Genomic DNA, 67,455 nt, shown 5'->3' on the forward strand with positions numbered 1-67,455 from the left:
ATTTTGGTGCAATTGTATAAATATAATTTTAATTTTAATTCAATATATAGATGAAATTTTAATTTTAGCTCAATTATACATATACCTACAAAGCATCAACATAATAACATGATCAAAGATTTTGAAGACGAAGAATTTATGCAAATTGCTCTAGACTATTTTCAAAATTTGTTCACCTCACAAGGATAGTCTAATTCTACATAAGGTTTTGGTTAATAGACTAAGGCATGCCATCTGTGATTGTATTATCGAGGCCTAAAGTGCTTTTATATCATGACAACTAATTTGATAAACAAATGAATTTCAAGTTGCAAAGATAATTTTAATTTCTATTTTTTGCTTCGTAAAGATTCTAAATTTGTATTGTTCATTTTTCTTTGATAGTGTGTTATTGCAACTTGAATTCTTTGGCTTGTTTGATTGCTTCCTCCACCCACAGTTGAGCGTCTTGTATTCACTAAATCACTGTAAGTTCTTTGGCAATTAAATTCTTTAATTTTATTTTACTGTTATTGAAATTAGTATTGGAGAAATGTGACCCTTTTACTACGATTTGAAGATATATAACACTTTAATATCTTGCAGTAATGGATCGTCTGCCTTTAATAGGACAAAGTGTGAGGCATAAAAGAATTGATATTGCATTGACAATATGGTTGCAAATCTGTAGAATTGCGAGTTGGTTCTTACTTACATTGGGTGCCATCCATAGCCTACATACTTATAGACCAAGGATTAGGTCCTATATTTTAGATTTTTATGCAAAACGAGATTATGTGAAAAGGCTTATAAATGCTAGTGACGAGACCTGTATTGAACAAGTTAGGATGAATAGAATTACCTTTTTTAAACTATGTGAGATGTTACAAACGTTAGGGGGATTGAAGTCGTCAAGGAACATGCTTGTTGATGAGCAAGTGGCAATGTTTTTACATATCATTTCCCATCACCTTAAAAATCGAGTTATTAAGCATCACTTTAATAGGTCCGGGGAAACTATTAGTAGATCATTTCACAATGTTTTAAATGTTGTCATACGTTTACAAGATGTGTTATTTAAAAATGCAGAGCCAATTACAGCTAATTCTACAGACCCAAGATGGAAATGGTTTAAGGTATTGGAGTGAGTTCTATATATAGCTTCTACATTATTTAGTTGATTTAGATTTAAATATAGTATCCTAACTCAAGGTTTTATACATGTGATATAGAATTGCTTAGGTGCTTTAGATGGAACCCACATCAAGATTAGGGTTCCAACAGTTGATAAACCTAGATATCGAACGCGAAAAGGTGACATAACAACAAATATGTTAGGTGTTTGTACACCTGATATGCAATTTGTATATGTTCTTCCTAGTTGGGAAGGTTCTGTTGCTGATGGATGGGTTCTTCGAGATGCCATTAGTAGGAGACATGGACTAAAAGTTCCTCATGGTAAAGTATAAAATTAGGGGACTTTGAATTATTCTTTAAGATCAAACATTATTGGGCAATTAATATTTTTTAAAAAAAGTTTTTTTATAGGTTGTTATTATCTAATTGATGCTGGATACACAAATTGTGAAGGATTTCTTGCACCTTTTATAGGACAATGATATCATTTGAATGAGTGGCGTCAAGGTTATCAGCCAAGTACCCCGGAAGAATTTTTTAATATGAAACATGCCTCAGCACATAATGTTATTGAAAGATGCTTTGGGTTATTAAAACTTAGATAGGGAATACTTAGGAGTCCATCATTCTATCCTGTAAGGGTGCACAATAGAATCATTATTGCATGTTATTTGCTCCATAATTTTATTCGAACCCATATGAGTATTGATCCTATTGAAGTGGAGTTGGGAGAAGGATTACCTAGAAATGTGGTAGATGACGATGAACTGAATATCGTAAATATTCATCCATCGGATGCATGGGCTACTTGGAGGATGAAACTAGCCAACCAAATGTTCGATGAATGGCAAGCATCTAGAAATTAATTAGGTTTAGGGACAAAATGAGTATGAGTTAATTTGTTTATGTTATTTTATGTATCTAGTTTGTGAAACTTTGGTGGTGTTTGAATTGTTTTTTGTATTGTTCTAAACTTGTTGAATTATAATTTAATTTCTTTTCATTCATCATGTGTTATAAGTTTATAAAGTGTTGAGCTTTTGATTCATGATATTGAACTTAATTTTAATTTTATAAAGTGTTCCCCTTTTGATTCATGATATTAAACTTAATTTTAATTTGTTTTTTTTTTCTTAAGATAATTATGTCAGGTGTTTCAGAATCAAATGTTTCTTCCCAAACTTCTCGAGGAACCAAAAGGAAATGGGTTCCAGAAGAAGATGCAGCGTTGGTTTCCTGTATGGTGGACTTGCATAATGTTGGAACCTTTAATGCTGATACGGGGTTCAAAGCCGGTTATTTAAACGAGTTGGAAAAAATGTTAGAAAAAGCTCTACCCAATGCAATGTTGAAGGCTAGACCTAATATTGAATTGAGGATTAGGCTACTGAAAAGGGATTGGCCAATCGTGTATGACATGCTTAATGGCCAAAACAATAGCGGTTTTGGTTGGGATGAGCATAGGCAGCTCGTTTTTGCTGAAGATGCGGTTTGGAACTCTTATTTAAATGTAAGAGTTATTTCAAGTCTTTATTATCTTATTTTGACCAAACTTATAACTAATATGAATTCCTCATTTTTATAGAGTCATAAAGAAGCCGGTCAATTCAGACATTGTAGTTTCCCTTACTACGACCAACTTACTGCCATATACGCAAAAGATCGAGCGACTGGGAAAGATGCTCAAACAGCAGCTGATGTTATTAAAGAAATAAATGTTGAGGATGTACCCACTACAGATATTAATGAAGAAAGAAACGAATTCTATGACTGCGAAGCTAATGTCTTTTTGGATGACATGGATGTTTCTGCTACAGAACCGTAACCAGATAGAAACCAAAGGGGTTCCACATCTTCAAAGAAGAAAAAAAAGAATTCTGATGCAAGTGATCATATTTCTTCTTCATTTCATGATGCTGCCACTTTATTGGCGGAAAACATGCGGGCCAAAGGCGAACAAATCAGTAGGAGTATTGCCTCCGATGTGGTAGTTCAACAAAAGTCAGAAGAATTCCAGATCATCCAAGAAAAAGCTATAAATTTATATCCAACATTATGTGAAATAGAAGGTTTAACTGTGGATGAGCGCTACCGAGCATTGAGCAAAATTCCAAATCATCCAACGCAAATGCTCATTTTTTTTAGTTTACCTTCTGATGTGCGGTTGGAATAGGTCAGAAGATTTCTTGCTAACCATTAAAAATCATGGTTCTGTTAATGATATTTCGGTAACTTTTTCTGTTTGTAATATTTGGGATGGTATGTCATTACAATGTTCTAACTTTTTTATGTTATAAAACTGTATAACATATGGATTATGATATAGAATTTCATGAATTTCATGTAACCTTTTGTTAATATATGAATATTATGTTTATGCAAAATATAATTCTCAAGTTATTTATTACTTCTAATTTTTTTTATTGTAGAATAATTAAATTATTTGTTTCACTAATGATATTTTAGCACATTAAATATGTATTGCGGTTGAAAAATAATAAAGTAGATTAGAATTTATATTTTATAGTATTATATATTATAATTTTAGTAAATTCATATAAGACTATTTAATATTAAGAATTTTATTAAATTATATATTTTTATTAAATTATATTTAATAATAATTATTTTAGATTATATTTTATAGTATTATATATTATGATTATAGTAAATTCATATAAGAATATTTAATATTAAGAATTTTATTAAATTATATATTTTTATTAAAATATATTTAATAATAATTATGTTAAAATATGATTAAATTATTTATTATTTATATTAATAATCTTATTAAAATTTAATAACAATAACAATAATCATCTACTTAAAAAAAATTCTACTAAGGGTATTCTAGTCATTTTAGTTTTTTTCCTTATGCTATTACAACATCATCTCATTCAACCAAACACAAGAATACTATTACAGTTCTATTCCATTCTATTTAACCAAACAATTGAATTACTATTACGCCTCTATTCCATTACAGCGAACCAAATGTGCCCTTAAGTTGTTGGATGTGGGACCAAGGCTCACATGTTGATATTTTTGTAGGGGATGAGAAGCCCCCCTCCCCATCAACCCCATATTCTGTTCTTTTCCATCTAGCAAATATTTAGTCTTTGAAATTGTAAATTAAATTTAGAGTTAAAAATTAACTTCTAAATATTTAATCGTTCAATCAATAATCATGTAAGAAAAAAATTATGAACATTTAGTTTTTCATAAGAAAAAAAATGTGAAATATTTAATTGAATTTCCTTTTGTTATATTGATAAAGATATATATTTTTTAATTTTATAAGTCAATTAAGAGATTTTAATGTGTTCTATTTATTTTTAATTATTTTTTAATTTTTAAATTCACAATAAGAAATATGTATCACTAATTGATTTAGTATCAAATCATTTACCAAACTTATTAAAAATTAAAATTATGCTAGTCTGAGTGAAAAATTATTTTTTATAAATATTAAATTATTTATATAATTTTATTATATATTATATTTTTAAAATTTGTATTTTCTATTATTTATATAATTTTATTGTATATTATTTGTATAATTTTATTGCATTTTCCGTTATCAATATAATGACGGATGACCAAAACAGAAATAAATTCAAACGTTAGTGTCTAAATTAAAAATTAAAAAAAAAGAAAGAAACAGGAACACAAGCACAATTGGGTGACCGTTTGTATAATTTAATTGATAAAAATATTTTGAGTGACCAAATAAAATTGACCCTATTTTAGAGTGAAATGGAATGTATATATATATGTTTTTATTTTTGGCCAGGCAAAACAATTTCCATGACCAACGTTTTTTTTTTTATAAAAAAAAATTGTACGAAGAATTTGACACATTTGGTAAGATATTTCATAAATATTGAACTTTGTCTCATATTTGAGTCATAAAATAATTGGCATTAGCATGCGTTGATGGTTGAAGACTGAAGGTAAGAGCAGGGCAGGAAGGGACCCACTAGTCTGCACCTACCATATAATTATCAAACATTGAGTTTTTTGCCTGTTTGCTTCAATGGAAATTAATGTGACTTTCTTTTGTCTTAAACCAGGCTCAGAAATGAATTTCATTGGCCGCTATAAAAAGTTGAGAAGGTGCTTTGTGCTAAAAAGGCCATGGTGGTAGGGCAGGCCAGGCCAGCGTAGCAAACAAGCCTATTTCTGAAATCAAATGCTAAACAGAATTTGGTCACTTTTTCTACTTTTTTTTCTAATTGAAAAAGTGATGATGACTACGATGATGATAGCTTCAAACTGGCCTTGTTTAAAGAGCTGTATTGGGGGGTACTTAAATTAGCTTCAAAGCTAAGGCAAATCAATTAAAGGAAGTAGTGAAAAGAAAGGGTAGGCCATTGCCAATGGCCACATTGCTCACTGCCTTGTTTCTCGTTTGTTGCTGCACCGCACCTACTCCATCATCTCAATCTCATATATGTTCGCATAAGGACAACATGCTGAAAATTGTCCATGCTTGTTATTCCTGTTTCAACATGACTGTGGACCTTCAAAATCTGCACTGAAAACCACTAGCCAATTAGCCATTGCCGACCCAAAGTTTCAGCCATGACACCCTTTTCATTGCTCTTATTCCTGCTTTTCTTTGCTGCAAATATTGCCTTCCTTTCTGCTGTTACAGACCCTCACGATGGTGATTACTATATCCTTGCTCTTCATTTCTTGATTTGGTTTTACTTTGTAACTTCAAGCTGTTTGATATATAATATACATACACTGTTTTATAAAATATATAGATTCTGCTTTCCAGTTTCATTGAATGTTCTTTTCTGTGATAGCATCAGAAAATTTTATTGTTAATTTCCAATGGACATCTGAGCGAAATATTTGAAATCATCATTTATTAAGTGTTTCTGTATGGTTGTTGGGAATGTAATCAAAGTGGTGCTTTTGCAGCTGCTGCTCTCCAATCTTTGAAAGATTCATGGAAAAATACACCTCCAAGCTGGGATAAGTCAGATGACCCTTGTGGAGCACCATGGGAAGGAGTCACATGCAACAGCTCAAGGGTGACTGCACTGTGAGTGGATGGTCATATTTTGTTCGCTTCTAGTGCTCATTTCCATATACTTATGTGATCTCATTCTCAGAGGATTATCAACCATGGGTCTTAAAGGGAAACTAAGTGGTGACATTGGGGGCCTAACTGAATTGAGATCCTTGTGAGTTTTCTTTGAACCCACCATTGAATTTACAACTGAACTACATTGTTCCATGAGCAATTCTCAGTCAAATCTACTACCTTCTCACTTTTAACATAATTTTACTGTAGGGACCTGTCATTTAATCGGGATCTCACCGGTTCTCTGTCGCCACGACTGGGGGATTTGGAAAAGCTGAATATCCTGTAAGAATGCTACTTTACTGATTTGATGAATCCAAGTTTCAACTGCAACTATCTTGTTGTTACATTTTCTTTGTATTCTGTTTTTCAGAATTCTAGCTGGATGTGGTTTCACTGGTAATATTCCAGAAGAACTTGGAAATCTTGCAGAGCTATCCTTCTTGTAAGAATTTCCATAGTATTTATATAGTAACATATCAGTGGCATTGGAAATTCCAAACCTTCATGCATTTTCATATGCAGGGCCCTGAATTCAAACAATTTCACTGGTAAAATACCTCCCTCATTGGGAAAGCTCTCTAAACTGTATTGGCTGGATCTTGCTGACAATCAGCTGGTGGGAGCTATCCCAGTTTCAACACCCACCTCCCCTGGATTGGACCTCCTTTTAAAGGCTAAACATTTGTAAGTTACTTTTCCAGCTTACCTTCACTTTAGTATGGTTAATGTTAAGACCATTGAGTATTTTATGAAGTAAGAGCTTCTTTTTTTTTTCTGTAAACTTGCAGCCATTTCAATAAAAATAAGCTTTCGGGTACCATTCCCCCAAAACTTTTCAGCTCTGAGATGGTACTAATACACATGTAAGTTGATATCCATCCATCCATCCATCCATCCATCCATCAATACGGTTTGTTTGGCAGCACAGCACTCCTCCTAATGGTTCCTAGTGTTCCAATGACAGACTATTTGATGGAAACCAATTAACTGGGAACATCCCATCCACATTAGGACATGTTCAGACTCTTGAAGTTCTGTGAGTAAAAGATAACACCTAAACTTGATTTTCTTTCCTTTGCGGCACTACTTGGCTGTATTAGTTTTCCTTTCTTAACACCAACTGTAATGTATCCTATCCACAACAGTCGACTGGATCGAAATGCTTTGTGGGGAGAGGTCCCTTCAAATCTCAACAACCTTACAAACATCAATGAATTGTGAGTATTTAATTTTACCTTTTCAGTTTGATTATACCGTGGTTAATGAACATATTTCCTGATGCAAATTTTGCTTCCTTTCAGGAATTTAGCACACAATAATCTTACAGGCCCTCTACCAGACTTAACCTCAATGAATACCCTCAATTATGTGTAAGTCTAATGATAGGAGTTCCAATCCTTCAGGTTGATGGTCTATGTTGTTTCCATAGTAATGAATCCTCAAACCTGATCCATCTGATTTTACAGGGATCTTAGTAATAATTCATTTGACCCAACAGAAGCTCCAGTTTGGTTCTCAACCTTATCGTCGCTCACCACTCTGTGCGTAATTTAGTCACCAAAAAGTATTCCAAGTCTTCCTTTTCAACTGTTTGTGAAAATTCACAGCAAATTTTTATAATGTGCAGTGTTATTGAACATGGATTGCTACAAGGGCCTGTACCAGAAAAGCTTTTCAGCTTCCCACAGATACAGCAAGTGTGAGTATTGACTCAAACCCAGAGTTCCCATTTCACAAATCTTTAATGTTTAAGAAAAAGAGAAGGTGCATGACTAAGTGCAGGTTATCTTTATCCTTTGACAGGAAACTACGAAACAATGCCTTCAATGGCACATTGAACCTGGGTGATAGTGTTGGCACTCAACTTCAACTTGTTGATTTGCAGAACAACCAGATTTCCTCCATAACTCTAGGATCTGGATATTCAAATACTTTAATGTAAGACATTTCATGGGAGTTAATTTTCATCAGCTAGAATGATAACCATACTTAATTTGTTTAGTATGTTATTTGTTGATTCAGACTTATAGGCAATCCTGTGTGCACAACTGCTATCTCGAATACTAATTTCTGTCAGATCCAGCAACAAAATACAAAACCCTATTCCACCAGCCTAGCTAATTGTGGAAGTAAATCATGTCCCGTTGATCAGAAGCTGAGCCCTCAAAGCTGTGAATGTGCCTATCCATTTGAAGGAACATTGTATTTCAGAGGACCCATGTTCAGGGAACTGTCTAATGTGAATATGTTCCACTCATTAGAAATGAGCCTTTGGGTCAAATTAGGCCTAACACCTGGTTCAGTTTTTCTTCAGAATCCCTTCTTCAATGTCGATGACTATCTTCAGATTCAGCTGGCACTCTTTCCATCCAGCGGAGAATACTTCAATAGATCTGAAGTTCTGAGAATTGGATTTGATTTGAGTAATCAAACCTACAAGCCTCCTCCAGAGTTTGGACCATACTATTTCATTGCTTCTCCTTATCCTTTCCCAGGTAACTTTTAACTTTACTATCAAGACTATATAACTTTGATCTTTACTGTATAAGCAACAGATTGACAAATCAAATATAAAATATGCTTCAGCCTCACATGGAACTTCTGTTAGCAAAGGAGTAATCATTTCTGTAGCAACTGGGTCAGCCATTTTGGTTCTTGGCCTCGTTGGAGTTGGAATATATGCTGTTCGGCAAAAGAAACGTGCAGAAAAAGCTATCGGATTGAGTAACCCATTTGGTAAGTAACACTTGGATCACTGTGTTTCCTATTTTAACAGCTTGGTGTAGGTAGGAACGGGCTTTTTTTACTGTGGAATTGTTACTTGTTTATTGATCTTCTATATCTTCCAGCATCTTGGGCACCAAGCGGCAAAGACAGTGGGGGTGCACCACAGTTGAAAGGAGCAAGGTGGGTTTCTTATGATGAACTTAAGAAGTGCACCAATAATTTTTCTGAAAGCAATGAACTAGGGTATGGAGGGTATGGGAAGGTAAATATCCAAGTTTGCTAGAGGGATTGTGTGATTACTGTTTGCAACTGCTGAGATAGCCTTTATGTCCTATGCAGGTATACAAAGGAACGCTCTCTGATGGACAATCTGTGGCAATTAAAAGAGCTCAGCATGGATCAATGCAGGGTGGGCTTGAATTCAAGACTGAAATTGAATTACTTTCCAGAGTTCATCACAAAAACCTTGTCGGTCTTGTTGGGTTTTGTTTTGATCAAGGAGAGCAAATGCTGGTTTATGAATTTATGGCCAATGGAACACTTCGAGAGAGCCTGTCTGGTAAGTTTAAGTTATGCACAAGGCCTAACATGAGCTCTTCTGATATCTGACATGGAGTCATGTGTTGTAGGGAGATCTGGCATTTATCTTGACTGGAAAAGGAGACTCCGGATAGCTCTTGGCTCAGCTAGAGGTCTAGCTTACCTACATGAGCTTGCAAATCCTCCCATTATCCACAGAGATATTAAGTCCACCAACATTTTGTTGGATGAAAATTTAACCGCAAAGGTTGCGGACTTTGGCTTGTCGAAATTGGTATCAGACAGTTCAAAGGGCCATGTTTCAACCCAAGTTAAAGGCACATTGGTGAGTTCCTTTTAACATGCTTCTATTATATATATAAGTACTTCACCCTCGATAGCATGATATGATATGATAATGAAACATGCAGAGATTCCAAAAATGTTTGAATTTTATTTGTTTCATTGTAGGGTTATTTAGATCCTGAATATTACATGACCCAGCAATTAACCGAGAAGAGTGATGTTTATAGCTTTGGAGTGGTAATGCTTGAACTCATAACAGCTAAGCAACCAATCGAGAAAGGTAAGTACGTAGTGCGGGAGGTGCGAAGCGTGATGGATATGAAGGATGACGAGCATTACGGATTGAGGGAGTTAATGGATCCAAGCATAAGAAGCTCGGGAAATCTACTAGGATTTGGGAAATTCTTGGAGTTGGCAATGCAATGTGTTGAAGATTCAGCTACAGATCGTCCAACAATGAGCGACGTGGTAAAGGCCATTGAAACCATTCTGCAAAACGATGGGATGAATACAAACTCCACTACTTCTGCCTCGTCCTCTGCCACTGATTTCGGAGTTGCAAAAGGTTCTCTTAGGCATCCTTATGCCGATGCTTTACCTAAGAAAGAGGTCAACGTCAGTGATAGTGATGCTTTCGACTACAGTGGAGGATACACACTTTCCGCAAAAGTTGAACCCAAATAGATCACCCAATTTCCTCCACCATCTTCTTCAATTCTTTTTTTTTCTCTAGGAATCTTCGCAAGTTTTTTTTTTCCTTCTAGATCACCGTCTCCTTTATATATATACATATGAAAGGGAGTTACTATTACACAGATATATATATAGGTTATATATATACACAAGCAAGGAAGACTTAATTTAGTGAAAGGTATGACTGCATTTCCATAAGTGATCCTGTTTACTGCTAGATATGTAACAGTACCATCTTTCATTTTTGTATGAAACTTTTTTTTTTGGGGATAAACCAAGTATTTCTAACATTAGTGTTGTATGTTTTTTATCATCACTTAAAATAGTACTACTCTCTAATTTTTTAAAATTAACAAAATTATCTTATTTAATTCTTAAATTTTATTATTTATTTAATCTTGCTGGAACATTTTCAAATATTTATAATACACTAATAATTATAAATGAATTATTGTAATTAATCAAAAGTTATATTATTTAATTTTTTGAAAAAGAATTATAACTATTTAAATAATATTATTTGAATAGTTATAATATTAAATGAATAATTATGTGTTTATTTTAAAGACATTATTATTCAGAAAGACACCTATTGATGAAAAATGTCTCTATGAAGAGATATTAAAATTTCTATAAATAGGAATGAGATTTTATTTAGAAATCACACCAACAAATTTTAATATTCTTTCTTTTCTTCCTTCATTTTCTAATATTATTAGATTATTCTATAAAGTATTACTGCAGAAATCATTTATAGAAATTGAGTTTCTTGTCATACATTACTTAGTAATGGGTTATTCTCGTCAGTGCAAAACGCAAATAGTCATTGGCTTCATTGTATCCTCGAGGTTAATTTGCTTGGAACTCATTTGCAAACCAAAATAGGTGGGGGCGAATATAACTTTAAAGATAGTGACTTGATACACGCCTTGGAGCCTTATCCTATTTCTTCTTTTTCTGTTTGAGTTCCGTTCGTGTGTTCGAAATTTTCTTCACCGGAGAATAAGTTAATAGCAATTTACATTATACTAATCTACATTAAGATTATTAGCAAGGTTGCCTATGCCTTTTGGTCTCCATGTTATCCACCAAGCTCCACAAAGTTTGAATCAATATTTCTTTGTTGATATTATGGAGTCTCAATACCAAGGATGTGCTCTAGCCGTATTTGTTGGAACATTTTCAAATATTTATAATGTTCCAATAACTATAAATGAATGAGTGTAATTAATCAAAAGTTATATTATTTGATTTTTTTTAAAATATAACTATTTAAATAACATTATTTGAACAGTTATAATATTAAATGAATAATTATGTGTTTATTTTAAAGACATTATTATTCAGAAAAACACTTATTGATGAAATATGTCTTTATGAAGAGACATTAAAATTTCTATAAATAGAAATGAAATTTCATTTGGAAAATACACCAACAAATTCTAATATTCTTTCCTTCCTTCATTTTATAATATTATTAGATTATTTTATAAAGTATTATTAAAATTTCTATAAATAGAAATGAAATTTCATTTGGAAAATACACCAACAAATTCTAATATTCTTTCCTTCCTTCATTTTATAATATTATTAGATTATTTTATAAAGTATTATTATAGAAATCCTTTATAGAAATTGAGTTTCTTGTCATACATTGCTCAGTGTGTAGTAGGCTATTCTGTTCAGTGCAAAATGCAAATAGTCATTGACTTCATTGTATCCTCGAGGTTAATTTGCTTGGAACTCATTTGCACACCGAAAATAGGTGGGGGCGAATATAACCTTAAGGATAGTGACTTGATACACGCATTGAAGCCTTGTCCTATTTCTTCTTTTTCTGTTCGATTTCCGTTCGTGTATTCGAGATTTTCTTCACCGGAGATTTGTACTAACAGTGTTTAGGCCTTGTGCCTACTTTTCTATAGCAAAAATAAAATAATCTTAAGATTAATATATTTTTATTCATTTATATACATTTAAAATTGATTAAACATCTCTATTTAGTATGTTACTTCTATTAATTTTTTTAAATTTAAATGAATTAAATATTTAAAAGTAAAGTTCATTAATTTAATTAAAATATAAACAGTTAACTTTCAATTATGTCGTTAAATTCTAAAATTTTTAAATTGATTTTCTTAAAATAAAAATTGTTAAATAAAAACGGTGAGAAAAAAATGATAAAAAAACATAATCATCTTTAGTATAAAATTATCATTAAACATTTAGGGTAAATTACATAGTTGGTCACTTAAGTATTAATATTTTTCTGTTTTTGATTACCCAACTTCAAAATTTTATTTCTTCATTGATGTTGTTAATATTGAATTTTCTTGTAACTCCATTAAATTATTAGTGGTATATTGACTTGACATTTTTTTTCATTAATATAATAACAAATTTAAACCTCAATTTTTACACATTTTTTCAATTTTGATTTTAATTTTAAAAAAATTTAAAGAAAAAACACAATTTTTCAAAATTTTTAAAATGTTTTCAAAAAATATAAAATATATAAAATTTTTTAGATTTTTTTAAAAATACATAAAAATTATAAAATATTAAAAAAATTCATATAAGCTTATAAAACCTTCCCTTTTCCTAAATAAGTCACTAATCATTTGTATGTTGTGATAGTTTTGTCCATTGCTTACCCTATTTATGTAAAAATAGTTGTCTCTTTTATTATAGTAATTTTCGTTCTACTGTTAAATGGATTAATTCAATCAATGTACTATTAAAATTGAGTAAGATGTCAATTGAGTCTTAGTTTGACTGACATGAGTATTATTGCCAATGTAAGATGATGTAGATTTGAGTGCGCTGAAATACATTATCCTCTTATCTATAGGTTGAGGAGGGACTATGAATAGTTCTAGGTATTGTGTCAAAAAAAAGTATATATAAACATAACTTATAATAAGATTATTCGAATAAGATCAAATTTTAACAAAATTAAATTACTATTTAAAAATGACTTGATACGTTGTTCAACTTTAAACAAATAATTAATCCATTATTTACTCCTAAAAATTGGCCCAAATATCACCTTGGTATATAATTTTTTTTAAATCAGTTTATTACTTAAAATTTCAAATCGTTAAACACTTCACCCCAAATGTTAACAAGGTTATGAAAAAAATGGCATGATACAGTCCCAACGTGCAACCTCATATAATGTCTTTTTGTTAAATAAATTTGAAAAAAATAGGAAAAACTTTTTAAAAAGAAAACAAATCTCAAAAACCTAAAAAATAAATAAAATTTTTTTTAAAGATTTTTCTGAATTCCTATTTTTCTATAAGCGCCATACTATCAAACCAAAAAGATATAACCAAGGAACCGAGAAACTTAAATCCCACTCATAATTTCCCAAATTTGACTCAACTCAGTCTAGGAAATTTTTTGAAAAACACTGTGGTTGGCAATTTATAGGCTCGAGATTTAACCAAACCTCTTTAATGGCATACGGACAACATACAATATATCTTCATACACCTCCTTTTTAAAAACACATAAAATACAAAAAGTCATTAAAAAAATCTCAAAAAATTTAAAAACTAGAAAATATAAAAAATTTCCAGAAATTAAGAAAATGCATACATTTTTCTTTTTTTTTTAATACAAAAAAAATACAAGAAGCAAAATTCAAAAATAGAAAAATAATATAAAAAACGCAAAATAATATAAATATAAAGTATCTATAGTAATTTTGAACAACCTTATTTTTTTCCAGAAAGTTTTTAATGAATTTTTTTATATTCAGTTGAATGAACTTAGAGTTGTCATGATCATTATTCACTGCATCTTGGATGCTAAAGCAAGTCTTCTAGATACTATTCTCAACAAATCTGCCTAACTTTTAGGTTTATAAAACAAAACTCCTATGGATGAATTGTGAATTTTAGAAAATACCAACAAACCAAAATAAATAGCCAAACATATGAAATTGTTCATTGAAAAATGTGCAAAATGCAGTTAATTGGAGTCCCAATAGTACATCATGAAATGTTGAGGATTGACCTGATTAAGTAATGAGCAAATAAAAATAATGGAAGAAATTGGAAATTTGAACACATAAATTAACGTGAAAAACCCTCTCCAAAGAGGATAAAAAATTGCAGGTAAAGATAATTTTACTATAGTGACAAAAGAACGAAGAATACAAAAGATGAAGATAAAAATTAAACCCCAAAACTCGAAAAAAAAACCTCAAAATGTAAACACAAAATTCTCTAAAAGTGTTATGAGTTCTAGTCTTTAATGGGTGTATTTTTTAAAGTTGTAAAAGAGTCTATTTATAGGCTAAATTCGTAGGTCAAATAATAATAAAATAATCTAGATTAATCAGAGTTCGACTGAAACAAATAAACAGAGTTTAACTGGGAGATTACCGTTCAAATTTGACTGAAATACGTGGCATACTCAACAAATCTCCACTTTGACTCGTATTTCTATAACGCCATCTTTGCTAAAGCCCTCCATGGGCCTATCTTGAACTATGTAGGGAATTAACTAAGTCAAATCTGTGCTTAAAAACTGGAAGACTTCTAGACTTCGACTTGTGTACTACCAAATCAAAACTAAGCCGGAACTGATTTTCACGAACACAATGCTCTAACTTTTCAAAACCTTCATCCAAAAGAGAATCTTTCTTCAACGAAACAATCATACCTTTTTCCCTTCTATGACCAAGTCGCCTCCGCTCCAAACGAGTTGACTTCAACTCTATAACAGACAAGGGATGTCCGGTTTCACCGGTCACTATAGAACCTTTCAAAATATAAAGACTATCCTTTTACCTTTTAACAAAATGAGAGCCCCACAAGACACCTTAATGCCACTCGAATCGATATTGATTTTGTAACCTTTCGAGTCTAAAATACTTAAGGAGATGAGATTCTTTCATAAATTAGGTACATACCTGACATCTGAGGGTGTCCTAACCGTCCTATTGTGCATCCTAAATTTAACAGTACCAATACCGATTACCCTACTGGATGAATCGTTTCCCATGCGCACAACTCCACCTTCAACCAAATTATATGTGGACAATCATTCTCTGTTGGGACACATATGGAAAGAACATCCCAAATCTAGGATCCACTCGGACATAAGCTCGGAGCTATCACTCATTGACACTAACAAGAAATCATCACCATTTTCATCAGCCAAATCAGCACTAGCTACATCTTCCTTGTTACTCTCAATAGCCCTTTTATTTCACAATTTATAACAATATGCTTTGACGTGACCTAACTTATTACAATACCGGCACCTTTTGTCTTGTTTCTTTGATGCTACCAAAACGGAAGCTTGCCTATCTTCCTTGCTATCCGAACTATACTCATGGTTGAGTTTATTTTTACTCAACAAATGATCCTTTACATCCTTGAACTAGAGTTTGTCTTTGGCATAAATCAGGGTCTCCCTGAAAGACTTCTATGATGAGGGTAAAGAGCACAATAATAGCATAGTCTGATTTTCATCGTCAATCTTAACCTCAACATTCTTTAAATCATTCAAAAGAGTAATAAATTGACTAATATGATCTCTAAGAAACTCACATTCGTTCATGTGAAACGTAAATAAATGTTGTTTCAACACTTAATGGTTAGCTAGAGACTTAGTCGCATAAAGAGTTTCTAACCTTTTTCACAAGGCGGATGAGGTTTTCTCCATCAATACCTCTTACAATACCTTATTCGCGAGACACAACTGGATTGCAGACAAGGCCTTTCCATCAAGCTCTTCCTATTCTATCTGATTTAGATTCTCAGTTTTTTTCTCCGTAACGAGTTTTTTCAGGTCGATCTGAACTATAATTGCCATCATCTAAACTTGCCACAGATTGAAATTTGTGATACCATCGAACTTCTCAATGTCAAACTTTGTTAGTGCCATCTCTGAATGGGTCAATCTACAAAAATTGAACTAGCTTTGATACCACTTGTTGGGGATCGGCTCGATTAAGCAACGGACAAATAAAAATAGTAGAAGAAATTAAGAATTTGAACACACAAATTTAATGTGGAAAAACGCCTCTAAAGAGGATAAAAAACCACGGGTAAAAATAATTTTACTATAATGGCAACAGAATGAAGAGTACAAAAGATGGAGATAAAAACTAAGCCTTGAAACCCAAAAACAAAAAACCTTCAAAACGTAAACACAAAATTCTCCAAAAGTGTTATGAGTTCTAATATTTAATGAGTGTATTTTCTAAGGTTATAAAAGAGCCTATTTATAAGCTAAATTCGTAGGTCAAATAATAATAAAATAATCTAGACTAATCAGAATTCCATTGAAACAAATAAATAAAGTTTAACTAAAAAATTATTTTTCAAATTTGACTGAAATACGTGGCATACTCAAAGTAGACAATAGCAATGGTCCAATTTAATGCATTGTGACCAGAGAATAAACTAAAAAATTTTAAATAAAAAAGAAGAAGATATTTTTACTTTCCTTTTATCAAAAGAAATTTAAACATAGAGAGAAGTGATTTTATTTTCAAAGCATTAAAAAATAAAACGAGAAATGGAAGCTCCCATACTAAAACATGGTAAAATTTCCGGATCTTTGTTGAGAATTTTTCCCTAAATTTTGCTTCTTCTTTTTTTTTTTAACTTCCTTTCCTAATTTTTTTAATTTTAATTTGCAAAAAAATCGGAAAAAATAGAAAAAAGATTCGATATATTATAAATATTTTATTATTATAAAGTGATGTAATTTAAGATAAAAAGTTAAATGTAATTTAGGACTCTAGTACCTATTAAGAATATAATTTTATATTACTTATACTTGTTATAGTTATAAATATAAACTTTAGAGTATTATTTTAAATATCATATTAATAAATAAAATATGTACTTTTCTCTCTCTCTTTTTTTTTAATATATTATTCAGTTTACTTTCTTTATTCTCTATTTTATAACATATTACTAACAAGATTGTGAAAACATTAAATAACAAGAATTGTATGTATCGAATGGTGAAGCATCTCAATATTATGTAGAAATATTACTAATACATGTGTCATACCACTTTTAATTACTAGAAATATGTGTTATTTGAGTTAATTTAATTAAGTTGGTATCACTTTACTTTTGACACAAAATTTAATAAAATATTTAATATTAGTAAAGATATAATTGATGGGTGTAATATTACATGCATAATAAAATTAAAATATAAATACTATGGTAAACTTAATATTTTAATAAAGTAAATATCACGGGTTCAAATCTCACCGGATGTAAATTTTTATTGGCTTTTTCTTTAAAAAATAAAAAAGACTAAAGTATCATTGAATACTATAACTTATTTTGATTATGAAAGGTTATTTTCATAATTTCCTTAACCGAGTTAATACCTGATTGGCTCATGATACCAACTCAGTCAGAAACTTAAATAATAGTATAGATATACAATTAATCAAGGTAATATCATTTGTATAATATAATTAAAATGCAAATATTATATATTAAAATAAATTTTTTAGTTTAGTGGTAAAATTAATATTTTATCGAAGTAAATAGCATGGGTTTAAATGTCACCACATTTAAGTTTTTATTAATTTTAAAAAAAATGACTAAAATATCCTTGAATAATATACCTTATGTTAATTATGGAAGGGTGTTTTTGTAATTCTTTAAACAAGTAGGTGTCCAGTTGACTCGTTACATCAATTATAGATTTAAATAATAGTATAGATACAATTGATGGAGGTATTAATGTATGCATTATACATTTAAAATGTAAATAATATGTTAAATCAAGGATTTAAATAATATGTTTATTGAAAAAATTAATATTTTGTTGAAGTATAGAACATGAATTCAAATATCACTAGATGCAAATTTTAAAATAAAAAGAGACATTTTGTAACATCCAATAATATAATTTATTTTAATTATAGAAAGACATTTTGTAATTTTTCTAACTGGCCCAGTTAATTAATTGATGGAGGTATTAACATATGCACAATACAATTAAAATGTCAATAATATATTAAAATAAAGTTTTAGTTTAGTGCTAAAATTAATATTTTATTGAATCAAATAGTATGGGTTCAAATCCTATGATATGTAATTTTTTTTTGGCTTTAAAAAAAGAGGCTAAAACACACTTGAATAATATAAATTATTGTTAGACAAAACACATTAGTGAACAAAATAAATTAATTATAAATAAACACATATGAAATAAAATATAAATAGAATGATTTATAATTAATTTATCAAATACGAAAATCAAATAAAACCATAATAAACAGTTGAAATAAAGAAGATTTGAGATTTTACGAAACGCTGAGGCCTATGAAACATAGTTTTCTTAGGACAGATTCGGCCGCTCCTGCGGTACTTGGAGTAACGTTGATCGAATGTCTCCCAGGATACAACAACAACAGTGATCAAAGTAGCAGCACCTCTACAACGATCAACAAACGAACAATGCCTTTTTCTATCACCGGAATGTTTGAAAATACAAACGAGGAAAAGGAAGAGTTTTGAGAGTAACAGGGTCTCGGCAAGAGAAATTATCAGAGAATATGGGTGTGTAAAAACCCTTCAGAAATCATGGCCTTTTATAGGCATGGAGAGTATTGGAATTTTGGACCTACACCCCCTGCGCGCGAGGTAAGATTACAAGCTTAGTCATTCAATTAACTTTTAAGAGAGTTCTCATATATAAACATATCTCACACTTGGTATCTAACCAAGTTGAGATATAAGCCTTTACTTTTCCTCAACAATATTTACAAGTAACTTACTTTCAGCATCAATTTCTCATTCACCACTCAACCATTTTGAGCACATGATATATCATTGTAAATGTCTCATTGAGTAGAATATGAAACCATAATTTTATGATTCAACTCTCCACCTTTACCTATTGAGAATATGTCTCAAAGTTCCCATAAAACAATTTTTCCAACACTTATTTTAATTATGGAAAAATATTTTTGTAATTTTCTAAATCGAGTTGGTGCTTAGCTGACTCATGACACCAACTCGGTTAGGGGATTAAATAATTGTATATATAAAACATTTTAAGATAAAACTTTGGTTGTGTGGTAAAATTAGAATTTTATCAACACAAATAGTATGAGTTTAAATCCCACAACATGCAAATATTTTATTGATTTTTTAAAAAAATATAAAAAGAATAAAGTGTCCTAGAATAATATAACTTATTTTTAATAAGAAATAACATTTTTGTAATTTTCCTAACTGAGTTGATGCTCAGTTAACTCGTGACACAAACTTAGTTAGAGGTTTAAATAATCTATTCTATTATTTAAGCCCCTGACTAGGTTTCACAAGTCAACCGAACACCTACTCAGTTAGAGAAATTATAAAAATATCATTTCATATTTAAATAAGTTATATTATTTGAGGGTAATTTAGTCTTTTTATTTATAAAAGAACAATAAAAAATATGTATATTTTAGGATTTAAACCCACACCAATTGCATTGGTAAAATTTTAAACTTACCGCTCAACCAAAGCTCTATTTTAAACTTTTTATACATTTTAATTTTATTATGCACACTTAATTAACCTTACCAATTGTATATCTATACTATTATTTAAGTCCTTAATTGAGTTGCTGTTACAAGTCAACAAGTCATCAATTATGTTAGAAAAATTACAAAAATATTCTTTCGCATTTTAAAAAAGTTATATTATTTGAAGTTAATTTAGCTTTTTTATTTATAGAAGAACAAAAAATTTGTATTGTGAGATTTAAATTCACACCAATTACCTTGATACTATAACACCCCAAATTACATAGGGTTAGAATTAATAAAATTACTAAGAAATGAGCTTTGCTTTTGATGGTTAAGAGCTTAGTATATTGCCTAAAGAATCAAGGGCCAAGCTCCAATCTTCTTATTTTCTTCTATTTTTTTTTCAACAACAAGGACCAAGGCCAACTAAGTTATATAATAAATGTGGTAGAAATAAGTTAAGATTGGGTAGTGACCCAAATGGTAAGGCCTTGCATTCCCCCTCACTTATTAGGTTTAAGCCATACTAAACTCATTTTCTTTCTTTTTTTTCATTTTCAGTAAAAAGGAGTACTTTACCATTCAAACCCTCAAATTTCTAAAACCCTATGTATTCAATAACTTTTCCTAATTATACATTGCTTTTAATTCCTTTTCAAACCCTAAATAGAAATTTTTCTCTTCTCTTTAAATTCCACTTTTTCTTTTATTTTCCCCTTTTCTTTCCATAAAATTTTACATTCTTTGCTGGAAATTAATCTCTTGGAAACCTAAATCTAAATCGATTCACAATTTCACCCATTCTTCCTTCAAGCATTGAATTTAACATCGATCATCCTTGAAATCTCATCAAAAGATTGGTAAGTACTCTAGTTTCAGTAGTATGACATCATTCAAATAATGACAATACAAATCTGAAAACTTTGTTGATACATAAGCGTGAATATATATGTAGGTATGTGCATGGATATGATTATTGTGGGCAAATTTGAGAATTTGGTTAATTCTAAAAACTGCTATTATGAGTTTTGACATATTAATGATGGTTGCATTTGAAAATCTAATACTCTGAACTGAACTGCTATTTATGATTATTTTTTGCAATGTTAATTAATGTGTCTTAATAATTGTTGCATTGATTTTATTGTAAATGAACTTACACTGAGCATCAAAGCTCACCCCCTTAAATTTTCATCATTACAGATAACCCATCAGGTTATGACGCAGGCACGACATTTGGAGGGTCTTGGCATAATCTATTTTTTTTACCAATTTGCTAAGGCTTTATCTTTTGATTTATTTTATTATTCGCAGACTGTAATATTTTATCTCAAACTATGTCATGAGACTTAGGACTTAGGTTTTTTTTTATTCTACATGACATTTTATTTGAATTCTTAAGATATTATGTTTTGATTATTAATTAGTACGCAGGAACATCAGTTTTTATTAAATACACAAGTAAATGCCATCTTTTTCGCTACTAGATGATAATTAAAACGTTGAGGAATAATAAATCGACATTTGAATTGAGTTTTCTACTAAATTAATTAAATATTTTAAAATAACTGTTTTCAAAAACTCTGATAACCCTGTTAGGCCATTTCGGTGGCCGATGCAGTCTCTCAAATTCGAGTCTTGTAACACCCTAAAACCTGGCCTAGGAGTTTAGACCGAATTTTAGAGGTCACATTGATCACTGAAGTGATCTAAAACAATTTTACAAAACAAGTTATTAAAATCTTATTCGAACATACTTATTAAAATCGAACTAAACCATTTAGCCCTTTTAGGATTCAAAATAGAGAATTCAAGTCACGTTGAAGGCGCTCGGAAATAAAGTTCCAAAGTTTCTAGAAATAAAAAAAACTACTTACGAAAATCCAAAATTCGATTGTACAACAGTTTTTATAGCTGTTTACAGTCTGAAATGGTTCACAAATTTAAAAAAAATCTGAAAAGTCCTTTTATTAGTCTGGCTTAAAACATGTCACTTCGAGACCTCCGGCATGCCAAGTCCAGCTACAGAAAACAAGAGTATCTGCAAAGGGATAAACTAATGGGGGTGAGCTACACGAGCTCAGTGTGAGTTAAAAAATGATAGATAAACGAACACCAAAATGTCACAGTTAAAAAAATAAAACTTAATGGCAATCCGATGTACGAATAGTCTTCACAAACAAATCAAACGTATCAGTACTGAAACACCTCGAGCTACAAACAATTAGTCTCGCAATTAGACAGACAGACAGAATGTGAAATGAATGCAACAAGTAATAAAACCCACCCAACTAGCCAAACACCTCTCCGTCCCCTAATCACACCCCAAAAAGAGCTAATTAAGCTCATCCAACCATGCACACCACATAAGACCCCGAAAGGCCCATCCAACCCTACACACCAAGTATGTGGACTAAGCCACTTAGATAATAATACACAGTAATGACAGACTTATAGATACAGAGTATGGAATTAGAAATGCACACATTCAAATGCCCAGAATCAGAATCAGATATAACATAACATCAATTAACACTCAATCGAATCGCTTAATTAGAGCTATAATTGCGAATAACGCACAAGTCCAGGTCGAAACAAAGTCACAACCACCCTTACAAAGACCTAGCCAAGGGTTAGAATACACAGAATCATAATCAGATAAAAAACGGACACAATACAAAAATTGGCGACATAAGGCCACACGGTCATGTGCCTCGGCCGTGTGGAAGTGCCCAGGCTGTGTGGGGGTTTACACGCCCATGTGAAGGCCACATATGCCCGTGTGAAGGCTACACACACGCCCGTGTGAGCAGTCCCATGTAACTCACTGTCTAAAAGTGCTAAAAATTAAGAGCAGAGAAGACACGCCCGTGTGGGGACACATGCCCATGTGGCCAAGCCGTGTAGCACCAAAAACCATCGAAAACCCTAAATTCCTAATTACACACGGCTGTGTGGGGCACATGCCCGTGTGGCCACCCATATGGTCACGAAACCACATCGAAACAGCCTAAAAAACATGTAATTCACCACAATTCAAAACCAAAACAACACTTCGACCAGTCAATTTCAGAAATACACAAAAAATTTTGAATTTTCGCAGAACCCAAGCAGCAATTCGATAAAGGAATCGAAGAGTTTCTAAACACACACCTGGTTTCGTGAACCAAAGCCCCCGAATGGATCGGACATCACCACCTACCTGATTGAAATCTCAATTCCACAAACAACTAATCTAATAACTCGACTAATTTAATTTAAAAGTCATAGAAAGACATACCAAAAGACGACACTTACCCGATTCAAACTCCTATTAGACGAAAATGTGAGGCAATGACATGTGAAGTCGGAAAGAAAATAAGAAGAACAATCTACAATGATTCCTAAAAACAAAACCACCAAGAAGACGAAAGGGAGAAGGAGGAGAAAATAAAAAGAAAAAACAAACGTGCTAGAAAGGGAGAGAAAAACGTGTTTAAAATATTTTTTTAATTCACTAACTAAAATAAGATAAACAAACAAACAAATAAATACATAAATACATAAATACATAAAATAAAAACAAAAATACATAAATATCTAAAATAAAATTATCCTACAAACACACACGAAGGTTCGAACCCAAAACCTAGAAGCAAACTAACACACAACAAACCACCAAACCAGCAGACCCATTCTGACATAAAACACAGCAACAAACCCAATTGTCTGATCTAGCCACTGACCCTACCTACAAATCACAAAACTTCTAACCCCAAAATCCAGGGTGTTATAGGTCTAACGTCTAGGCCGGGTTGGGGAGGTTACATGTAAAACCTTGAATAACCAAAGCTCTATTTTGATCCTTTTATACGTTTTAATTTTATTATGCACACTTTATTGCCTCTAATTTAGTTGGTGTCACGAGATAGCAGGGCACCAACTCAGGTAGGGAAATTACTTTAATGTCCTTTCGTCTCTATACTTCTATTTAAGCCCCTAATTGAATTGGTGTTACAAGTCAATCGGGCATAAACTTGATTAGAAAAATTGTCCTTTTGAATTTAGAATAAGTTATATTGTTCGGGGGTATGTTAGTCTTTTTTAAAAGAACCCACAAAAATTACATGTGGCTAGATTTTAACCCATGCTATTTAGCATCAATAAAATATTAACTTCACAACAAAACTAAAAAATTATTTTAATATAATATTTACATTTTAATTGTATTATGCATACTTTATTACCTACATCAATTATATGCATTGATAAAATGATAATGTTGTTGATTGAGTTGGTGTCATAAGTCAACTCGACACTAACTTAAGATCGATGGCAGCACCATTGCATGTAATATTTTTAATATAATCTTTGTACGTATTTAAATTTTATTTTACTTACAATTTAATCTATTTTTATTCATTTTAACATCGTACATATTTCATGTTTTATTATTAGAATTGTTTACAAGTATAACCACTTAAAAATTAACAAAATTACATTAAACCCAATCAGATTAAAGAAAGAAAATGATATACTTATGTTTGGATGATTAAAATTTATGAAGTAAAAGAAAGAAATTGTAATATCTCTTGTTTGTTTAAACTATGAAAAGGAAAGAAAATGTATTAGTTTTTACATAATTTTTCCAAATTTAAACTTTACATAAATAATATATAATAACATATTTAAAATAAATTAAAAATTGTAGAAAATACCAACATTCTACATAAAATCATAATTAAAGCGATAACTAGATCTGATCATGGGTCAGACTAATGAAACAAAATTTTAGTCCCGTTTTTTAGGCTCAGGCCCAACCTGAAAAATGAGCTTAAAATTCTGCCAAATTCCGGTCCAAATTAAAAATGCTAAATCTGAACCCAACTCGGCTCACCCATATTAATTTTTTTAGATTATTTTTATATAAAAACAAATTTAAAAATATAATACATTAAATATGCTAAAATATTAAAATAAATATTTCCCAACAAATTGAAAAAACATTAAAAAAAGTCTATACTTAAATAATACTAAGATAGTTACAACTTAGCAAGTAAATGCGTCTAATATAGTAACAAAATTAATAATAAAATAAGAGTTATGCAATATTCAAACAATAACAACAAAATAGTAGTAATATAATAACGAAATGGTAACAAAATAACAACATAACAACAACAAAACAACAGGGGAAAAATTTTAGGCTTATTCGAGTCGGGCCAAAAATATCTTACCCGAGGACTGGTCTGTTCAGAAAACGGGCCTTATTTTTCGTCCTAACCCATCTTTCGAGCCTATATTTTTGCCAAAACCCTCCCACTTTTTGGTTGAGTCTTCAGGCCTGGGTGGGTGGCTCGACCCATGATAAAGTCTAGCCTTAACCTATAATATATTGAGATATTACTATTTAAACCAACTTTATTTGATCAAATTACAAAAAAAAATTAACCAAATTACAAATTAATGACTCCTAATAATCTAACAAAATAAAAAATAAAATAAGGTTGTTAAATATTTTAAAAAATAAATAGATAATAATATAAAAATATAATTTAATGATACAGTAAAAATACTGAGATCTAATCATTTGAAATAAATATATATAAAATATATTTAAATATTTTATGAATATTTTATTATTAAGAATTTTTTCATCAAAATCAAGATAAGTTTGATGTACTTTAAGACTCTAATAGTTATTAGAATTAGAGTTTTATTTCATTTATACTTCTTATATCTATCAATATAGACTTTGGAGAAATATTATAAACATCCCTATTGATAAAGAAAAAGATTACTTGTCTTCGTTCTTCTATTTTCTTGCTTTGTATATAAAATCAATTTCTTTTAGAGAGTTAAAACCACAAGAGAAAGATTCAAGCCGCCAACCCCCAATAACCCTTATTGCTTTTTACCACTTACATTACACCAAAACAGGGTTTTAGCGGCATTTTTTTAGGACTTTAGCGGCGCTAAAAAAAGTATTGAAGCGTCGCAAAAAATGCCGCTATTGATAATGCTGCTAACATTTGTGGCGTTTTTAGAAATAAACGCCGCATGACCTTTAGCGGCGCTTCTCCCACAAACGCCGCTAAAGGTCATAACCTTTAGCGGCGCTTCTCCATCAAACGCCGCTATGGATCATGACTTTTAGCGGCACTTTCCCCACAAACGCCGCTAAAGGCCATGTTCTTTAGCAGCGCTTTTATAACAAACGCCGCTAAAGAACATGGCTTTTAGTGATGCTTTTCTAACAATCGCTACTAAAGAACATGGCTTTTAACAACGCTTTTTATCACAAATGCTCTTTAGCAGCATTTTACATAAAAACGCCACTAACTTTTAAAAACATTTAAAAATATTAAATATTAAAATTAAACATTATTAATATAAAAAATTAATTAGTATTAAATATATACTTTTAGTCAAAAAGATAGTATTTAATAATATAATAAATTAATATTTTTTAGTCAAAATATTGAAAAATCATGTTAATATTTAAATAGAAAAATTACAAGTTCAAATAGTGCAACTAATTGATTGCAAAAAAAAAATGCACAAGTTCAATATGTACAGTATAAACTTGAAAATTTATAGACTAAATTGGAAATTCAAAAACCCTTTGAAATTAGACTAAAATGGGTTTACTACATCCACTGTTTACTACATGGGTTTATTGCTTCTATAAACTCAAATTAGACATTGTTGAGAAAATATAACACATTCTGATAAAGTAACAGGCTAATTGATATTTTACTTCTGAGTAGTGACTTAATTGATTTAATTCACTCACTGTCACTGAAGGTGGTCTCTCATCTTCAACAGGTCTTTCAAGCAAGAACCTACCTCTGAGTAGTGACTGCAAAATTAAGATAAGAGTGCTGCTAGTTTAGCATGGCAACATGTGAAAACAAAAGGATTTTCATAGAGCAAAACCATATATAGCAAGACATGTGATCACACAACAGTCCAGAAGTGATTTATAAGAGCTAATTTCATCATCGGCATACTTCTAATATCTTACTTTCATAAAAAATTAAAATATTTTCTAAAAACATACGAATGATGTTACTTTTAGTCTTAACCATTATATAGCAAGTATTATCCTTCTACAAAGAAATAAAAGGTTAACCTTCTCTAGTTTCCAACCTAGCATGAATATATGAGAAAGAGGGATGAATGGTGAAAAACTTAGGTAACAAAAACATGGTTATTAAAAAGGAAGTTCTCAGCTGGGATTGAAAGTTGGTTATTAAAAATTTAACTAGCCTGACAGAAGTTAATTGCTAAACATAGCTGGTGCTTAATTATCTAAACAGAAAATAATGATATATCTATTATATACTAATCTTCAGGTTTCATAAACTTAAAGCCTGACATGTGACATATAGACAAGAAAAACGCACACTTTCACATATGCAATCACTTAAATGCAGCTTGGGCAATTTTGAATTCAAAAGAAATCTCAAAACTGTGTATCATTTCATCCAAATTTTAGCTACTGCATAGCATTTGTATCCAAAAACAAAGAAATTCCACCATTTAAAGTCTAGTAAAGCAAACACGTCGTGCATATCAGTAATTCATCAAATTCAAAAACATAGACATGGCAATATATCCACAATAAATATAAATTACAATAGTTTAGACTGAAGAGCGCTAAACAATACCCATTAGCAGAAAACACTTTTAAACTAATTCAATCTTACATCAGTGAGAACAAGAGCAGAAATAAGCACGTGAAAACAATGCAAAATCAGTGTATCTTAGAAAAAAAGGGTAAAAGTAGAATCTATGTGTGTATATTGATCCTGTTCATGGATTAGGGACAGTTAAGAGCCATGAATTTCAGCCAAAAGATTTGTTGGTTTCTAACTTAGCAAACAAAGTTTAAAAACAACTTAGATGAATGTTTTAGATGTTTGAAAGATTAAAACAGGAGCAAGAACAAGCAAAAAGTTGAATGAGCAAAGTGTTTTTCTCATTACCCGAATAAGTGCATGGTTACATACATAAATAGAACAAAAACTACATAGAAAGAAAACAAAGCTTGCTTGTGCAAGTAACTAAAGGTTTACATCAACAAAATGACAACCTAATTTGACTACTAAATCAGCTAAGCACACATTTTAACCTTAGCTGATCAAAGCAAATAATGATTACACCATAGACTAACAAAAGTCAACTAAACAAACAAGGCTTGTCGAATTGCACAATGGATTTTAACATGCTTCAGCCGAGTTTCTGGTTTCATGCATGCAACGTAGGTTTTGCATGGATTCTTAAACTTTGCTGCTGTCGTTGCCACCTTTTAAACACTCCTCCTTGGCTACAAAGCAGCAAACTCTGATTTTCTTCTTCAAATATTCAAACCTTGAAGCAGCCAATGGTTTGGTTAATAGATCAGCAAGTTGATCTCTTGAGCAGCAGTGAACTAAGCTTATCTCCTTGGACATTTCAGCTTCTCTCACAAAATGATATCTAATTTTAAAATGCTTGGTCTTACCATGAAAAACTGGATTTTTGGCAATGGCTACAGCCGATTGGTTGTCAACCTTAATCACAGTGGCCTCCTTTGGATCAGCATTCAGATCACACAATATTTTCCTAAGCCAAATGGCTTGATTTACAACAGAAGCAGCTGCGATGTATTCTGCCTCAGTAGTGGATTGAGCCACTGTCTGTTGCTTCTTCGAGCTCCAGCAGAAGACATTTGAGCCAAGGGTGAAGAAGTAGCCTGATGTGCTCTTCATGTCATCAGTAGAACCAGCCCAATCACTGTCTGAATATCCCACTAGTCTCAGCTCCTCAGCCCTTTCAAACTTCACTCCACAACTCAGAGTCCCTTTGACATACCTTAGAACCCTTTTTGCTGCTTTAAAATGTGTAACTGTGCAGCAATGCATGAATCTCGATAGAGGACCAACAGCATGCATGATGTCTGGTCTAGTTGCAGTCAAATAGAGCAGACAGCCAACCAAGCTTCTATAATTCTTTTCATCCACTCGATCTTCATCTCCTAGGCTGGTGAGTTTTTCTCCTAAAGCCACAAGAGTGCTAGCAGGCTTGCAGTTTGTCATGCAAAACCTGCTCAAAACCTTCGATGCGAATGCCTTCTGGCCTATGAAAATACCTTGTTCATTTTGTTTCACTTCCATGCCAAGGAAGTATGTCATTAATCCAAGGTCAGTCATCTCAAACACAGTTTGCATTTGCTTCTTAAAGGTTTCAATTTCCTCCTTTTTGCAGCCAGTGACCAGTAAATCATCAACATATAATGAAACAATTAGCAAAGTTTCATTACCTTCCTTCTTAACATAGAGAGTAGGCTCACTGGTGCTCTTTGTGAACCCGAGCCTTGTCAGGTAGGTATCCATTCGATCGTACCAGGCCTTTGGAGCTTGCTTGAGACTATACAGGGCCTTTTTGAGCTTGTAGACCTTCTCTTCTTCTCCTTGAACTTCAAAGCCTTCAGGTTGATCTATGAAGATTTCCTCCATGAGAAATCCATTTAAAAAGGCTGATTTGACATCCAGTTGATGCACCTGCCACTGTTTCTGGGCTGCTAAGGCAAACAACATTCTTATAGTGTCCAGCCTTGCAACAGGAGCAAAGGTTTCAAAGAAATCGACTCCCTGCTGTTGGCTATACCCTTTCACAACTAATCTAGCTTTGTGTCTGTTTAGTGATCCGTCTGCATTATTTTTGATCCTGAACACCCATTTAACTCCAATGATCTTCCTACCTTCTGGTCTATCAACCAGCTCCCAGGTTTCATTCTTTTGGATCATCCTTAGTTCAGCTTCCATAGCCTCTTGCCAGCATTTCTCTTTCGAGGCTTCAGCATAGCAGGATGGCTCAACCATGGTCACAGCACATCTTTCATAGATGTCTGCCAATGTTCTGGTGCCCCTAACAGGCATATCATCAAAATCATCCATAGCTTCATTTTCAACTTCACCATGTTGGTGATCAAGGTCCTGCAAGTCTTCTTCAGCTAAGCTTGCATCTGTCCCATTCCACTTCCAACAGCTTCCTTCATTGAACTTGACATCTCTGCTTACAATAACCTTTTTTGATGATGGATCAAAGATCCTATAACCCTTCTTCACACTGCTGTAGCCTACAAATACCCCTGGCACAGACTTTCTTTCCAGCTTGGTTCTCTTCTCTGCTGGCACAAGTGCATAGCATAAGCATCCAAACACTTTCAAGTGTGACACGATTGGTTTCTGCCCGAACCAGACCTCAAAGGGTGTTTTACCTTTGACTGCTTTAGTTGGTAGTCTATTTAGTAAGTAGACAGATGTGTTTACTGCCTCAGCCCAGAAGTTGTTTGGCATTTTGGCCTCAAACAGTAGGCATCTGGCCATATCAAGAACAGTCCTGTTTCTCCTCTCACAAACACCATTTTGCTGTGGTGTATAGACAGTGGTCAGTTGGTGTAGGATGCCAGCATCATCACAAATATTCTGGAACCTCTAAGACACATACTCAGCTCCATTGTCTGACCTTAGGCTCTTGAGTTTGCTGTTGGCTTGGTTTTCAGCCAAAGCCTTGAACTTGCAAAAGAAGTCAGTGACATCTGACTTTTGTTTCAAGAAGGTTACCCAACAAAACTTGGTGCAGTCATCAATGAACAAGGCAAAATACTTGCAGCCATTTAGTGAGCTGGTCTTCATAGGTCCACAGATGTCAGTGTGAACCAACTGAAGTTTCTCTTGGGCTCTCCATGCCTTGTTGACTGGAAAGGGCAGTCTAGTTTGCTTGCCAAGCTGACAGACTTCACACACCTCTTTGTTTGGCTCGAACTTAGCCATATCTTCAACCAAATTCAGTTTTTGCATTTGCCCGAGTGAGTTGTAGTTCACATGCCCCATTCTTTTGTGCCACAAACTTGCCTCATCAGTCTGAGCTGCATATGCTCTTGCTTGCAACTGATTTACATCCACATTGAAGGTTCTATCTTGCATAGCTACTTTTGCCAACACCTGGTCAGTAGCATCTTTGATTGTGCAGATTTTGCCTTCAAACAGGAGAGAGTACCCTTTCTCCAGTAGCTGACCAACACTTAACAAATTTTGGTCAATGTCAGGTACATAAAGAACTTCTGAAATGGTTTTAATACCTGACTTGGTGCAAATCACTGCTTTGCCTTTGCCTTTAGCCTTGAGAAGCTCACCATTTCCAATTCTGACATTGGACTCAAATGAGGTGTCAAGCTCCTTGAACATGCTTTCCTCTGAGGCCATATGATGAGTGCATCCACTATCGATCAGCCAAATTTTGCTGACTTTGCTCGAGCCTGCAAAGCAGGAGGCTGTGAAGACATGTTCTTCCTATGCCTCGATGTCTTCAGCTACTTGAGCCTGATTATGATTCTGTGACTGAGCTTTTGGTTTGTTCTTACACACTTTCTCAATGTGACCAAGCTGTTTGCAGCCTCTACACTGAATGTCAGGCCTGTACCAGCAATATTTCTCAAGGTGAGTTGTTCTTTTGCAATGAACACAGGGTGGAAACTTCTTCTTGGCAGCTTCCTTCTTTCCTCTTTCTTTCTTTTCTGACCAAGGCTTCTTGCCTTTGTGATTCGAGATGAAGCTTGAGCTCTCTCTACTCCTAGCTTGAAAAGCTCCCTCAGAATACTCCCCCATTCTGTTTGCTCTTCTTTGCTCTTGAGCATAAAGAGCATTTATCAGTTCTGTCAAGGGAATGGCAGATAAGTCCCTCGAATCCTCCAGGGAAGAAATCTTGGATTCATACTTCTCTGGCAAGGTTGTTATGACTTTCTCCACTACCCTCTGATCACTAAAGTCATCTCCAAGCAGTCTTATGTTGTTGACAGTAGACATAATTCTGTCAGCATACTGCTTGATGGTTTCTGAGTCTTTCATTCTCAGATTCTCAAAGTCCCTTCTCAAGTTGATGAGTTGTTGTTGCCTGGTTTTGTCTGAGCCTTGAAACTCTTCCTTGAGTTTGTCCCAGGCCTCCTTTGGTGTGTCGCAGGCCATTATCCTTGTGAAGATAGCATCTAAAACTCCACTTTGAAGGCATGACATGGCCTTGTACTTCTTTGCACAGTCTTCATTATACTGCCTTATCTGAGCTATCGTGGGATTAGCTCTTAAGGGTGGTGGTTCTGTGTCATTTTGGACAACATTCCACAGGTCATGTGCTTGTAGATATGTTTTCATTTTGACAGCCCATATATTGTAGCTTTCACCAGCAAACACGGGTGGAGGTGGTGGTGAGAAGCTCATCTTCACGCAACTTCCAAAACTCTGAGCAACAAAGATAGTTCCTGCTTCTTTTCTTTCAAACACACAGCACACAACAAGAGGCCCTCAAAGACAACAGGCTCTCGATACCATTTGTTGGTTTCTAACTTAGCAAACAAAGTTTAAAAACAACTTAGATGAATGTTTTAGATGTTTGAAAGATTAAAACAGGAGCAAGAACAAGCAAAAAGTTGAATGAGCAAAGTGTTTTTCTCATTACCCGAATAAGTGCATGGTTACATACATAAATAGAACAAAAACTACATAGAAAGAAAACAAAGCTTGCTTGTGCAAGTAACTAAAGGTTTACATCAACAAAATGACAACCTAATTTGACTACTAAATCAGCTAAGCACACATTTTAACCTTAGCTGATCAAAGCAAATAATGATTACACCATAGACTAACAAAAGTCAACTAAACAAACAAGGCTTGTCGAATTGCACAATGGATTTTAACATGCTTCAGCCGAGTTTCTGGTTTCATGCATGCAACGTAGGTTTTGCATGGATTCTTAAACTTTGCTACTGTCGTTGCCACCTTTTAAACAAGATTCAGTGAGTGAAGTACATGGTACCAGTAATAAGAAAACCGAACAATCATTTCGAGTTATCTCTTAGCCATGTCAAATGATAGTAAAAATACCTGAAGGAAGACCCGGCTATTCGTTACTATCAGCTGTAGGAGCTAGTGTTGAAGAGCTTTAAGAGGATTCATAATGACACCGTCAATAAGTCCGTATTCCTTTGCTTCTTTCACGCTCATAAAAAAATCACGGTCAGTATCCTGGTTAATCTGATCCAAACTTTGACCGGTGTGGTAAGCAAGATACCCGTTTAAATTTGCCTTATGATGCAGCATTTCATTTGCCTGAGAATCATGTTTAATATTCATACAGAGGGTAAGGAAGGAAGTACAAAATTTAAACAAAAGGCTTGTTGAGAAAAAAAGAATAATACCTGAATATCGATATCAGTTTGACCTCCTTGAGTTCCACCAAGAGGCTGATGTATCATTATCCGTGAATTAGGTAAACTATATCATTTTCCTAAACATTTACATTCAAGAATTTACATTATCCGTGAATTAGGTAAACTATACCGTTTTCCTAAAATTAAAATAAAGCACATGATGCACTAGTAAGTTTACAACTAGCACTAAGATAATCTGTCAAAGCCGACAAAAATTTACATTCAAGAATTTGCTTGCAATTGCTATAAGTAATCACATATAATATATATAATATATATTGAAGTGATAAGTGGTTACATTTTACCTGCTGGAAGTATGATCCATAGGAAACCTTTTTGCCGTATACTTTTTCTTTTTCTTTTTTCCAATTTGATGAAGAAATCGGTTTAAGCATGTTGACCAAACTTTAGGGCAGCTACAACTATAACTTCAAGAAATTGTGTGAAGTGTCCTGCTCAATGAATTTGATGTTCCAATTGCGTTGTCTGCTATCTGCATCTGCCAATGATATATAGGACCCTATTATGATAAGCATATAAGGTACGACGATGACCGATACTGATATATGTGATGCCCGCTGCCTTCATTTTCTCGTACAAATGGGCCTGTATATGGAATTTAAGCACAACACAATTAATGTAATTCTTAATCTTGGAAGGGAGAATGGTTTTTAACACTCTAGAAAGGGAGTGCAACCAAAAATTAAGATCCAATTGTTAATAATGTTTTTTTTTGTTTGTTGTTAAATTTGTTGGTGACACATTCTGAAATACAAAAAAAAAACTCACTTTATAGCAATGTAACTAAAAAATAACATTGTAATGAACATGGATTTAACAAAATAGTCTTAAACTGTATTAACACTTAGACTTGAATTTTGAAATCTGAAAAGTGGAGGGATTAAATTCTTATAAATAAAAGATTAGGGACTAAATTTTAAATTTATGAAAAGTACATAGACTTATGACATATTTTAACATTGTAGAACTATCAGCAAACTATCTGTTAAAGATACCTTCCCAAGGTATTATTTTTTGTGCTTTTCTAGAACTACCAGCAAACTATATGTTAAGGATACCTTAATTATAGTTTCTTATTCTACAAGTTAATTTTAGATTCTCGTGTTTGGTTCGCTGTAATGGGTATGCGATTACCCATCTATTCCGCGCGCCTCATCTAATTCGGCGTTTGGTTCGCTGTAATGCCTATTACGGGCGTATTACATTACCGGCCTATTCCCCAAAATCTCTGCTTTTGTATTCCCTTCCCAAAACGACGATTAGCTATTACGGACGTCTTTCCAATTTCTATGCCCTGTTTTACCCTCCCAGTCTTCTTCAACGATTAGCTATTATGCCGTTTTCAAGGTATTCATTTTCATTTTCTTTCATTCCTATAAAACCCCTTTTCTCTCCTGTGTTTCTTCTTACCAAGAATCGAAGGGGAAACAGTTGCGAAGAAAGGAATTGGAAGGGAAGTTATTAACTTTTTTATTTTTAATTATTGTTCTCTCAGGAATTTAACTATAACATCATTATAGCTATTAATAGATGGGAATTGGAAGGGAAGTTATTAATAGATGGGTAATCGCATACCCATTACAGCTAAACTTCTCCTTTCTGGAATTAGGGTTTTGCTTTGGGGATTTTAGATGCTATCTTCTGGTTACCTTCCATGTTGGATTTCTGCTCTTTTTGCCTCCATGGGGTCAGTTTTTTTTCTTCATCTCTTCTTATATTGTTTATTTGAGTTGGATATTTATCACATCAGTCCTCTTACTCTTAGCCTTCTTGGATTATAAGTCGGGAGTTTTAATGTTTTGTTTGTGTAGCTTTTTAAGTTTGCTTTTGTTAGTATGGGATTTTGGGTTTATTATTATTTTTTTTGTGCTTACTTGTGTGATCAAAGCTATAAGATGATATGTATGTGGGAGTTTTCGATTTTGGATCATTCATTGCTTGAAGTTCTGGGTTGCTGATTGCATGACACAAGCGTTTTTGTTTCGAGATATAGATAATAGGTCTTATTAATTGCCTCTGACTGAGAGATGCTTTGGGAAGAAACCTTGTTGTTCATTTGTTGTATTTTCAGAGCTTATTTACATATTCTTTACCTTCCCCTTGGTGGGAACATTCAAGGCTAAGTACAAAGCACTTTTCGGTGCTGCCTAGTTACAATTTTGAGGCAGTTTCTTTTATCTACTGTCATGTAGATTCGGCAATATATATCGATTTGAGGGCTCATAAGGTTTCTGCAATTAAGTTGTAGGTTAAGGGGTTGGACTGGTACTTGTGGCTTGCAGTTGCGGTTGCTTTTAGTGCCCAAACAAATTCAATCCTTGACATGCTGGTTATTATGACTTGTGGTTTACTTTTAGTGGCAAAACAAATTTAATTCTTGACATGCTGGTAGTTGTGGCTTGCGGTTGCTTTTAGTGCCAAAACATAGCAACTTTTCTGTAATTGATTATGTGTTCAATGTCACACATTTTGAAGCTTCATTTTCTTTGATTATTTTGAACCTCAGTTTCATATGCTTATTTCAGATGTATGGTTGCCAAGTTAATGGCTTTGTTTTCCTTGTACAAGATCCAGCATTGAGTTGTTATAGTTGATTCCAATCATACATGCAATTAATCCTGGTTTTTAACAGAGCAGTGGTTGTCTTGGATGTGAATGCTAAGGTAATTATTGTATCGCTGTTACGGTTTTACTGGTATTCACCTCCTAACCTATTTGTGTGTGTTGAAACTATCCCTGTCTGATGTACCTGTAATGCACAAAAACAAATGTGAAATAACTGTCTTTAGAGTGTTTTTGAACTGTTTTCAAAAGCATACCGAAGTAAATAAGAAATTTTTTTATGTTAAATGGTGCACAATGCTCTATATTTCTCTTCTCTTTCTGGTGCTGTAAGCATTGTTGTTAAAATCATTGTTTTTTCTTTTTATTGGAAGGACAATGAAGGTCAAACCCCATTGCACTATGCTGTTATGTGTGAGAGGGAAGACATTGCCAAATTTCTTGTAAAACAAAATGTAGACAAAGATACGAAGGATAGCGATGGCAACTCTCTAGTCGACCTATGTGACTCAGATTGGCCTTGGTTGCAACATGCGGGCAAAGCGGAATGACATGTGCTTTATTCCCAAGTTTGGTTTCAGTTAAAAAGTACTTGAAAAAAAATTTCTCATGGATGTAAATTTGGCGTTTTGGGCCAACAATCTAAGGACGTCAACTTTATCTTTTTTATTGTAGTTTTTATCAAAATTAAGCATGGTGGCGTTAATGTTTAATATTTTTTTAAAATTTTCTAATTCTTTTTCATTGCTTTTTCTCCTTAAATTGTTTTATTTATAAATTTATTATTCTAATAAATAAATGTCATGTTAAAAAATGAGAAAAATAGATATTCATTTATTTATAAACATTTTTATAATTTTGTATGTATTTTTATCGAAAAATAAATGTTTAAATTTTTTAGTTTTTTAATTTTTATTTTTGAATTTTAAGAATAAATGTTAAATTGATATAATATGTAAAATTGAAGGTTAAGTTTATTGAATTTTTTAAAGTTAGGACCAGATTAATAGAATTTGTAAGTATTGTAGTATTATATATTATGATTTTAGTAATTTCATATAAGAATATTTAATATTAAGAATTTTATTAAATTATATATTTTTATTAAATTATATTTAATAGTAATTATGTTAAAATTATATTTTATAGCGTTATATATTATGATTTTAATAAATTCATATAAGAATATTTAATATTAATAATTTTATTAAATTATATATTTTTATTAAATTATATTTAATGATAATTATGTTAAAATATGATTAAATTATTTATTATTTATATTAATAATCTTATTAAAATTTAATAACATTAACAATAATCATCTACTTAAAAAAAATTCTACTAAGGGTATTTTAGTCATTTTAGTTTTTTTCCTTATGCTATTACACCTCTATTCCATTCAACCAAACACAAGAATACTATTACGCCTCTATTCCATTACAGCGAACCAAACAAAAAGATTACCTATTACGTATCTATTCCATTACGCCTCTATTCCATTACGCTTCTATTCCATTACGCCTCTATCCATTGCAGCGAACCAAACGCACCCTTATTCTACAAGACTAAAACCCTATGTAACCTTACCGGACAATTCTTAGTAATAAAATAAGACAGACTTTCATTCAAATTATTGAGGTTTAAGACTTTCTCCCTAACGAGTCCAAGGTTAAGAGCTCCCTGATGAGTTACATATATATTACAAATCATACAACAAGGGTAAAACTTTATGAATCGAAGCAGGTTATTTCCCATGAACCGCCATGTGACACAATCCATAACCCGTGAACATAACACTGTGTAGCAGGAATAATTTTCATTTGGCTATTACTATGTTCTCCCATTCTTTGTGGTCCAAAGGTGTCAGTTACATTACAAGCAAAGAATATGAATATTATTTACTTGGACAAGGACATTGAATATGAGACATTCATCTAAAAAAACCTCAATAACACGAAGTTAAGGAGAAGTCTAGAGTTCATAAGACCACATGGCTTCACAAAAATAAAGAGTATAAATTTTAGAATACAGACATACCTCATTGACCTCATCCAAAGCACTGGTGGATTCATCCAATAGGGCCAACTTTGGTTTAGAAAGCAACAAACGTGCAAAAGCAAGGCGTTGCTGCTCGCCAAGGGAAAGAACACTAGACCACTCATATAACGTGTCAAGACCTTTGAAGTGAGACAATATATAGCCAATGCAGACATCTTCTAAAACCTGTGTTAAATCATCTGTTGTAGGAACAGGGACGCGATGCTTTTCACTCACATTTTTAGAGTTTGGAACTTGCGTCAAGAAAGGCAATGAACCTGCAATTTCAGGTCAATAAAGCTTCAACATTTTCCTCCTGTTCTCTTTAGCAGGATAAAAGTAACATATGGATGAAAATGGATGCAAATAGACAGCAAGTTGTCCTAAACCACACAGTTTATCACCTGTCTTTCCAGGTTATTAATAACTTGTAAGAAATCATTCTTTAAGACCTTGGTTAGGTGTTCGTTCTACTTATTTGACTGCAAATTCCCACTTAGAGAATTTATATTTCCAATATCAATTTCAACAATCTTTAATCCTTGCAAAGGTAATGAGGTGAATAATACATACATATACATATATCAGGTCTCAATGTATTATGCCTTAACACATAATCAAACATATATGCCTGGAGAATGGAATAAGAAATAAAATAAGTAGCAGATCCAGAAAAGCAATCTAAGTTTCAAATTTCAACAACATTAAAAGCAACCCATTGAAAAGAAAAACAAAACAAAGAACACATTCCATAGGCATAAACAATGGCAGAGCTATACAAAAGAACCCCAAATAGAAATAAAAACCCAAAAAAGAAGCTAACAACCTCCAAAACAAAAGAAGCTAGAAAACATCCATTGGAAAAAAGCAAGCAGAGAAAATGCAGTGAAGTTATTGTCGAAACCGTTTTTTGAAAACAAAAATTTTGGTTATCGACTTTAAAAAACAAAACTGGAGTCGCCACCGATCCTTTATTAAGGTGTGATCGGCTCACCTTAAAAATTATGTTGGTCTATGAACTTTGAGAAAACAAGTTCGGAAGTCAGTTACGCTCGAAAAAGGGTTAGTACCCTCGTAACGCCCAAATCGGTACCAAATTGATCATTTAATGTCTTAGTGTCGAAGGTTAAAAAGATTTTAAAATAAGCTTGAATGATGAAATTTGAAAAAGGATAACCAATTGTTCAAGTCATGTAAAGAAATCGAGTCCCAATACGTTAGGGTACAATTCCTCATAATTCCCCAAACTTGAATATCACTTTTATTTTATACGAAAACCTTCATTTCGAGAAAGTAACATGCCACACCCAAATACGTTAGGGCACAGCAAGTTAAATTCCCAAAAATGATTTTTATGCATTTTGAATAAAAAATATTCTTAGTCATTTAGGATTGACAAAGAAAATCGGAACCTAATACGTTAGGGCTCAATTTCCCTCGAAAATCCCAAACTTCCAAAAATGCTTTTATTCAAAAAAAAAACCTTTAAATCAAGAAAATAACTTTGATGAAGGGTTAAAACCAAAATATATTTTCAAGAGGGTATGCTTAAAAGGTAATGTACAATATGATACAAATACTTTAACTTAAAGCATATATAAATATATATTTACAAAATAAAAAAAATGTATATGTATATGTAAGTCATGAAAATACGCTTATGTATATATCCAAATATTTACATATATGTACAATATATAAAATACTAAAAATATTTATAATGATTTAAAAATATGAAAATGTATGCATAAATATATAATGGAAAATGTATGTGTATTTTAAATTGTAAAATATGGGGAAACATGTAAGTATTCTAAAATATATATGTATACATATATATATATGTTTGTAAAAAAACTTTATGAAGAATAATATATAAAAATGCGTATGTACATATTTACAAACGTAAAAAATATATTTGAAACTAAAAATATAAAAGTATATATATATAGAAGTTAAAAAAAATATAAGCACATGTATAAAATATATAGGTAGACGCGTAAAAACATGCATATATATATTATATAAAAAACAATATGTGAATACTATAAAAGAAAAATGCATATATGAACATAGAGATAATGATAGTAATAATGATAATATATAAAAATAATAATTAAATAAAAAAAAGTTCAAAAAGAAAAAGTGGATTAAATTGAACAAAAGACGAAAAATCGGGGACAAATTCGAAATAAATAAAAGGACCCAATTGAATGCGCAAGAAACAATGGAGGACCAAAAGGGGAACTAATCCCTCCCTCCTACATGTTGCGCAGCACTAGATTAAATCGTCACGCGGGTAAAATATTTGGGCCAAATTTTAAAGAGGAAAAAGAACTTGATTAAAACGCATCACAAAAGGGGAGGACTAGATGCGCAATTTCCCCACCTGACGTCAGAGCGCGCGGATCCTCCCCTTTGGGTCGGGTCACCGCGCAGGTCAGGCCTGGGAAAACGGCGCCGTTTTGAATGTTATTTAAAACCATTTTTCCTTTTTAAAAATCATTACACCGTTTTGAATGTTATTTAAAACCATTTTTCCTTTTTAAAAATCATTACAACCGAATAAAGAAAAAAACTTAAGGGAAAAAAAAAGATCCGACGCTCTGCTAGGGTTTAATACCCAGGCCTCCTTGCGCCGTCGTTTAGCCAGTGCCGGCGCTCCGATTGCAACGGAGACGGCCACCGCTCGGCGTCTTCGTCGAAAGAGGTAAGACCTCTTTTGTTATTTCTTTTAAAAAAAATAAAACGCAAAAGAAAAAGGGAAAAAAATAAATAAATAATAATATGAAAAAAACCTGATTCACCTTGAATAAAAAAAACAATCTGAGTTCTTCTTATCTTTCTATTTCTTGCGTATTCTTTGTGTATCCCCCTTTTTACATATTAAAAGTGGCTTTTTATAGCCTGAAAAAGAAAAATAAAATGCTATTGCTTGCTATTTTTTCTCCTTTGGACTCCTTGAGTCCGTTTTGCAGGCGGACGTGGGGAGAAACGTGCGCGTGAAGGCCGAAACTTGTGGCGGCTGAAGAGTACTCTGGAGGCTATTGCGGCGCTGGAACAAAAGGAGCTAGGGTTTTTACTTAGGTTTTGTTTTGCTGAGTCGGGCTAGGTTAATTTGATTTGGGCTGGGTTATTGGGCTTATTTATTTCTTTGGGTTTTATTTCTTTAACAGGCCGGATAAAATTAGGCCCTACAGTTATCTTTGGAACAAGCTATAGTCTTGGTTTAGCCAAAATAGAAAGCTCGGATCTGTTTAGGCTTAGGCTGGTGGTGTCATTTCTTTTGTTCTGGAAGACAAGATAAACATGTTTGGTGGAATAGGTGGGGACTCGTATTTGTCGGTTAGCCATTAGAGAGCAGAAGAAGAAGGGGAAGTAGAGAAAACGATGAAGAAGGAGTTCAAAACATCGTCGTCTGGTAGCGAGATGGAAAGCTGGTTTCCTTTGATAGAGTTACGTGAAGAGGAAAGAGAGGACGGGAGAGGGGAAAGGGTAATAGGAAAAAGGACTTGGTGAATGGAAAGGGAACGGATATCAAAAGAAAGTTCAAAACATTGTCGGCCGTGGAAGATTAGGGAAGATTAGGGATTTCACGGGGGAAATTTTGGGTAAAATGGTGCGATTTTGTAAAGTAAAATGATTATTGTTTATTTTTTATGGCTTTTTTTTATAAAAATGTCACAAAAAATCATTTCATTTTGAATAAAATGACATTGTTTTGCTCTACTAAAAAATTTTATTTTGTCTGTTAAAAATTATTAGTTAAGTAATTTTATAAAATATTTATTATTATTTATAAATTAATTTTTTATAAAAAAACTAAGTACTCTCAAAATAAATATCATATATTTTAATAAGAAAAAAATTAAATGGTTGTAATTAATTATTAAGTTAGAATTATCTAATATAAGCAATTAATCTCTCATATATCAAATTTCTATTAAATATTGGATGTTAATCATGATTTTATATTATTCATTTTCGATGTAATCTCCATTTTATTAGAGATATTTCTTCCTAACTAAAATATAACAATTTTGCTAGATGTTCAATGTGAAATGGTTTTAGTTTTTGTATTTCATTTTTATTTGTTATAATTTGGTCCTATCCAAAATAGATACTTATCTATCCATATCAATCTGTTACATTAATTTATTTATTTATCAATTTTTTTAAATCTAATATTTAAATATATCAAATGATTTAAACCATTTAATCTAAATTTAGATTAAATATTTTTAAATATAAAAACATTAATTAATTGTATAAAATTTCATCATTTAACAAATCTAAAGTAAACCTTAAATCCTAAACCATTTAATATATATAAAATTGATCTATTATCTCTTAAATAATTTAAACTATAATCATAATTTTAATATATTAAAAATAATATTATCTCTTTTACAATTATATAAGAAATTATTTAATATATAAATTAAAAAATACCAATTAATCTAAACCCTAAACCCTTAACCCCTATCTCTTAAACCCTAAATCATAAAACATAAACCCTAAACCCCTAACCCCTCTTTTACAATTATATAAGAACTTAATTAATATATAAATTTAAAAAATACTAATTAATCTAAACCTTAAACCTTAACCCGACCCCGAATCTCTAAACCTTAAATCACTAACTCTTAACCTCTAACCTCTAACCTCTAATCCCAAACCCCTAAACCTTATTTAATATATAAATTAAAAAACACTAATTAATTTAAACCCTAAACCTAAACCCTAACCCCTAACCCCTAACCCTTAAACCTTATTTAATATAAATTAAAACACACTAATTAATCTAAACCCTAAACCCTAACCTGACACCGAATCTATAAACCTTAAATCTTTAACTCTTAACCCCTAACCCATAACCCCTAAACCACAACCCTTAAACCAGAATCCCTAATCCATAATCCCTAATTCCATAATCTATAAACCTTAAAATTGTAACTCCTAAACCGACCTTAAATCCTAAATTAACCATATACCCTAAATCATATATATTAAACCCTAAACTATAATGATAATTAATTAAATATTTTAAAATTAATACTATCGTATCTTTTACAATTATATGAAATTATTTAATATATAAATTAAAAATCAATCAGTCATGTACCCCAAAAATTTTAAAATTATTTTAAATAATAGTATTTTAATTTTTCCATTTTTAACAAATATTTTTCTATTTTTTTATTTCAAATTATTTCTACGTGTCATTATTTCAAATTTATCCATTTTTAACAAATATTAAATTAAAAATAAATTGAATTTTAATTAATATAAATAAACAAATCAAATAGTAAATAGACAGATAAAATGTTTTTGCGGTGCTTTTTCAAAAACGCCGCTAAAGCCCCTAGCATTAGCGGCGCTTTTTCAAAAACGCCGCTAAATCACCGAAAGGTAAGAAAACGATGTCGTTGGGCTTAGGTTTTTTGCGGTGTTTTTCCAAAAACGCCGCTTATGCTCATTTTTAACGGCGCTTTACTTAAATCGCCACTAACGCTCGATCTTTAGCGGCGTTTTTGAAAAAGTGCCGCTAATGCTTAATTTTTAGCGGTATTTTTTTATCCAAATGCTACTAAAAATGCTACTAAAAGTCTATTTTGGTGCAGTGTTAGGGCCCATTCTCCTTTGTGTTTTAGAAGGAATTTTTCAATAAAAAGTCCTTTTCTCTTAAAAGGAACGAAGAACGGCCTCCATCTCAGAAAAAAATTCACCATCAGAGAAGTCTTTTTCTCCAGATGAATAAGTTAAAAATTTCTTCATTTCTTCAGCCAAAAGTGCTTTTGGCTGATAATTTCCATTTTTCTCCCCCAAAAATCGTTCTTCCCTCTGGTTCTTTGCCTGACATATCAAGTTCTTTGCCTTTGTTTCTTTTCCTCTGGTTCTTTGTTCCTCTTCCGCCGGTGAGTTTCTTTTCTTCTTTTTCTCTTTAATTATTCATTATGCTTTGTTTTTAGTTGTTTTCTGATTGTTTAGGGTTTAGCTAAAATTTTACAGAAATTTTACATTCTTCTATAGGGAATTTCTGTCAATTGAAATGGGTCAAAAAGCTATATTATCATTTGATTCTTATGAAAGATCTTTGATTGAGGTAAATATTCTGTTCTCTGTTTTGTTTGCTTATTATATTGTTTAAAAATTATAGGTTCCTTAAACTTATGATTGAGGATAAGAAGAATGTATTTTCATTTGATTTTATTTCATTTTAGCAAGGAACCTGATGCTTCCCATTTGGTAAACGGCTCCTGGGTGTTGATCGCAGGTGTTTTGCAAGCTTGATTGTTCACCCTCTATCTATTGAATTTACTTTTGGGTTCTAAACCCCAATGCACGGATTCTGTTAAAACTGCTTTGTTTAAGAGGAACAGTAATTACAGCATTTCAGTTGATGAAATCGGTATGAAATTGGATTTCGTTTGGGCACCTTATGTATTGAATTTAACCCATTTGTTGACGGATTTCAAGACTAAAAAGAAATACCTTGATGTTATGGTAATGGGGGTTGGTCTATGGCATATGCTTCATGTAAGCAACCCATCAGATTACAAATTTGTTTTGCAAACGCTAAAAAGTTCATTGGTTTCTTTGTTTCCATTTTCAACAGATATTGCCAATGCCTATGGTTAGCAACTTTTCTCACCACAGTTTTCCTTTCGTTTATTCAAAGTATTCTAGTGCTGCTTTTGCTAGCATATGCTTCACTCTAATGCTCGTTTAATTATTTTTTCAGGTATAGCTGAAGTTGTTGTTATGCTGGTCACAACTGCCTTGGTGACACTTGTAATGCTTTTGATATGGCAGACCAATTTGCTTATGGCTTTGTGTTTTCCACTCTTATTCGAGTCGAGAGAGCTGATCTACTTCTCTGCTGTTCTATCGAAGGTCATGGAGGGAGGTTGGCTTCCACTTGTTTTTGCTACTTTCTTTCTCACTGTCATGTACATTTGGCACTATGGCAGTGTGTTGAAGTACCAGAGTGAGGTCAGAGAGAAAATATCCATGGATTTCATGATTGAACTTGGATCCAAGCTTGAGACAGTGAGAGTTCCGGGGACATTTCAGAAAATATCCATGGATTTCATGATTGAACTTAGCTCCAAGCTTGGTACAGTTGTAAAGGTGGGGTTGGATATGGTTGACAGTGAAAATAAGGCGGCTTTGGAGGCAAAATGGATGAAATTGCAAGTCGCGCAGCTGGAAGCGTATGCGAGGCGAACTGAATTTGTTGCTGAGCAAGCAAAGTTGTTGCTGAAATATTACAAGTCTGAAGACAAATAGTGGTTATTATGCATAGAGAGTAACTTATGGAGTTCTATCTCTGTTAAGCATATTTTGTTATGTTAATTGCTTAATCCTTTTTATTTCTGTCTCATTTGTTTATTGGTCTGCCGCAAGCCTCAGTTGGCCTTGATTCGGCGCTTACTTTGCTCCATAAACTGCTACTGCTGCTGCCATATCTCTTAAATTAGTGCCCCGATATTGAAGGGATATTAGCAAGTTTTTCTATGTCTCTTAATTTGTCCTCCTTTAATCAGCTTGCTGGTACTTGCTTCACCTCCCAAGTATAGCTATTTTGCTGCCATTTACCAAAAATTCCTACTAAATTAGGTATTTCCTCTCTTGTAAATCAAGCTGCTATTGGTCACCTTTTGATGTTCTGAAATGGTTGCGCTTCGTTATGCATATCAGCGACTGAACATGTTCAAAAATCTGCTGCTATTTGGCTTAAACCTCCCCATCATCTGTCTTAATTCCCATCATTTTTGTTCCATTACCATTCAATTTGTTTTAAAATTTAGATGATAAATTTTAATGTTAAATTGATAAATTGTTAAATTCACTAGTTATTTTAAATTTTAAATAAAAAAATGCAATATAAATTTAAATCAAAATTGATAATTTGTTACATTACATGGTATTGAAATTTAAGGTACTAAGGAGCTTATCTATTCAAATTTAAATAAAATAATATAAATGTGTTAAAAGCATTAATTAAAAATAAAAAATAATTTTTATAATAATACAATTGTGTCAATATCTAATTACAAATATTTAATTATTATATTTAAATATTTAAATATAGTTTATATATTCTAATTAAATTTAATAAATAATTAATATTAATTACTTAGAAATATTTAAAATTAATATTATATAATCAAATATTAACAATAAGTTATAATAAATTATTTTTTATATTTTTACTAAAATATCATAATATTAACTAATTTGAACATTATTTAAATACATATTTGTTACTTTATAATATCATGTACAAAATGGACATTTTATTCTTCAAAAGCACTTTTTGACAGCAATACCAAACACTCAAAATTTTCAAAAGCACTTCTCAAAAGTACTTTTCAAAAGCAATGAAAAACTAGCCCTTAGTTACTACGAGGTCTTCAACACAATATTTTATGTCTAGATTAATTTTAATTTTAATTTTAATTCATAGTTAACTATAATTGATTTGATTAACTTTTTTTATTTTTATCTTTTAGAAGATGGTGAAAGATTCTCAGTTTTGATTTTAGTTCTTAATATTAGATTTATCGGGTAAATTTTAGATTAGTAACGAGCTTTGACCTTTTGCTTTTAAATTAATGTATGATTATTATTTATTTGTTTTAAATTTGATCTAATTATTAATTTGGATTATTAAATACTAATAGGTTCATAAGGTTTGTTAATGAACCTTTGTAATATATTATTTTCAAATGATTTTGTAATGTCTTAATATTTGAAAAAGAATATATTTTAAAAGCATGAGTTTTGGTAGAAATATATTAATATAATGTTGTTTTATAGTTGAGCACATGAATTATCTAAAATATTCTTTGATTGTTTAAATATAAATTGATTTTCTAATACAACTTTTTCTGATATTGATTCTCTTTAAATAAAGAATATATTGGGATGTTTAGAAGTCCACACTACTAGATCGTGATTGTAAGCATTAAAAAAAAGGATATAATCATGAATGTGATATGAAAAATCATCGGTTACATGTTGTATGCTCAAATATTTCGTTTCTATTAGTATTTTTTTAAGAAAAGAAAATATATGTGTCGCTGACAATGTAACAATGAATACTAGTATTACAGATAGAAAGTTTATCAATATCTAAAATAATAAAATTTGTGATGAATCAATATTAACGCATTAGTTTTAAAAGATATTCACTGTAATGGATATCATATTGAGATTGCAAATGAGAAAAAAATTATATTTAGTATGAATCACTCTTGTTATAAATATCTACCTCTTTTGACAAAGAAAGATTGAGTTATTGAATTATATTTATCACTGTTGTAACGCCCCAAAGTTTGTATATTTGTTTCCGTGTATTTATGACACAAATGTGTATCTACTTCAGTGGTTAAGTGCTTTGGGTGTGTGTGAGAGGTCTTGAGTTCAAGCCCTGTCTTGGGAAAATTTTTGTATTTTTCTAAACAAAGCATTATCGCTGGTCAGTAGGCTTATAAATAAATGTTGGTAAAATGTGTTAGAATGGGCTTGCTGGTCTGGTGGTTAGGTGGAGTGTTAAGTGACTGGAGGTTTGAGGTTCAAATCTTTGCGCAATTAAAGGGATTTATTTTTTACTGCTTGAGCCGTATGAGTGTTGTAGTTTGACCAAAATTTTGAGTATTTAAGGACTGTGGGGGATGTTGTGGCTGATTTTTAGGAGGATAATGGGGGGTTTCGGTAGTTGTGGGATTGGTGGAGGAAAATAAGGAATTTGAGGTGTAGTGGGAAGTGGGCTGTAACGCCCCAAAATCTCTTATATATTTTTCTGTATGTTTGTGTCACAAATATTTATCAGCTTTAGTGGTTATGTGTTCTGGGAGTGTTTTGGGGGTCCCAAGTTCGAGCCTTCGCTTGGGCAAATTTTTGTTTTTAATTGAATAAACCCCTATCTTTAGCCAATAGGCTTAAAAATAGATATTGGAAAAATATGTTACAATGGGTCTGCTGGTTTGGTGGTTAAATGGTGTGTTGGAGTGTTAGGGGTCTTAAGTTTGAGTCTCTGTATGTGTAAAAGGGATTTTTTTGTACATGTGTCCTGAAGGAGTTTGAAATGTGGTAAAATTCTGAGTATTCGAGGAATGTGGAGATGTCGTGGCCGATTTTTAGGAGGATGTTGAGGGAATTTCGGTTGTTAAGGGATTTGGGGATTGAGGGGAGTGTTTTATGGAGATTTGGATGGAGGAGTTTGGATAGAACCGAAACTAGTAGTGGCAATTTCAGCTACCCTCTCTCATTCCCTAATTTTTTGATAGTTTTGTTGTTTCTGCTTTTGGTTTTTCTCTCTATTTTCATCTTTTATTCTTTTTCTTTTTTATTCCCAAGTCGAATGATGACTGTTTCTTTTCCCAAATCTCGGTTGCTCCTAATCTCTTGACGTTTTGAATTTATTCTCTTTGCTACTGAATTGCTGTAAAAATTTCTATCGGAAGTTCTTTCCCCTCTCACCTATTTTCTTTTCCCATTTGCTTCTTTGTGTTCATTCGTTCTGTGAGTAAGCGTACATTTTCGTGGTATGCTAAGTTATGTTTCTACTTCTTGATTAACTTTTGTTTGGTTAAGTGGTTTAAGAGGATTTTCTGTTGGTTGATTAGGAGTTGACCAAAGGGCTGGAGGTCTCTGATTGACGTCTTAAGTGGGCGAAACCTCTCTCTTTACTCGATTGAAGGTAATGTTGTTGTGAGTTTAACGCTTGGTCAACTTGTGTGCATTCGATTGGGTAAATGTTTAAGTGAATAATTGGTGATTGTTCGGTCAAGTGTAGGTTTTAAGACTTGGGGCAGTTTTCTCAGCAAATAGAAACAAGGTGTGTAAACACAACTCCAGAATTGGAATTTGACAAGAACCATAATAAGTGAAGGTTGACGCCATACGAACGTGCGGTCGCCTATGTGGTGAGTCGTGTGACCGAACATGGGCATGTGATCAACGAGGCTGGCCATGTGCGATTCATGGGCCGAGTTAAATAAGGCCGTGTGGGCCACACAGGCGTGTGGGACCCACACTGGTAAACCACACGGGGGTGTGAGAATATTGGGCTAGGCTGTGTAATCTACACGGCCAATGCCATTTTGGGCCGTGTGGGCCACACGAGTGTGTGGGCCCACATGGGCATACAACATGGGCCTGTGGGTCCATTTTTACTGTTTATTGCTAAGGTTACACGGGTCGTCTGAATCAACTGTGGACCTACTGTAGGGTTAGTAAGCTTACCTAGACCCCTAATTGACTGAAATGAACATATGACTGAAATGAATAAGTATGATGATGATCCACTAATTTGATACTATATGCCCTGATTACATGCATGATATTATGTTATAGTATATCATATTTGTATACTATATTGCATTGGGTTGGGGGTTTATTTTGATTAGAGGAAATGTACTGAAAGGCCTCGAGCCTAATTTTATGGTAGCTCAACTGCAAACTATTGTCTAGTCCCGCATTTAGTACTTTTTGGAGTGTACGGATGAGTGGGTTCATTATATGCCCACATGGAGTGTAGGGTTGGACGGAGATCTATTGTAGAGGCTGGCTGGGTAGGACCTGTATATTGTATAATCTGTTATTGTACTGATTATTGTTACTGTAATGGGCCAAGGCCCAAACACATGATTGCTTCTGTGCTGAGATGGGATAAAAGCCCAAACTAATATTGTCACTAAACTGAAAAAGGCATAGGCCCAGGCTGTGATTGTTTTCTGTCTATTTGCTTTATATGGGATTACACATTGAGTTTTCGTAAACTCACCCTTCTGATTTGACTGTACAGGTAATCCCCAGACATAAGCGGATCGGTACGATGGAGGACTTAACGGTGGCCACACGACCTATTTAATTCGACTTAGTACTTAATTATAATTTTGAATTTATTTGGGTGTATTTTACTGTAATAATGGCATCTTTGGATTTATATTTTTAATTTTGGTTTTTTTATTTTGATTTATAACTGCTAGTAGTAGGGATAATCGAGTTTTCAAAAAGGACCAAACGTTTTTAGAAAATTCACTCAAATACGCAACTGTTTTAAAAAGCTTTCGTAATAAGTGACGTTTTGAGAATTCATAATGTTTTGAAAGAGAATAACTTTATGAATTACGTTTTGAAAATGAACGACACGTCCTGGAATTAACATAAGATACTGTCAAGAGGTTATTTAGGTAGGAGGTTTTTGACGACAGCTCACTTTTTTCAGAAAACACTACCATGTGACATTGTCAGATTCAGCCATAACGTCTAGGTCAAGTTTGGGGTGTTTCATTTAGTGGTATCAAAGCCAGGTTGCAAAACTCGAATATGGATGTGGGTATTTAAAACGTGATTTTTGAGAACTGATTCCTAATTTTTTTACTGAAAGTGTGGTACACCGAGTCTTCAACGCCGATCTAGTAAGTTTTTTGAAAATGTGAATTATTTAAACTGAAATAGTTTTTTATAGTACATCCTAAAACTGCTATATGTGGTATATACTGAGACTACTACAGATATACTGTACTGAAAACACTTAAAATAGTGTAGATTGAGAATGTAGTAAATTTGATAGATATTGCTTAACACTGAGATGTACGAAATAAAACTTACACTTCTGATATTGTTTTCATAAAACATCTGTTAATAAACACTGGAACTGTAAATTGATGCATAAAATTGTTAATTCAGTAAAACTTAATTAGACAATGAGCACTAGAGGTACTAGTGGACGGGGTACAAGAGGCCGTGGTAGATGCCATAGAGGTACTCGAACTAGGTCCTCATCTTCTAGAAATTTGCCTAATTTGGATACAAGTGAGACACCGGCTTCACTCGTGATCGAGACTGGGTCTCATGATCGTGCGGCTAGGGATGACGCACTGTCCCAAGCCATGTTAAGGATTCTAGAGAGGGCCGCTGGACCCAATACTAGAGCTGGAGGCTGCGGGTCAGTTACGGAACGACTCCAGTCTAACGGAGCTGAGCTTTTCAGGGGCATTACTGGAATTACCCCTAATGTGACAGAATATTGGATTGAGGCCATAGAGAGGATGATGGATAATTTGGACTGCACTCCCGAACAGAAATTAAAAGGTGTTGTATCGCTGCTACGTTATGAGGCGTATCAGTGGTGGCTCACTGTTAAGGAGGGCACTCAGCCCGATTGACTGACCTGGGAGTTCTTTAAGACCACTTTCCAGGGGAAGTATGTGGGGGCCAGTTTTGTGGATACCCATAGGAGGGAGTTTCTGAATCTGACTCAGGGAGATAGATTGGTGGCCGAGTATGAGGCTGAATTTATGAGATTGAGCCGCTATGCGCCTGGTATGGTGGCGACTGAGTACGAGCGATGTGTTCACTTTGAGGATGGTCTGAGAGATAATCTGAGGGTTCTGATTGCTCCACAGAGGGAGCGAGATTTTGCTGCACTGGTTGATAAGGAAAAGATTGCTGAGTAAGTGAAGCGCACTGAGTGCCAGAATCGTGACAGAGAGAGAGGTAGGGATAAGAGGGATTCAGAGCCCTCGAGCTCCGTTCAGAGGCTTAAGAAAAAGGCCAGAGTTGATGGGCCGACCAGAGTTGGGGCTCTCATTTCTACTATTGGGCAGCCGCTGTGTACTGACTGTGGTAGACGCTATGAGGGCGAGTGTTAGAAAAGAACTGGGGCTTGTTTGAGGTGTGGTTTGTTAGAGCACCATATTAGTGAATGCCCGTGGAGGTCCGGTCAGATGCAAGCTCTGGATATTGGTACTGCACCACCACCGAGAGTAGCTCAGCTGCCACCAAGTTGTCGTGGTCAGGCTAGAGGTGGTAATGGGTTGGGCCGTGGTCAGAGAGCACCGAGCAGAGGTGTTAATCATACTGAGGTGAGACAGCCGATTTTAGTTTATGCTACACGCCACTGAGAGGATTGAGATGCTCCGAATGTTATCACGAGTACGTTCTTTATTCATAATGTACCTTATACTGCACTGATAGATATAGGATCCACTCACTCCTATATAGCTGTTACTGTGTGACAGCCCAAAATTGACCCTAGTCAGGGAGTGGTTTCGGGACCACAAAACCGAGTCATACTAATAATTAGCCATCATATTTGATGTTTATTATATGTATATATGCATGTGTGAAAATTTCATGTTTGAATTTTGTTAATTGTAAGTGAATTTTATTAAATAGGACTTATGTGAGAAAATTTAGAAATGTGCTAGGCAAATGTGAAGTGGCCTATTAATGCATGTTATGAAAATGATGGGTTTGCATGTCAAATTACCCAAAATTTGAGCTAGTGGCCGGCCATGCTATGAGTGGAAACATGTTGGGAACATGTTGGCTTAGTGAGGTATGTTAGAAAAAAATAAAATAGGGAGTATGGGTAATAAAGAAATAAAAACAAAAAAATGTGTGGTTGTTTCCCCCCCATGGCCGTGAGCTAAAGAAAAGAAAAAGAAAGGATAATAGAAAAACAAAAGAAAGACAAAATGTTGGTTTCATCTTCTCCCTTAGTAGCCGAACTTTAAAGAAGAAAAGGGATATAGCATTCGGCCATCTTAAGCTTAAAACAAGGTTAGTAATTCATGTTAGATTTTGAAATTTTAGCTTATTTTAAGTTAGTTACTAAGTTCCTTACTTTGCCCATGTTAAAAATTTGGATTTGGGTGGTGAATGGAGCATTCGGCCATGGTGGTTAATGAAGAGATTTGATTATTTTCTTTATGTTTTAATGAATAAATGTTGATGAGAGATGTTTGATCTAGTTAAAAATTTAATTTGATAGTATTTATATGTGTAATAGCCGAACTTGGACTTGCTTAGTTACTTGAATAAATGTTTTGTATTTAAATGCTAGAATTCGAGTGTTGCCATTTAGATGATTTGAAAAGAATAGGGTAGATGTTTGAATGTCTAAAGGTTCGGTATTGTACATGAATTCTAATGGTATGATTTTGTGAATGCCGAATGAGCTATAGGAGGTGTGGATGACTTTTATGCATGTGAGTGTGTGTATGCCATTTAGTTGGTGACATTCGGCATTTCTTAATTAACATTAGAGATGAGTGAATGAAATCGGCATGTGTATTTGTGAAAATGCCGAATGTGAACTTGGATAATATTGAGTAATGTATGTGCTTTAAAATGATGGAATGGAGTGGATGCTTTAAATGTGTTATGAACAATTATAAGTTAAATTAAGGTTTGCTAAATTACCATTGTCATTGCCGAATATACAAACATACATATGCATGTGTAATTGAAGTATGAATGTTTAGCAAGATGGTTAAACTAGTTAATTTATCGATTTAGCTCAAGAAGCTAAAGGTGGAGAGGCAAGCAAGGGCAAAGAAAAGATCATCGAGTAACCGAGTTGGAACCGTCTTACCCAACACAAGGTAAGTCATTAAGCATATAGTTTGTATTAATTTAAATGGTCATAACGTCTATGTAATGATGCTGAATGGAATGAAAAATATATATATACATGTATGTATGTGGTGATGAAAGTGTTGAATGAGAAGAAAAGAGGTGAGATGTATTGAGTTGTTGATCTCAGCACTAAGTGTGCGGGTATAAACTTTTATGATCATGAGATTGGCGCTAAGTGTGCGGGTTTAAATTGTACAGCACTAAGTGTGCGAGTTTGATTATATAGCACTAAGTGTGCGAGTTGATTATATAGCACTGAGTGTGCGGACTTAATATATATTTTTGAATCACTATGGACACTAAGTGTGCGACATTATTGAGTTGATCACGGACAGCGGATCGGGTAAGTACCTTGAGTTCATGGCTAATAGGCGCTATGTTTATATTTGGAGTTGAGCTTGGTAAGTTTGAACCTATGTGACAAATATACTTGAAGTCACGTACATAGATTTATCGTGGAATAGGTGAAAGGCCGTTTAGTTGTATGATTGTAACGAAAATAAAATGATGTATGAAAATGCCTCAAATATCCTATTGATTAGTATATGGAATGTGAATGCATGATTTGGTATGAGATTGAACCGATAGGTCTGAGGAACTATGGCATGGTTCGGTATGGATGGAGTAACTAGCCTCGTTCCATTTTGTTTCCTCTTGTGATAATGTTATTAATGGATGGTAGTGCATTGCTTATGACTTACTGAGTTATATACTCACTCGGTGTTTCCTTGTCACCTATTCTAGGTTTCTTGGACTCGTCTCTTTTTGCGTGGTCGGGCCGTCATCGAAGTCATCACACCGGCTAGCAAGTTTTGGTACTTTCTTCTTAGTCGGCTTAGGAGAACATTTCGGCATGTATAGGCTATTATGTTGTGTTTGAACTTTGGTATGTAAACTTTTAGCCATGCGAAAATGGCATAAATGTCGGTTGGGTTTGGTTTTATAACGCTAGGTCGTAAGCCTTGGTAATTCGACTTTTCTTTTTATGCCATATGTCATGGTTGATTATTTTGGTGTTAAAATTCATGATATGGCAATAGTGTAGTAGGGGGATGTTTGACAATGATTAGCCTTTGGCATGGCTAGTCATGATCATAATTTGTGATATGTATGATGAATTACTAGTTAGATCAAGGAGAAATCACGAAATGGGCATAGTTGCTTTCGTAACAGATGCTGGCAGCAGCAGTGACGTGAGATTGAAAAATCACTAAAAATAGTAGGAGTGTAATTAATTGATGAATAAATTATTTAATCGAAGCTCGATGAGTCTATTTTCATATAGAAGTAACAAAACGATCATATGGACAGTATGTTAAGAGATATTCAGGTTCTCGTGAGACAGGGCCAGAATGGTTTCTGGATTCCCTGTTTCGACTTTGGAAATTCATTATAAATTAACCAGAGATAATTAGGAGTCATGCAATATATGTACAGATTTCTCTCTGAGTCTAGTTTCTATAGAAACAAACGACATCAGTATTGAAGCTCTGTGCAGGGAGATATCCAATTCTTAATGCGCAAGGGTCAGTGTAGTCGATCCCTGTAACATGGGAGACTTTGACTAATAAACTTTACTAATTGGCCCGACCAAAAATTCTACAAAAATTCTACCATATAGGTATATGAGTCTAGTTCCAGGGAAAATTTACGGAACTGGATTTCAAGTTTCAGAACTCAAGATATGATTTTTAAAGCGACTAGTACGCAGATTGACAACTTGTCTGAGAAATGTCAATAAGTGGTTTGAAGTCTGTTAACACCTCGTTTCGACTCCGGCGACGGTCTCGGGTTCGGGGTGTTACATACTGTGTTTGAGAACTTGTGTATGTTGGTTGAGAGCACTGCGAGTGAGGTGACTGTACTGAGTCTGCTGGGACAATCAATAAGGGTAAATAAGTTGTTTAGAGATGATCATTTAGAGGTTCAATGGGCTATTTTTCTGGCTGATTTGGTAGAACTGCTGGCTCATTTAGAGGTTCAATGGATACCGAGTGAGTTTAAATTGTGCCACAAAAAGGGTTGTAATGAGAATTGAGGAGGATAGCGAGGTATTCGTAATTGGGGAACGTTGGAACTACTTATCAAATGTGATTTCTGCTTTGAGGGCAAAAAAGTTAGTTCGTAAGGGATGTGAGGCGTATCTGGCCTATATCAATGTTTCAGATTTTGGGGATTTTTCGGTTAAGGATATCAAGACAGTTAAGGATTTTCCAGACATTTTTCCTGAAGAGCTACCTGGGTTACCTCTGAATTGTAAAGTAGAGTTTGGGATTGAGCTCCTTCCTAGTACAACTCCGGTGTCCATCGCTTTCTATAGAATGGCACCGAAAGAGCTTGTGAAGCTTAAGGCTCATACCTAAGAGTTATTTGATGAACCAAGTGTTCCAGCCCTATCTAGATCGGTTTGTGGTGGTATTTATTGACGACATACTGGTATACTCGAAGACTGAGGATGAGCATGATAAACACCTCAGAGTGGTTTTACAGATTCTGCGAGAAAAACAACTATACGCCAAGTCCAGTTAATGTGAGTTCTAGTTACGGGAAGTAACATTTCTAGGCCATGTGGTTTCTACTGCGGGGATTAGAGTCGATCCTCGAAAGATTGAGGCAGTGTTGGATTATAAACAGCCTTAGATTGTATTTGAGATTTACGATTTCTGGGACTGACAGGGTATTATCAGTGATTTGTAGATGGTTTTTCACTGATTACAGCACCCTTGACTAAGCTCCTACGTAAGGGTGTGCCATTTAACTGGACTGATGCGCAGTAAGAGAGCTTTTAGAAGCTCAAAACTATACTGATTGAGGCCCCTGTTTTGATATAGCTAGAGTCTGAAAAAGAGTTTACTGTCTACAGTGATGCATCACATGTGGGTTTGGGATATGTGTTGATGCAAGAGGGTAAGGTGGTAGCGCATGTGTCTCGTCAGCTTAAGACTCATTAGGCGAATTATACGACACATGATCTAGAGCTGGCTGCAGTGGTGTTCGCATTGAAAATCTGGAGGCATTACCTTTTTGGTGAAAAGTGTATCTACATGGATCATAAGAGCCTCAAGTATCTCCTCACTCAAGAGGAGTTAAATCTTAGGTAGCGTAGATGGATTGAGCTGCTTAAGGACTACGACTGTATGATTGAATACCACCCTGGTAAGACTAATATGGTGACTGACGCACTGAGCCGTACGACTGTGACTGATCTGAGGGCAACGTTTGCTCGTCTCAGTTTATTTGATGATGGTAGTCTGTTGGCCGAACTCCAAGTTAAACTGATGTGGATAGAGCAGATTAAGGGTAAATAGTTGGAGAACGAGTCTTTGGGTCTTCATTTTCGACAAATTGAGAGTGGGAATACTGTGGATTTTGGACTGAATAGCGAAGGGGTACTCATATTTTTGTGAGAGAATCTGTTTACCGAAAGATACTGAATTGAGGCAGTCTATCCTGAGAGAGACGCATAGTAGCCTTTATGCTATGCATACTGGCGGAAATAAGATGTACCATGACCTTCGTGAGTTATACTGGTGGCCAGGTCTTAAGCGAGAGGTTACTGAATTTGTGGCTAAGTGTTTGACATGCCACCAGGTTAAGGCTAAACCTCAATTATCTTCGGAATTGTTGCAGCTAGTCAAGATTCCACTTTAGAAGTGAGATCGTGTAACTATAGATTTCGTTAGTGGGTTACCCCTCACAGCCACTAAGAACGATTGGGTGTGGGTCATCGTGGATCGATTGACCAAATTCACCCACTTCATACCGGTTTGTACTGACTACTCTTTGCAGAAGCTGGCTAAATTGTATGTGTCTGAGATAGTGAGACTATATGGGGTACCGATTTCAATAATATCTAATAGGGATCCTCGCTTCATGTCTTTGTTCTAGAAGAAGCTACATGAAGCTTTGGGTACAAGATTGGACTTCAGTACTGCGTTCCATCCTTAGACTGACAGTCAGTCAGAGAGGGTGATTCAGATAATGGAGGATATGTTGAGAAGTTGTGTGATTGACTTCCGAGGCAGTTGGGAGGATTACCTGCCGCTAGCAGAATTTTCTTATAACAACAGCTATCAGTCTAGCATTCCGATGGGACCCTACAAGGCACTATATGGTCGTAGGTGTTGTAAACCTTCATGTTGAACTGAGTTGGGCGAGCGGCGTGTTCTAGGCCGTGAACTAGTTTCTGATACCGCGGATAAAATTAGGTTGATTCGAGACCGACTGAAGGCAACATTAGACAGACAAAAATCCTATGTGGATTTGAAGTGTCAAGAGACTGAGTATTCGATGGGGGACTTTGTATTTTTCAAGGTCTCACCGTGGAAGAAGGTACTGAGATTTGGTCGCAATGGAAAGTTTAGCCCTAGATTTATTAGACCTTGCCGTGTGTTTAAGCGAGTGTGAACAGTTGTTTACCAGTTGGAGTTACCTCCAAAATTGGATCGGATTCACGACGTGTTCCACGTCTCTATGTTGAGGCGCTACCACTCTGATCTCACGCATATTGTTCTAGTGGAGGAGATTGAGGTTAGACCAGATCTGAATTTCGAGGAGGAACCGATTCAGATACTGGATCGTGATGTAAAAGTTCTGAGGAGGAAGTTTATTCCACTGGTTAAAGTTCTCTAGCCTAACCATAGCACCGAGGAGGCCACGTGGGAGCCTGAGGATGCGAGGCGTCAGCAGTATCCCCATCTGTTCTAATCAGGTAAAATTTCTAGGCGAAAATTTTCTTTCAAGGGGTAGAGTTGTAACGCCTCAAAATCTCTTATATATTCGTCTGTATGTTTGTGTCACAAATATCTATAAGCTTTAGTGGGTATGTGTTCTGGGAGTTTTTGGGAGGTCCCAAGTTCGAGCCTTTGCTTGAGAAAATTTTTGTTTTTAATTGAATAAACCCCTATCTCTAGCCAATAGGGTTAAAAATAAATATTGGAAAAATATGTTAGAATGGGCCTGCAGGTCTGGTGGTTAAGTTGTGTGTTGGAGTGCTAGGGGTCTTGAGTTTGAATCTCTGTACGTGCAAGGGGATGTTTTTTTGTACATTGCCGTGAAGGAGTTTGAAATATGGTAAAATTCTAATTATTTGAGGAGTGTGGGGATGTTGTGGAAAATTTTTAGGAAGATGTTGAGGGAATTTTGGTTGTTAAGGGATTTGGGGATTGAGGGGAGTGTTTTATTTGCTTCTTTGTGTTCATTCATTTTGTGAGTAAGCGTATGTTTTCGTGGTACGGTAAGTTATGTTTCTACTTCTTGATTAACTTTTGTTTGGTTAAGTGGTTTAAGGGGATTTTTTGTTGGTTGACTAGGAGTTGACCAAAGGGCTAGAGGTCTCTGATTGACGTCTTAAGTGGGTGAAACCTCCCTCTTTACTCGATCGAAGGTAATGTTGTTGTGATTTTAATGCTTTGTCAACTTGTGTGTATGCGATTTAGTAAATGTTTAAGTGAATATTTTTTGATTGTTCGGTCAAGAGTAGGTTTCAAGACTTAGGGCAATTTTCTCAGCAAATAGAAACCAAGTGTGTAAACACAACTCCAGAATTAGAATTTGACAAGAGCCAGAATAGGTGAAGGTCGACGCCACACGGGCGTACGGTCGCCCATATGGTGATCCGTGTGACTGAACACGGGCATGTGATCAATGAGGCTGGCCATGTGTAATTCATGGGCCAAGCAGAATTGGGCTGTGTGGGCCACACGGGCGTGTGGGCCTTATGCGGGTGAATCACATGGGCGTGTTGGAATATTGGATCAAGCTATGTGATCCATACAACCAAGGCCGTTTTGAGCTGTGTGCGCCACACGAGCTTGTGGACCCACATTGGCATGCAACATGGGCCTGTGGGCCCATTTTCACTATTTGACTGCTAAGGTTGCACGGGTCGCCTGAGTCGACTGTGGATCTACTATAGGGTTGGTAAGCTTACCTAGACCCCTAATTGACTGAAATGAATGTACGATTGATATGAATAAGCATGATGATGATCCACTGATTTGATACTGTATGCCTTGATTACATGCATGGTATTATGTTATAGTATATCATATTTGTATACTACATTGCATTGGGTTGGGGATTTATTTTGATCGGAGGAAGTGTACTGAAAGGCCTTGAGCCTAATTTTCTTGTAGCTCAGTTGCAAACTGCTGTCTAGTGCCGCATTCAGTACTTTTTGGAGTGTAGGGATGGGTAGGTTCATTATATCCCCACATGGAGTGTAGGGTTGGATGAAGATGGAGTGTAGAGGCTGGCTGGGTAGGACCTGTATATTGTATAATCTGTTACTGTACTGATTATTGTTACTGGAATGGGCCAAGGCCCAAACACATGATTGTTTTTGTGCTGAGATGGGCTAAAGGCCAAACTGATATTGTCACTAATACTGAAAAGGGCTTAGGCTCAGGCTGTGATTGCTTTCTGTGTATTTGCTTTATATGGGATTACACACTTAGTTTTCGTAAACTCACCCTTCTGATTTGACTGTACAGGTAATCCCCAGACATAGGTGGATTGGTGCGACGGAGGATTCAACGGTGGCTAGACGACCTATTTAATTCGACTTTGTACTGAATTATAATTTTGAATTTATTTTGGGGGTATTTTACTGTAATAATGGCTTCTTTGGATTTATATTCTTTTGATTTATAACTGCTAGTAGTAGGGATAATTGAGTTTTCAAAAAGAACAAATCGTTTTTACAAAATTCACTTAAATACGCAACTGTTTTAAAAAGCTTCTACAATAAGTGACGTTTTGAGAATTCATAATGTTTTGAAAGAGAATAACTTTATAAATTATATTTTGAAAATGAACGAAATGTCCTAGAATTAACATAAGATACTATCAAGAGGTTATATGGGTAGGAGGTTTTTGACGACAACTCACTTTTTCGGAAAACACTACCATGTGACATCGCCAGATTCGGCCATAACGTTTAGGTCGGGTTTGGGGTGTTTCATGGACAGTTTGTGGAGGGTTAGTAGGAGATTTTTTAGGAGTGAGTTTGGGGAGGTTGGGGATTATCCAAATCTGATTTAATTTCTTTTTGCTATTTCGAAAATCCCCAAAGTGTTTCTCTTTATTCTGATGGCTATTCTACTTTCTCCTTGCCGAAATATTGTGATTTTCTTTCCTTTTTTTGATCTGTATTTGTTTTCTTTCCCACTTTGTTGCCGAATTTTGGTTCTTCTTGTACCACTCTCCCTTTCGTTCTCTCTATTCATATAATTCTTCGGCGCGACATTGAGTCTTGCGCATGGGGTAAGTCCAATTTTGATTTTGGTTTTTGTTTCTCTCAACTTTCAGTCGACTATTCTTAGTTCTTTGGTGCCGATTTTTGCTATTCGACTTTCTGCTGATTATTTTTCCCTCTCCATCTTTTCTTCTTCTTTTGTAATAATAAATTATCTTCCAAACTACATTTAGTAATACATAACATTAAATTAATAATATTATCCAAGTGCATAATTAGTAGTATACCACATGATGACTACAATATTGTCCAAGTGCATATTTAGTATTACACCACATAATTAATAGTTCACCACATAATAATATTGTCAAGTGCATATTTAGTACTACACCATATAATTGATAGTTCACCACATAATAATATTGTCCAAGTGAATTACTAGTACTACACCATATTAAAACATCGATATCTTTAACATTGGGAAAACTTTTGAAGCTAATTTTTTCTATGCTTTGTACTTTTAGCCAAGAAAACTTTGGCCTCAGATTCACGACCCACAAGATAATCAAACATACTACAAAGGAAGTCGTCATCAAATCCTTCCACCTCCATCGACATCACTTCTCCGTAAAGATGTGGTGTCTTATCCTCAGTAAATTGTTCCAATGCATGAGCAATCTCACCAAGTTGCTCACCCACAAATTGAATTTGTTCATCAACGACACTTTCTTGAGTATTTTTCCTTTTACGTTTAGATGTGCCAAATGAAGATGTTTTTGTTCTTACCTCCTTATCATATTCATTGTTGCAGTTTACAAGCACTGAATCTTGGTTGCCATATTCCAAGCCTATGTTAGAAAATGTTCTAGCAAAACTCATTGTTTCCATATCTTTTCCAACAACCAAAGTCATTTCATCATAATGGTCAATGCTTTTGTTTAAAATGATTTATACTTCTAGTGTGCCTATTGTATACTAAACACAATTAGAATAAAAAGTAAAAAACAACTAAAATATATTTAACTTATATATTACCATTACTGCTGCATCATATGTCACTTTGTCACTTGTAATTATTTTCATGTTATCATCCCATCCAAAACCACTTTCAGCCCGAATTGTGCATATAACTTGCCATGTGTTTTTTACAGTCCTCAGATGATTTTTCGTATGCTTAGCATCACATTAAACTTGGAATCTTTTAGAAATAGCTGCAACAACTCGATTAATAGAAATTGCTTTGAAAGTCTTATAAGACTTATTTCCTTTCTAGGCCTCCTCTTCAAGAATTTCGAGAAATAAATGTTCCATTGGTTTTGTCCACCTGAATTGCTTTATTGTCTATTCTTTTTTTCCCGTACCCATTCTACATTAATAATTTACATTATCAATAATTTCAATATTCAACAAGTTTAAAACATAATAATTTCAATATCAGTATCCAACCAACATTAAAAAAAACATACATAACATGGAAAAGTTAACCCTAAGCCTTAAACCCACCACTGTTTCTAGCCATATAATCATTCCACATAGTTTGTACAATTTCCTCTCTCTTAGTATACCATTCTCTTGCTTATTCTCTCTCTTCTTGATCCATAAGAGTTGGTATTATCAAATCAAACTCAGGCTCCTAATATAATTCTTGATTGAGTAAATAATTAGGATCAACTCCCATTATATGATTATGAATGATACAACAAACCAGCACATATCTATTTGGGTTTGGAAATTCTAAAATGGTTCAGCATCTAACGCACAAAATTGTTTCTTCAAAGTCCCAAAACACGCTCAACAGTAATTTGCAATGATGAATGACGAATATTAAAGAGTTTCTTTGTATTTTCGCCCATTGTAACGACCCGAAAATCAATATTGTCAGAAATGGTGGTTTCAAAACCCCGTTCTCTGATGATCGAGTCTGTAAATATTAATTAATATTTACGAATAAATTATAATATTATATTGAATTTTTGTCTGATGAATTTATTAATTGGATAGTTAGTTAAGGTACAAGTATTTTGATCCTAAAGTTAGTGTTGTTGGAATGTGAGGTATCATGACCTCATTTTCGTAAATCGAGCCCGTAAATATATTTATTAAATATTTACAAAGTTATATTATAAGTGAATTGAATTTTCAATAAGTAATTGTGTCGAATTAGTAATTAATTAAGGTACAAAGACTAAATTATAAAAATGATAGAAGTCTAGTTACTGTAGCTTATTATTAATTAGAAATGGATTAAGGACTAAAGTGGTAATTATACCACCTGAGCACAATAGTGGACGGTAAAATAATGATTAGGCAAAAAAATTATAAAAATTAAAATTTAAGTAATTATAATATAATATAATATAATATAATATAATATAATATAATATAATATAATATTTAGATTAATATATGTATATATGTTAGAAATCGGTGGGGAGAGAGAGAATACACCATCTTCCCCGTCGAAACATTAGTTAAAATAAAAAGAAGAAACTTGGACGCAATTGTAAGAGGGTTCCATGCTTTTTATAAAAAAAATAGTTAGTGTAATTTAGTCAAAATTTTTTTATAATTTTAATGTTTTGAAATCGTGGGAATTTAATCTAGATAATACATGTTTTAATTTGTTAAATTTTTAAAGTTTATAAATATTTCCATTATTGAATCTTGAAGCTTTTGGTGTTAAATGGTTAGATTTAAAGCCTAGATATGAAAAATGACTAGTTTGTAAAGTGAAAGTTGTTAGTTTTGAACATAGAGACTAAAGTGTAAATATTTTGAAATTGGTATCAAATTTCTGTAATTATGGATAGTAGTGGGATGTAGAAGGATGAAATTGAGATCGGTTTCAAAATCAATGCTCAAATTTGAAAGTTATAACAATTTCAATTTTAGGGACTAAATTGAATAAAATGCAACGTTTTAAGGAGCATTCGAAAAATAAAATTGAGCTGATGCATGTTTTTAATAGGATGAAATAAGAGGGTTGAAATTGATAAATTGAATTGAATAATTGTATAGATTGGGAATTGGACCAAATCAAAATTAATCGAAGAAAAAGAAAATTTTGCTGGTTAGTCCTTAGGGAATTGACCGTTTCCTTTTTTTTCAGGTAACTTCATATAGTATGATTGTACTTCATTTTCTATATATTTGAATTATGAATTTGCATATGTTTGATAGTAAATTAAGTTGTTTGCAATTTGGTGCAAAAAAGTGAGGTATGAGCTAAAAATCATAAGGTAATGTTCAGTTAATTGATAAATTGAATATGATGAACTGCAATTTGAGATAATTAATGAATTGATAACTATTTATGATTGATCGGATCGTATTGGTGTGAATTTAATATATTATCGAGTTAGAGGATTAAATTGAATAGAACTGAAAATAGTATAATTCAATAAATTAAGGAATTGGCCTTAAATTGGACTGAAATAGGATATGCTATGTGATAAACAGATGATTTGATAAAATGAGTTGAATTGAATCAACTTGGATCGGTTGATAGTGATAAGGACCGAATTGAATATATGTGAAAATATTATATATTGTTATAAGTGTGAAATTGAATCAATATTTTTATGAAATTTGCTATCATATTTGAGAATTTATGATTGGTTGATGAAACTATGAAATGAAATTGAGAAACTGTTACCCTATTAACTGTTCGGGTAGAGTTGAATTTAATTGGCATGCCATAGGATAGGAAGTGTTCAGGGTTATTGCGACTACGAGTCGAGGAGTGCTATGCACAACTATATGTCGGTTATATTGACCGGTGTTATAACACCCCAAACCCAGCCTAGACGTTATGGTCGGATTATGAAGGTTACATCCTTATGTAAAAATATTCATGTTTAACATTTGTAAAAAAACTTGATTTTAATATCAGAAAAATAAAATTATCAAATTTATTAAAAACATGAACAATTATATGATCACATGAAAACACCTTGTTACGCCTATTTTATCAAAACAATCACATATACTTGACCAATTGAGTTGCGAAACATTATGTCAGGTTTCAAAGATTTTGTAACGGAATAAAACATTTTAGAATTTTGTCTTTTAACACCATAGTATATTATTGGTTACGCCATCTTGATTAAGATTCCGTTTATGAATAAAGCATTTGCAAAATAAAGACCAAAAACCAATAGTAATGTCCCAAACATAAATTAAAGTCTGAAAAGTCCATGAAAGTCCATAACATACTAAACAAATAAAGTGCAGACCGAGCTCTAGAGTCACTGTCCAATCCTAAGCCTGAGGATCACTTGAAATGAGAGAAAATAGACGAGTGAGCTAAAAGCCCAGTGTGTGACTTGGCTGACAATAGAGTTTACTTAATGAGTTTGCAAACACAAATAATCAGTTCAAAATTTTTCATATCATATAGCATGTCGAAATCATATTGTTTAACATATCAAAATTGTATCATATAACATATCGTAGTATATCATACAACATATCAGACATATCCTACCCCCACCTGCTACACACCATATCCGCTCAACCAGTCACACCAATTAGGATTTCAAGAGTGCATCCAACCAATCACACTGATAGGTAGCGGTATGCCACTCATAAGTATGCAGCTGAGCTGCCCAACAGAAATCATTGTTTAATCACCATAAGTGTAGTAAAATTGCCATATTACAGTTCCTCCATCATAATATAACCCACCCCAAATGCATAGGCATAATCATAATCATAACATCATAAACTCATAAATACATATATCATAATTCATATGGCATGCATACCTAATCATATATATACATATGTCTGTTTTCGAAACATAGCATAACATATAGTTTATACAAAACAAAACTTACCTGACATACTTCTAAGCTTACCCATGTGTATATATACTAAAACTTACGCTTTTTCGGGCCTACATAATGCCCACGAACCCAATTTAGAGTCCCTTAACCAGACATTAAAATTGGAAAAAAATGCCTACACGACCTAATAAGCTCGCCCGTGTGGTCCACATGACCTACCTGTATAGGCCGTGTAATCACACACTAAAAGCGCGATAAAGCAAACCGAAAATGCCAAGAGGGAGGTGAATTGGCCTTTAAAATTTTGGTGAAAGCAAAGGCAAGAAAAAAATAAAGAACACAAAGAATTTAGAGTGGTTCAGCCCAAATTTCCTTCTCAACTACCTTAGCTTTCCACCACTACGGATTTTTCCCAAATTCACTAATTTGGTCAAACTTTGTAAACAAGGTTTAACCTTACAACTCCTTAAAATTTCTACCCCAAATCTTAAGTTTCAAAACCTCTCAAAGAGATACAAATGAGGAAACAAAGAAACATTCCTTACAAGATAAATTTGTTTGCAAATTGAAGCACAAATACAGTGAAATACACTTGAGCAAAAATAAAGGAGATAAGGCTCACAAGTGTGTGTAAGAAGAATATGAAAATTTAGGCTCTAAAATTGTTTTATTGATGATATTTGCTTGAAGTGCTTTTGTTGGATGTTGTAGGACTTTAAAAGATGATATTTATACCCTCTAATACATTTTCAGCCGTTGAGGATGTTGGAGAAGTAAATATGGCCGTTGGGGATGTAAAGCCAGAGCATTTATTTCACCTGCAGCTTCGAGTATTGATACCTTTAAAAAGGGTATCGATAGTTTTTGTCATAAATGCTAATTCAGTGACCGTTGGAATTAAAAAATGATACTTCAAAAATATTTTATCGATACTTCTTGAAAGAGGAATCGACACTGGATCGATACCTTGTAGGGTTTTTGAGAAACATAATACAAGTTTAGTATCATTTTTAAGTAAGGTATCAATTATTTTCGAAAAATTTCAATACCGAGATCATGGTATCGATAATTTTTAAGTTTTTGACAGAATGCCTCTTTGGTCTCGTTTTTACTAAGGGTGTCGATTATTTTCAAAAATTATCGATACTGGGCAAAATGGTATCTATACTTTTTGGCCTGGAGCAATTCTGACTTGTTTGAAAATCATTTTGATGTGTTAAAATGATTTTAACTTAATTGGGATCATTTTGACATCGTTAAAAATAATTTCACTTGATTTTAAAATTATTTCAAAATTTTCTAAGAGTTTATTGTAAGTATTAACAATTTTATTTCTTAGAATTGAAATTTAAAATTATTTTGTTAAATTCAACTTATATTCAAAAACACTTTTAATTTGTTATATCAAAAATTTTTATAAAATAAAGCTTAATTTAACAATCTCCTCCTTTTTGATATAACAAAACATTTGGTAAATTTAATTTTGAATAATTTTTCCCCTTAATAAAATACATTTTAAATTTGAGGCCAAAATAAGATTTGTCAAACAAGTTGGCATTCATTCGTACTTAAAAAATTTTGTCACAAAAATTTGCATTTAGTTATCAACAAAGAGTAATCTCAATCATCAATTTACCTTTTTCTTCTCTCCCTTTTGTTATATCAAAAGACAAATAAAGCTTAAAGAGAGAAGTTAGCTCATCAAAATATGGCAATAATATGTAGCATAAAAAATAGCTTAGGATAAAAAAATAAAGCGATAATGTGCAAGAACAAGTTATAGGCATAAAAAAATAAATGTGCAAATGATATGAAAATGAAATGTATGGTATAGAGCTAATCTAATCATCATGATGAGGAGAGAAAGGAGGCATCGAAGGGAAACAGGCTAATAGAGAGGCCATTTGCATCTCCAAGGTCAAGAGATAAGAGTTAACATATTCCTGAAGACCTCGAATGTCGTTGCTCAAACAATGTATGGCATCGAGGATAACACTATTAACCTCGGAGGAGGGTTGAATAGCATGCGACGAAGAAGGCGGTGGAGGAACGGGGTCCGGAGCTAGAATATCATTAAAGGCAGCTTCGACATCGTCATCTTCATTTTCCCCTGGTTGATCATGTTTCATCCAAGTGTTGGATGCAACATCGAAATGGTTTCCCACATCATGTAGAGCCCCATAACTATTAGGT

At 33.4% G+C, this 67,455-nt stretch overlaps 5 protein-coding genes and 2 long non-coding RNA genes across 18 annotated transcripts; 4 read left to right on the forward strand and 3 right to left on the reverse strand.

Moving 5' to 3' along the window:
- The first annotated feature begins 5,284 nt into the window (after positions 1–5,284).
- Positions 5,285–10,738, forward strand: LOC107910629 (leucine-rich repeat receptor protein kinase HPCA1). The gene is made up of 19 exons (XM_041088725.1): positions 5,285–5,788; positions 6,052–6,175; positions 6,246–6,317; positions 6,428–6,502; positions 6,591–6,662; positions 6,743–6,904; positions 7,009–7,083; positions 7,185–7,256; positions 7,366–7,437; positions 7,522–7,590; positions 7,687–7,761; positions 7,848–7,919; positions 8,024–8,158; positions 8,243–8,715; positions 8,807–8,956; positions 9,070–9,209; positions 9,287–9,506; positions 9,577–9,812; positions 9,938–10,738. The coding sequence occupies exons 1-19, from the start codon at positions 5,704–5,706 to the stop codon at positions 10,454–10,456; spliced, it is 2,898 nt and encodes a 965-aa protein (XP_040944659.1). The 5' UTR covers positions 5,285–5,703; the 3' UTR covers positions 10,457–10,738.
- A 20,565-nt stretch (positions 10,739–31,303) lies between these two features.
- LOC121214533 (uncharacterized) lies at positions 31,304–32,224 on the reverse strand. The gene has a single exon (XM_041088305.1). The coding sequence runs from the start codon at positions 32,222–32,224 to the stop codon at positions 31,304–31,306; it is 921 nt and encodes a 306-aa protein (XP_040944239.1).
- Positions 32,225–32,891: 667 nt separating this feature from the next.
- Positions 32,892–33,281, reverse strand: LOC107908070 (ATP-dependent Clp protease proteolytic subunit 5, chloroplastic-like). Its single transcript, XM_016835343.2, has 2 exons — positions 33,202–33,281; positions 32,892–33,112 (listed from the first exon to the last, which is right to left on the reverse strand). The coding sequence occupies exons 1-2, from the start codon at positions 33,256–33,258 to the stop codon at positions 32,930–32,932; spliced, it is 240 nt and encodes a 79-aa protein (XP_016690832.1). The 5' UTR covers positions 33,259–33,281; the 3' UTR covers positions 32,892–32,929.
- Positions 33,282–33,410: 129 nt separating this feature from the next.
- LOC121214699 (uncharacterized) lies at positions 33,411–38,650 on the reverse strand. The gene is made up of 2 exons (XR_005910372.1): positions 37,837–38,650; positions 33,411–33,819 (listed from the first exon to the last, which is right to left on the reverse strand). It is a non-coding gene; the product is annotated as an uncharacterized lncRNA (long non-coding RNA).
- LOC107908382 (acyl-CoA-binding domain-containing protein 2) lies at positions 34,275–36,460 on the forward strand. Of its 2 annotated transcripts, XM_041088727.1 has the most exons (4): positions 34,275–34,581; positions 34,844–34,921; positions 35,867–35,897; positions 36,171–36,460. In XM_041088727.1, the coding sequence occupies exons 2-4, from the start codon at positions 34,866–34,868 to the stop codon at positions 36,345–36,347; spliced, it is 264 nt and encodes an 87-aa protein (XP_040944661.1). In that variant the 5' UTR covers positions 34,275–34,581; positions 34,844–34,865; the 3' UTR covers positions 36,348–36,460. The 2 variants fall into 2 exon arrangements, with proteins under 2 accessions (XP_040944661.1, XP_040944660.1); XM_041088726.1 differs by lacking the exon at positions 34,275–34,581 and having other exon boundaries at positions 34,647–34,921.
- Positions 38,651–40,408: 1,758 nt separating the features above from the next.
- LOC121214700 (uncharacterized) lies at positions 40,409–41,508 on the forward strand. Its single transcript, XR_005910373.1, has 2 exons — positions 40,409–40,546; positions 40,803–41,508. It is a non-coding gene; the product is annotated as an uncharacterized lncRNA (long non-coding RNA).
- A 1,991-nt stretch (positions 41,509–43,499) lies between these two features.
- On the forward strand, positions 43,500–45,357 carry LOC107910630 (putative potassium transporter 12). 11 transcript variants are annotated; one of them, XR_005910374.1, is made up of 4 exons: positions 43,500–43,754; positions 43,849–43,942; positions 44,061–44,113; positions 44,582–45,357. XR_005910374.1 is itself a non-coding variant. In XM_016838546.2 (4 exons), exons 2-4 carry the CDS (start codon positions 43,889–43,891, stop codon positions 45,127–45,129), a joined length of 651 nt encoding a protein of 216 aa, XP_016694035.2. In that variant the 5' UTR covers positions 43,520–43,754; positions 43,849–43,888; the 3' UTR covers positions 45,130–45,357. The 11 variants fall into 11 exon arrangements, 9 of the variants coding, with proteins under 9 accessions (XP_016694035.2, XP_016694034.2, XP_040944663.1 ...); XR_001687698.2 differs by having other exon boundaries at positions 43,513–43,754; positions 43,870–43,942; XM_016838546.2 differs by having other exon boundaries at positions 43,520–43,754; positions 44,065–44,113.
- Positions 45,358–67,455: the final 22,098 nt, after the last annotated feature.

The sequence above is a fragment of the Gossypium hirsutum genome, chromosome D02, assembly GCF_007990345.1.
Source record: "Gossypium hirsutum isolate 1008001.06 chromosome D02, Gossypium_hirsutum_v2.1, whole genome shotgun sequence".
Taxonomy (NCBI): domain Eukaryota; kingdom Viridiplantae; phylum Streptophyta; class Magnoliopsida; order Malvales; family Malvaceae; genus Gossypium; species Gossypium hirsutum.

Bases quoted from the DNA above. Each gene is read 5' to 3' on its own strand.
- LOC107910629 (XM_041088725.1), top strand. From the start codon at position 5,704: ATGACACCCTTTTCATTGCTCTTATTCCTGCTTTTCTTTGCTGCAAAT. The intron at 7,920-8,023 runs GTGAGTATTGAC...ATCCTTTGACAG, and splicing joins TTCCCACAGATACAGCAAGT to GAAACTACGAAACAATGCCT. The intron at 8,716-8,806 runs GTAACTTTTAAC...AATATGCTTCAG, and splicing joins TTCTCCTTATCCTTTCCCAG to CCTCACATGGAACTTCTGTT.
- LOC121214533 (XM_041088305.1), bottom strand. From the start codon at position 32,224: ATGAGCTTCTCACCACCACCTCCACCCGTGTTTGCTGGTGAAAGCTAC.
- LOC107908070 (XM_016835343.2), bottom strand. From the start codon at position 33,258: ATGATACATCAGCCTCTTGGTGGAACTCAAGGAGGTCAAACTGATATC. The intron at 33,113-33,201 runs GTATTATTCTTT...CATGATTCTCAG, and splicing joins AAACTGATATCGATATTCAG to GCAAATGAAATGCTGCATCA.
- LOC107908382 (XM_041088727.1), top strand. From the start codon at position 34,866: ATGCTATCTTCTGGTTACCTTCCATGTTGGATTTCTGCTCTTTTTGCC. The intron at 34,922-35,866 runs GTCAGTTTTTTT...GGTTTTTAACAG, and splicing joins GCTCTTTTTGCCTCCATGGG to AGCAGTGGTTGTCTTGGATG. The intron at 35,898-36,170 runs GTAATTATTGTA...TTTTATTGGAAG, and splicing joins TCTTGGATGTGAATGCTAAG to GACAATGAAGGTCAAACCCC.
- LOC107910630 (XM_016838541.2), top strand. From the start codon at position 44,251: ATGAAATTGGATTTCGTTTGGGCACCTTATGTATTGAATTTAACCCAT. The intron at 44,474-44,581 runs GTTAGCAACTTT...TTATTTTTTCAG, and splicing joins AGATATTGCCAATGCCTATG to GTATAGCTGAAGTTGTTGTT.